A 72,089-nucleotide genomic window follows, 5' to 3' on the forward strand; every position below is an offset into this window, starting at 1 on the left:
AAAAACCCAGGGACTATAAGCAGATGCAAGATTAGCCCATCAGGCATTACCCTCAATGGTCTTACACTTAACCTCTCAGCCCATAATGATCATACACTTCCCGACAAGAGAGGACCTCTCCCTCAACTTAAAGGAACAATGCTGCATTCTCTACTCACATGAATCTTGGGAATTAAAACTTTTTTGCAAACATTTTGAAACCGTAATATATATATGTATATATATCTGTATATAAATATATTTTGTAAAACAAATTTCAACGATTGAAATCGGCTGCCGGCAGTCTTGGTTTCCATCAGAGAGAGTGCATCCCTGATCATTACCTTTGTCCGACAAAGGGGCTGATCTTGTCACTATGATCACGCACTCAGATGAATTCTCGGACTATCCCAACATACCCAAGTTTTGACCCCCTATAAGGATTTCACTGTTTGACATATCAAAGACAACCCAATCCGACACCTAGTGCAGTATCATAATCGAGTCTTGGGGTCAAGTGTAACTTTTCAATTTTGCCCACTAATCAAGAAGGTCCAGGGCAATACTGGAAATCTGGTCCGGTTTAGGGTTTCAAGTAAACCTACACTGCATGTATCTCGGGTCTCACCCTGGCAGCTGAGACAGTCCACCCCAACACTTGGTGGCACATTAGTGTCAGCCTTAGTAGGATAAATCTCCCCAGACTTATCCAATGGCTGCGAACTTTCTAAACTAAAACGAGTCTCATAAGTGTCCAGTGTAAGCGTATTACACAGAAACACACCACTATAACATGAATCAAATATGTATTTTATTCATTTACAATAAATGTCATAATGTACATCAGTCTGATTGGAGCTAAGGGCATACACTGTCTAACAACCCCACCTATTATCAGCACGCGATTGCAAAGCCGTGAGGATCACCAAGGTGGAAGAACTTGGGCCTACGAGGCCATCGCCTTGTTGAGAGTGTTGCAGGCTGATGAATGAAATGAAAAGGCCGATACCCACCATACAGGCAAGCCGGACTGGCCGATGGATGAGGCGCGCAAGCCTTACGCGCAAATCAAATGCAGCATCACAGGAAAATAAAAGACAACCCTCCACTAACACTATTACCAGTGCAGCTTTGTATGAGATGGAACCTGATCCATGAAACCCCACTAAGTCGTATGCAAATTCACCCAAGTCTTCAAGAACGGAATAATCTCGGCACTGCTTCCCTATAACCATGAGCACATCCTTCGGGTCTCGAAGAATGATGTAATTGAAGATCTTGGCTTAGGTTTTGTTTCATTTTCTTGAGAAAGAAGATGAACATTGTTTTGTTTTTAAGGGTAATTTTGGCATTTTCAGAAGTCTTAAATCGCATATGAGGTCACGTGATATACATAACTGACGGTCCATTAATGTCCATTAGTGGTATGTACTAGATTGTCACATTTTGAAAGTTCGGATATTAGATTGTTGCATTTTGAAAATTTGGGTACTAGATTGTCGCATTTTAAAGTTCGAGTACTAAATTGACACTTGGTCTATAGTACAGGGTACCTATTAGGAATTTTCCCTAATTTTTTTTAAATGACCAAGTAAGCAATGACTGACTTCTACATAGATCTGACTCTATGTATCACAACTAAAAATCATTTGGCAAGAAAATAAATTTATCAATGCAAAACTATACCAACTTTGCATTTTCATGGACTAGAATGCAAATCTACATATTTGCATTTGCCCTCTTCCCAAATGGAGCCATGTATGTGGAGTGTGAGTGTTGTAATTTGACACACAACCTGCTCAATGGCATTAGGCATTCGGCTAATCCGGACTCAACTATTATGCACTCAAGATCTCTTAGCTCGGGAGTAGGGACTTGCATGTCCTTATGTCCGAGCCGCTATGTGTAGGGATGTCAATGAACATGGGCTCCAAAAGTCTGAAGTCCGATCGATTTATTTCAAGTTTAACTGATTTGATTTGTTTATGTAATCCAATTGGATGTGGATTTTTAACTCCATCTGATCTAATTAAAATCCAAATCCAATATATGGTTCTTGAACCCTGTTTTATTTACTATCCTACCAACGGATTTCTTACAACTCCCTAACACTCCATTTCCAAGGGTTATTTTAGTCTTCTACGCTTTTTGTTCCCTTTTCTGTGCTATGTGGAACGCAAAATAATGGCCTTCATGTCTATACATAAGTAGAAATGACCTCATGTTAAGTATGAGACCATTAATCTGAATTATTTCAAAATTTTAAATTATTTATATTAGACATTTAGGTTAGAAGGTGAACTTTTAGTCATTAAGGAACCCCTATCGGAAAATTCCGGTATCATAGTCGAATCCTAAGATATTTTAAAAGCTAGATTATAACAAGTGACCAAATTTGAACTTTTAGTCATTAAGGAACCCCAACCTTAAAAATCTTTAGGAGGTGAATGTGGTTTCCTAAGAGGCATTTCTTTTGAGAAAATGGTGCTGCATTGGCATCGTTGCCGTTGCCCCATAGAACGGTGATACATCTATGCTATGTTGGAAAAAACAGTGCTCAAGGAAAAAACTGTTTGTTTGGAACTGTTTTTCATAAAAGCGGTGCTCCAACCCACACCTTGGAAATCGAGAAGGCGTGGCTTGGAGCAACGGCAAATTTGGCGTTTCCTGGAGCTGCAGCTCGTTGCTGCCAATAGGGACATGAGGTGGCAATGACAGGGACATGACGTGGCATTGGATAATAGGTATCAGTGCTAAAAACGTTTTCTTGAGCATTGATACCAAACAGAAAACGTTGTTGTTGCTTCAGGAAACGTCATACCTAATAGCAACATTTCCAAACAAAAAAAAAGACATTATTTTCTCAGAAAACAATACTTCCAACCCACACATCAGCAGCACTGTTTTCTAAGAAAATAGTTTTTTTATTATCATTGCTGTTACTACCACATACGTGATTTTCAATTCCAAGTCAATATATCTTTGCTAGTAACGGTAAGAAAACGAGAAAACACCAAAAATGTATTTTCTCATACCACATCTTTTGGATTTCATAAGATGTGCTATGCAAAAATGTTTTTTAAAAAAGTGCATACTCAAATATCAGACTATCCAAGAAAACGGATTTCAGACTTGGTACCAATGTGGCACGGTTTGGCATGGGTTCCAAGCAAGAGCCTATTCACCATAAGGCAAAACAACAAGTCTTTTTAGGCTTTTATCCATGATTTTTGAACCGTTGTTGACCCAGATAGTCGGACCATTAGGCCCAGGAACCATCTAGGCAGCCAGTTCCGAACCCGGTCCCTGGCCAAAATCATTGAACCGGTCAATGACCTATTAATCCTAGTGGTCAAACCATTGACCCGTTGACTCATTTAACAATTTTTGGCCACTTTTTTTATTTTTGTTGTCAGAACAGACCATCTATTTGAATCAAATGATCGAACCATTAACCTAAAAACTGATGGTCAAAATGGTTCCATTTGTAGGTCGTTTTTTAAAACCTTACTTTTATGAAACAAATCTAATAACCATAATTACGCTAAAAGAGCACTTAATAAATATTTTTAACAACTTCAAATGTGGGTTTTAATCTTTTTTGGTGGGGTGAAGACATTTTAAAGGAGAGGTGTCAAAATATTGAACATGCTTACATTATGCGTACCTGATCGGGACTGTGTCATCCAACGACCTTCAAGACATATATCTGCAGTTTCATCCTGTGCAGACATGTGTGACACGTGGCAATCTGATTAATGATACGTGCTACTTTGCCTTGCCATTTGTTTAATTCTCTAGACACACGCGCCTTTATATATATATTCAGTGTTCACAGAGAAAGAGCAAGGGAGAGATGGAAGCACAGAAAGAGAGGCAAGAGCAGGTGCAGAGACGAGAAGGAGATGAAGAGAAGAGATGTGACGATCTCCATTGTTCAATGGATCCAACGGCTAAGAAGTTGCTTCGCGAGGCGATCACTAACACGGGAAAAGGAGCAAGAAACGTAGACAAGAGCAGCGTCGAGGCACAAGAGCCTGGCAACGTTCTTGCCTTCTCTCGGTCCGTCTATAAAATAGATTCCTCACTTGAATAGAGAGAGAAAGAGAGCGAGTGCCTTGAATGAGATGTGTAAATGTTACTGTACAGCTGGCGGTATTGGATTTTTTTTTTCTGTAATGATTTGGGTCTTCTTTTGTGAAGTCTGTAGCTTCAACGGTTCATGATTCGTTTTCATCTCAGATTTTGTCTTGGTCTTGCAGTAGGGTGTACTTGGAGATGCGGGGTATCAAATCTACCATTTGAGCTACATCCCCTTATTTATTATTTTTGTTAGGTATACCTCTACAAACCAAAATAAAACGTTTTTATTAGTTTTAAGTGGAAGTTTAGTGAAAAGATATAATATCGGAAAAACAATTGACTAATAAATAGGAATCATAAACATGATAGTGAATCAGGTGTCATTTATCAAAATTCATGGGTGGGCTTTCATCGGTTAAAACTCTTTCCATATCGTATAACATGCATTAAAACAAGAGAAGAGCTTGGAAAACCCAAATGTCTCTCTAATAGTGTACACCTTTATTAATCTAATCAAAATAGACAATGATTACTTTTATATTTTAAAACAAAAGAAAATAGGAAAAATGCAAAAAAATTGAGAAATTAGATAAATAGCTTCTCTCAAATGAGAGACATGTTGACATGGACAATCCAATTTTATTATCGGGGACCCGTATACGGGAGAATCTGAAAGATTTAATAATTTTATTTACTATTAACAAATATTAAAATAATAATCAAAATTTGTTGTTAATTAACTGAAAGTATTCAAAGTTATAGTTAATATCTAAAATTGTAATTGTATTTTCATTTAATGTTGATTTACAAAAAATAATTATTGTTATTTTAATATGAACAAATTTTTTAGTAAATTGAGTTTTATTAATAATTTATACATTTTAATACTTCTTATTATTTTTAAATGAAATTTTGATTATTTTTAAATAAATAAAAATAATTACAAAAGCTAATATTTTTATTAAGTTCGCTAATAGTTAACAATCATATAAGAATGACAACAGGGTGGGTTCAGGGCGGGGCACCCCATCTATGTCCCTGTCCCATAGTCAAGGCACTCTCCTCAATGTTAGGCGAGTTCAGGGGTAAGACACCCCACTCCAAATCAAGGATGGGGAATCCTCGAATTTTCCTGCCCCGTCCCCAATGTCAGGCGGGTTCAGGGCAAGGCAACCACTCCTCAATGTTGGCCGAGTTCAGGGCAAGCCATCCCACTCCTCATTAAGGATGGAGAAGCCTCGAATTTCCTCGCCTCGTCCCTAGTATTGGGCAGGTTCAAGTAGAGGTGTAAATTGGGTCGTGCTAGGCCAAGCCTTGGGCCATGCTAGGCTGCGGACCGGGCTAAGCTATGAGAGGTCCATTTTTAAAAAATTGAAAAAGATGTTTAAATTTTTATTTCATATAATTTTTTATGTATACAATTATTTATATATACAACTAGACCTATTCATGGGCCAGGTAGCCTAACAGCTCGACCCTGCTTGACCTGTTATTTTTCAGACTTGGACAAAATTTTAGGCTTGTGGGCTCGAGCTCGAGCTTTCTCAAATAAGCACGACTCGATACTATTACATATATAAAAAAGTACTTATATTATATATAATAAATAATATATATATGCTTCTTAAATTATTAATAAATATCGATTTACTATTAGGAAATATAATTTAGTTTACTAATTTATTAAATTATTACTAAATTAATATAATATTAGTTTATAAAAGTATATTGAAAATAAGACATTTTATCTACAGATCGAGCTTCGAGCTTTATAAAAGGGCTAGGCTCAGGCTCAAGATCTAGCCCCATTGGTCGGGCCTAGCCCGGGCTCGGGCTTGCATATTTTCTAATGATAAAGAGTCCCGTGTTAATTATAGAACTATGATTTTTTACAAATTAAAAATTTTATTTAATTCTAGTATAGTATAAAAAAATATATAATGTTTCTATATATATTAATATAAAATTTGTTATTTAAATATTATATAATAATATTTATCATATATGCATATAACTTCCAAGTTGGGTTTATTAGGGGTTGCTTAACTTGGGCCCTATCCGCTAAAGTCATCTTTGGACTCCAAAAGTTTGATATCCAATTAAACTTTGGATATGATTATCCCTCACAATATGTGGGCATGATGCATATCTCAACTAGACCTAACTCAAAAGAAAATAGTTACTTGAGCCAATAAATTTATAGATCTAATTAGGTTAGGTTAAGCTATAAACGATTTGTTACTTTTTATTATTAAATATTAAATATTGTTAGCTATTAAAATGCTGTAATTATTAAATTATTGTATTTATATAAAATACAATAATTTTTGGAAATTATCATATTTTCATAAATATTACTAATTGCTTGGCTAAAACTAATTAAATATATCTTTTTGGTAATTAAATGTAATTGTCTACTATTTATAGCTTAAATTATAATTACTGTTTATTATAATTTAAAAATAATTATTTTTAATTATATTACTATTTATAATTAATATACATTATTTTTTTTCATTAATCATTTAGTATTTTTCAATAAAATAAAATAAATTTATTTTCTTAATTATTTTTAGTTTTTTAATTAAGATTTAGGTTTTTTAGAATTTTTGGTGTTTTATTATTATTTAGTAGTTTTTGCATATGAGTATTTTTCAATAAATTTTAGTATTTTCATCATTTATTTTTGCATATTAATCGCTTCAAAATCGATTTGCATTTGCTTTTAGTAAAAATAAATTAAATAACTAAATAAATATGATAGTTAATAAAAGATGCAACTAATTTTCAATATATTTGAATAATTTCTGGCTTGGGTATTTTTTAATAGTTTTGGTATTTTTTGATAATAAAATACTATTAATTGTACTTTTTAATTATTTTCAGTAAATACCCTTATTAATATGAAATATTGTTAAAATTTCAATATTTTTTAAATATTTTTAGTATTTTAATTATGTTTAGGTTTTTCAAAAATGTTTGGTTTTATAATTAAATGTTGATATTTTAAAACTACCAATCAATATTTTTTATTAGCATTTATTAAGTTGGGTTTTTAAGTGGAATTGAAATACATTTTTAATATTTGTTATGTTTTGTTAATATTTATTTTTAGTGAAAGTTTAGTGGATTTTTAAATTAATAATTTTTTCAATGTTTAACCTCATCCTATTTATATTATTTGATTTATATTATGGTTTTCAAAACTGAACCGGACCAAAAACCGGGAACCAGTCAGGTGACCGGTTCCCTTTTACCCAAAATCGTTGATTTGGTTAGCAAACCGCTGACCCAAATGGTCAAACCGTTTGAACCGTCCAATAGTTTTGGCCATTTTTTTGTGAGAACGGGTCGTCTATTCAGTTTGAACAAGACTGTTTCACCTAGGAAACAGACCTCTGACTGATTTGATTTTAAAAACCTTGATTTATGTTATTAATATTCTCTCTCTCTCTCTTAAATGTAATAATAACATGCACTAAAATAAGAGGCCTTTGAAAACCCAAAGGTCTTTCTCTCTCTTTGTGTCTCTAATGTGTCTTTTTTAAATGTAATAATAGCATGCATTAAAATAAGAGGCCTTGGAAAACCCAAAGTCTCTCTTTAATAGTGCACAACTTTATTAATCTAATCAAGATAAGCAATGATTATTATTTTATATATTTAAAACAAAAGAAAATAAGAAAAAATGCAAAAAATGGAGAAAATAGATAAATAGCTTCTCTCAAAGGAGAAACATGCTGACATGGACTGTCCAATGTTTTAAAAAATGACTCGGAAACGGAGACGTTCTGGCCACCAGTTTATGGGTTGGTCCGACCGTCCGGTTTGAACAGGTAGCCCATTTGAAAAATAAATTAAAAAAATAATTAAAAATAAAAGGTCAAAAACCACTGAACTGGTCAACTACTCGGGTCAATGGGTTATTGACATTTTCAAAGGTTTTTGGCCAAAAATCGGGTTTGGGGTAAAACGGAACCAATTTCTTGGATGGTTCCCTAGCCGAACGGTCCACCATCTAGGTCAACAGCGGTTTGAAAACCTTGGTGTAAATGTTATTGTACAACTAGCGGTATTGGATTTTCCCTTTTTTTTTGTAATGGTTTAGGTCTTCTTTGGTGAAGTCTATAGCTTCAACGATTCATGATTTGTTTTCATCTCAAATTTTGTCTTGGTCTTGCAGTAGGGTGTTAGTAACCCGCTTTACATCGAGTCGAAGAGGAATCTATATGGGGTACTCTGATCGCTTCAAAAAGAGATTCTGATCTAATGGTTTACATTGTTGAAAATGGAAAAGAATTGGAGATGCAGGGTATCGAACCTTGTACCCCTCGCATGCAAAGCGAGCATTCTACTTTGGAAGTAGTGTTGGGCAAGCGAGCGCTCTACCCCGTACCCCCGCACCATTTTCTCAATAAAATGGTGTTGGGCATGTATGAGTTGTAAACAAAAAACTGTGCTTATTTTTTGTTTGGAAGCAGTGCCGTCACATAGGTTGTTTTCTAGGAAAACAATATTGGTTTTGTTTGGTATCAATTCTGTAGAACCGTTTTCAGCATTAGTCATATTATTCAACGTTCAAGATGATGCCACATCATTGCACCATTGACAACAAGTTTTTTGAGAAAATGTCAAATTTGGCTTTGTTGCAGAATATACTTTCCCGATTTCCAAGGCGTGGTCTGAAGCATGTTTTTTATGGAAAAAAAGGTACCAAATAAGATGTTGTTTTCTGAAGCACCCCTTTTTTTGATGGGATGCCTACATGGTGTCATTTTTTGAGAAAAAGACATCGATTCCAAACACTTACATAGTATCCTTTGTAGGCTTTGTTTCCTTGTGGTGCAAATCGAAATCGAAGACAAATTTTCACTCGGGTGGCTAGTAGAACCTGATCCAACATCCCATCCAATACATGATTGAATTGGATTCGATTTTACAATTTGCATTTGTATGCAGATTTTAACCTATCCTATCTGATGATGCATGATCTGGAAGCTCCTAGCTGGAGGATTGCCTGGAAGTGCTTGTGTGATGAGCTGGATTAGACTGCAAAATAGGAATCAGAGAGACCGAGGTGGATGACCCGAGGGGGTCACTCCAATGCTTAAGTTAGTATTGTGGTTGCGAGCTAAAGTTTTAGTGCTAGAGAGCTTGAGTGCAAGTAATCACGCGTACTTGGACCCCTGAGGGATTGATGCCTTTATATAGTTGAGCTATAATGGATCTCCTGAAATGGTTCTGGGATTTTCAGCCTGAATGGATGAGAACCATTTCCTCTTTAGTCGGGGAGTAACGTATCAGTCAATGAATCTTATCGTCACCACTCGATTCGGGCAGGGAGAGGATAAGGCCTGCTGTTACGCAGTGCGATCCCGTGATATGCGGAGCCTATTGGGAAGCTTCTGGAATCGATTATGTGTCACTTCAGTTTTTGGGCCCTGATCTTGATCTGGCGTTGAGGTGATTCTATGCCAAGGTGGCGGAACATCCGAACTCTATAAACTGCTGACTAGACTCCCCTTGCCGAGTTGTCATTCTACGGGGAGATCGCATCCACATGACCTTTACTTACTAGGTCGTGCCAAATTACCCCTCATCAATTGCACCCCACTCCTCGTGCCAAGGGTCCTGACCCAATGCGGGGAGTTTATGACGAGCCTAGGTGGATTTGGCACAAAGTCTAGGTGATGTGGAGGGCGGATCGTTGGTCGGACCTATTCGACTGTTTGACTCAACTAGGAAATGACCCAGATTGCGTATTAAGTACGTGTGGACGTCAAGTCGGTTATAGTCTCCGCGGCCGTCAAAATGCGTGCTAAATTGATTTCAACCTCGGGAGGCGTGCAGTCGGTTTTCCTAGAAGTCGTTGGATCGTGTTGATCTTGACTATTGATTCTCGGATATACTGGTTATAAATAGGGGCCAAAGGGCCCATTTTCTTCTTCATAAATCTGAAATAAAAAATCCTTGAGGTCACGTTCAAGTATTCCAGTTCGGTGTCAGCTATTTCTGGGTCCGAGGTCATCTCGCTTTCTTCGGTCTTCTTTTTAGTGAGTCCGCCTCCCTTTTCTCTTTGATTCCATTGTCCTTTCCATTAACATGTCTAGCCTCAACTTAGATGGTCTTCTAGATGGGAGCGGTGATTCCACTGAGGCCGAGGTGGGTACCTCGACACGTTCCGTGGAGCCTCATCCTGCCGAGGTGGGTACTTTGGCACAGGATGTGGACCCCAATTCACCCGACGCAGACTCACCTCGATGGGAACGAGAAACTTCAAGCAAATCGGCTTCCTCCTCACACCAAGGTTGCTTGCCAGACAACTTTTGTCTGTCAAAGTGACAGCGGATAGGCTCCTATCCTTAGTAGCTCGGTACAGGCTCCCCAATGACTTTGTATATAGCATTCCCTTAGGCAACTTTCCTTGGGATCATGGTCACAACGAGGTCATGGTTTTCGAAGAGAAGCTCGTAGCCAGTCTGCGTCTTCCACTCCACCCTTTTATAGTCAAAGTCATTAAATTTTTTAACATTGCCATAGACCAGCTACACCCGAACTCCATCCGTAACATCGTAGGTACCATTTCCCTCTTCCACGATTACAACCGTTCCCTAGACCTCAACATCTTCTCTTTGATCCTTTCCATCAAGAAGAACTCATCATGCGTTCTACCCGAGCACAGGCGAAGTTACTATTTGTCTCTTCGCCCCGGGTACAAGCTGTTGTACGAGCTCCCTAACAAGGTCCCGGCTTGGAAGAGACGCTACTTCGTGGTCCGAAACACCTATGGGTGGCCTTTCCCGACTCACTAGAGGGCAGCCATCCAAGACCCCAACATCAGAATGGAACTGAAAATGAGGGAGGAGGTTCGATCTTGGGCAAAGCTCGGCCTAAAGTTTGAAACCTTCATGACCGAGGAGAAACTCATGCAAGCCGACCTAAGCCCTCCTGGTAGGTCGCCACTCATTGTACTTTTTTCTGTTTGTTTTAGTTCGGTGTTGTATCTGACATAGCTCGTTTCTTGCTGCAGTTGCCATGGATGGCATCCCTACCGATGAGCTCTTCGGGAGCATACAAAAGGGGAAGAAGAAGAAGAGGGCCTCCAAGATGGCTTGCCTCCAGATTGAGACTACCACCACCGAAGTTGCCGCTCCTGTGCCCGAACACCCACCCATAGTCGAATAGCCTCTTCTAATTGATTTGGTTGAGGAAGACCTGGGCAAGGCCACTCCACCCCGCATACCCGAGGAGACCACGTCTTTAGAGCCCGTACCAACGACCGCCACCTCTTCGGATAGCGATACTTCAGTTTGGAGCATTCTGACTCTGAAGTTCGGCCTTCTCAAGAGAAATGACATGGTGTTTACTGAGGAGGTCGCTCGTTGGGCTGACTTGCCGTTCGCTCAGCTCGGGGTCCGAGAGGCCACGCATTGTATGGTGGTATGTACTTAAACTTAGCTTGCAAGTTGCCTTATACTTAAAATTTTTCTACATACTGATGCTTGTTTTCTTCTTTTGGCAGGTGAACTCCTCTATCAACGCTTGGTCTACCAGTCCGAGGTGAACTTAAAGTGAGATCTCGAAGCCGAGGAGTCTTCCCGAAGTGTCCACTCCGAACTCAACATAGCTCGCAACGAGATCAACCAGCTGAAGAACGATGCACGAGCTAAGAAGGAGTTGTTGACTCTGCTGATGATAGAGAAGAAGGAGCTCAAGGAGCACGAGGTGGTATTGAAGAGGCAGATTGAGAACCTCAAGGCTCGCGTGAAGGAATGGACTGAAATCCTGCTTTAGGCGATGGAGGATGCCAAGGTCATGGCGGTCGAGGAGTATAAGTCTTCGACAGAGCTTCGGGAAAGATTGGTCAAGGTTGGGACAGCATGCTACCGCAAGGGGTTTAAGCTCAGTAGGTGGTTGAGCCAGCGTGAATTTTCGCACCCCAACCTCAGTGCCATCACCACTTCCAAGATCACCAAGGAGATGGTTGTTGAAGCCTCCAAGGATCCGAACTCCGAGGCAAAGAGTGACGACGACCTACTCGATGATGAAGGAAAGGTGGTTCGTGCCACCAAGGACCCTATGGAGATAGATCCTCTTGTTGAAGTCTCTATTAAGGATGAGGAGACCAAACTGACTGATGCCTCTTTTCTTGGACCCCCCTTGAAATACTTGATGTTCCGAGCCTTCGAGCTTGGCTAGACAGTTATAATCTTTCTCTCTTCCCCCCCCCCCCCTTTGTTTACTATGTACTCAAAGTTCTTTATCAATGGAACACAAGTATCTTGTAAAACCCTTTGTGTGCAAAATTTTTTTATGTATAGATCACTCTCGAGTTGGTGAGCTAAACCAAATAGGGGAAAATTTTTTCTAAGTGTTGATTACTCCCGAGCTGGCGAGCTAAACCAAATAGGAGCAAAATTTTTCTAAGTATAAATTACTCCTGAGCTGGTAAGCTTGACACAAATGGGAATAATCTAATCGTCATTGTACGCCAGGGTGAACAAACACTGTAGGGTACATGCCTGACCTGTCTGTGCCCAGGTTACTTTGCCTTGCCCATGCCAAAGTGATTGGGTTTTTAAGAGCTCGTACCGAAGAGGTGACCGGGTCTTAAGTTGCCTATGCTGGGGGGTGACTAGGATTTCTATCAAGCCGAGGTCTCTTGTCAATTCGGCACCATAGCCCTTAGGCTTCTGGGAGTGACTCTTAGTCCTCTCTCCAATTCGTCGTCTTTTTGACCAGTTCGGTGGTCTCATGGAGTAATTTATACTTGGAGTTGTGGATTCATACTTAGTACCTTCTTAGATTGTCGACATTCCATGCTCGAGGTACCTGCTTCCCTTCCAAGGTCTCGAGATCATACGTGCCTTCCTCGTATACCCGTCCTATACGGTATGGACCTTCCTAGTTTGGTTCGAGCTTACCTATGCCGGGCTTAGATACCATAACCTTTCGGAGGACTAGATCACCGAACTGAAACTGCCGCTTCTTGACCCGGACGTTATAGTACCAAGCTACTCTTTGTTGGTATGTCATAGTCCGGATGTAGGCCAGGTCTCGCACCTCCTCTACCAGGTCTAGATTGGTACAGAGCTCGTCATTATTTACTTCCTCATCATAAGCCTCAAGTCGCAATGTGGTTACTTCAATCTCTTCCGAGATCATTGTCTCTGTACCATATGTGATATTGAAGGGGGTCTTACCCGTCGCGATCTTGATGGTAGTCCGATAGCCCTGTTCATTACTTTGGCCTGCCCGTTTTCTACTGAATCCCCATCTTGGCGCACCAGCTTTGAAATTTGATGTCTTCAAATTACTTCTCATTTTCCGAAATCAAGACTTTGGGTAGTTAGAAATGGCACACGATGTTTTTCCAAAAGAATTTTTGTATGTTTTGGTCTGTAATTATTACCAATGGTTCAGCTTCCACCCACTTCGTGAAGTAGTCTACTACCACAACCAAGAACTTCCTCTGCCTAGTTGTCGGTGGAAAAGGACCGAGGATGTTGAATCTCTACTACGCGAAGGGCCACAAACTAGTAAGATACTTCAAATCGGTGGCAGGTTGATGAAGGATGTTGGCATGCCTCTGACATCTATCGCATTTCTTGATGAGGTCGAGTGCGTCTACTTTCATTGTGGGCCAGTAGTTGCACTGCCTTAATGCCTTTTGGGCAAGGGCCCTACCCCCCAAGTGTCCTCTACATAAACCTTCATGGATATCGCAAAGTATGAGCTCAACTTTTGAGGGTCGCAAGCAAAGTAGGTAGGGAAGCGTGAAGGATCGCCTGTACAGCCGTCCATCTATGAGGACGTACTTAGCTGATTGACGTTCTGCCCTCCGATCTGCATTGCGTTCTAAAGGTAGGGTCTCGTGGAGAACATAATCAATGAGCGGGTCAATCCAACTTGGCTCCACTTGAAACATGGGAGCGACCTCTTCTGCCCCCCTGAGAATGCTGAGCCAAGGTAGGTCCTCTATGTACATGGTCCGCATAGCGTTGTCACTCGTGCTTTCTAGTCGTGATAAAACGTCGGCCTCAGCATTCTCAGACCTCGGAATTTTCCTAATGAAGCAAGAGTTGAAGATTGGTAGAATCTCTTTGACTTTGGTTAAGTAAGCCTCCATAGTCGAGTCACGAGCTTCATAGTCACCATTGACTTGGTTAACTACCAGTTGAGAGTCACTACAGATGATGAGGTATTTCGTTCCCATTTCCTTTGCTAAATTGAGCCCAAAAATTAGCGCCTCATACTCCGCCTCGTTGTTTGATGTCTCGAATCCAAACCAGAGAGCGTAGTCCGACTTCACCTCGCTTGGGCCATACAATATCAGCCCCGCACCGCTTCCTCGTTGGTTGGACGAGCCCTCAACGTGGAGGATCAAGGGCTCCTCGTCCCAGGTCGGTACTGCTTTGGCCGGAAATGGTGCCGCATTGGTTGACACCTTTGAAGTGCGAGCGGGCTCAATCAGTTCAGGGGCTAGTGTGTTGAACGTGCATTCTGCTATGAAGTCCGCCAAGACTTGGACTTTGATTGCTAGTCGTGGCTCGAACCGGATGTCGTATTTGCTAAGCTCGATGGACCACTTTGTCAATCTCCCGGACACCTCAGGCTTAAGTAGGATGTGCCTCAAAGGTCTATCTGTAAGAATGACGATGGTATGAGCTTGGAAGTATGGGCATAATTTCTGAGCTGCTACCACTAGCACGTACACTAGCTTCTCAATGTTGGGGTATCTGGTCTCTGCATCTTGCAACACTTTACTTACATAGTAGATGGGTTGTTAAACTCGGCCTACCTCTCTGATTAGTACCGAGCTAACTACCTCGCCACTCGTGGAGAGGTATAACTTTAATACATCTCCTTCTTCAGGTCTTTTTAAAATTGGGGTTGTACTTAGATACTTTTTCAGCTCATCAAATGTGAGTTGACATTCTTCAGTCCATTCAAAAGTCTCATTCCTTTTAATTGCTTTGGAAAAGGGGAGGCACCAACCCGCCAACTTAGACATGAAATGGCTTAGGGTTGTTATCCGACCAGTCAACCTCTAGACTTCTTTTATTTTCCGGGGTGGTCTCATATCTATGATTGCTTTTACTTTTTCTAGGTTGGCCTCGATACCACATCGATTGACTATGTAGCCTAAGAATTTACCCGAAGTGACTTTGAAGACACACTTATTCGGATTTAATTTCATATTATATTTTCTTAAAATTTGAAAAACCATATCTAAATCATTAATTAAAGATCTAGAGAACTGGGTATTCGCAACCATGTCGTCAACATAACACTCCACTTTATTGCCAATCAAAGGTTCAAAAAATTTGTTTATAAGCCATTGGAAAGTTGTGCCAGCGTTTTTCAAATCAAAGGGCATAACTTTATAACACTATAGCCCAAGTTCAGTTACAAAAGCAGTTTTGTCTTGGTCAGCTATGTCCATCCTAATTTAGTTATAGCCAGAGTAGGCGTCCATGAAACTCAGCAACTCGTGCTTAGAGGTCGCATCTACCAGGCGGTCAATTCTGAGCCGGGGAAGAAATCCTTTGGGCAGACTTTGTTCAGGTCAGTGTAGTCAACACACATGCGCCACTTGCCATTAGCTTTTTTCACGAGTACTGGGTTTGCGACCCAACTCGGGTAGTGGACCTCCCTAATGAAGTCTGTAGCGAGGAGCTTCATGACCACCGCATCGACTACCCTCCACCGCTCTGGGGCGAGGTTGTGTTTTCTTTGTTTGACTGGCCTAACTAGAGGGTCCACATTAAGTTTGTGAGTAAAAAACTTACTAGTTGAGTTCAGAGAGGTTCACTTACTAGTGCGCCGATTTGGAAAATCTTGGTCGGTTCGGTCTCAAACACCAGTATGTGGACCATCTCTTCCATCGGGGCAGCTCGCTCCTCACTGTAGTTTGCTGGTCATTCCAATTTGACATCTTCTGCCCATTTTTCCTTTCCCTTGAGGGCAGCTACATAACACCTCCAGGATTCGAGCTGGTCGCCTCGTACTACCCCCACTTCGCAATCTGTTGGGAACTTCATAACGAGATAGTAAGTTGACACTATTGAGCGTAAAACATGCGTAATAGGCCGACCTATGATTGCGTTGTAGGGGATGGAGTAGTGACCACGAAGAATGTTTGCTCGAACCGGACAATATCCGGCCATGTGCCTACCTTCACTAGTACTGTGACGTGACCTATAGGCCTGAATTCCTCTTCGCTGAACATTACTAGTAGGGAATCTGGTGGTTTTAGATCGCTCTGCTATAGTTGCAACTTGTCAAAGGTTCCTTCGAAGTGGATATCAGCGGAACTACCTAAGTCCACCAAGATCCACTTTACTTCAAAATCATTGATGATCATCTTCACGACTAGGGCATTGTTATGAAGATACTGAATCCCATGAGCATCGTCCTCGGTAAAGTAGATCGGTTCCTTGATCCGAGGTCACTTGGGTGGGTTCTCTGCTTCATGCTTCAGTTCTCAGACTTATGTTATCTCAGTTGCTATTGTGCAGCCCGGTACAATAGATCCCCCGGTGATCATATTGATCACCCCACAGACCGGTCTTTCTTCTGGTAGCGGGCAAGATGGCTTCTCATTAAGTACCCATGACGGATTAGTTCTTCGATCTCATCGTAGAGGTTTCTATAGTTTTCTGTGTTGTGACAATGGTCCCGATGAAAGTGACAATATACATTTGGGTTCCTGGTCATTGGGTCTCCATGGAGCCTAGGTGGCCATCTGATGATAGAGGAGTCTTTGATGGCCATCAGGATCTCTCCTCACTTCGCATTCAGGGGAGTATAGTTCGTTCTCTCCACTGGCGGGGTCCTGGAATGCCGACCCGACCTGTAATTTCGCAAGTGGGATTTGCTCCTTGAGCTCGAGGACTTGCTTCTTCGCTTAGGGGGCTTACTTTTTTTTCTTTTCTTGTTGTTCGTTCCTTCTTCCTCTCTCTTCCTCTTTTCTCTTCTTCAGTGTTGATAAACTGATCGACCAACTAGAGGAACTCGGTGATGTTCTTTGGCTTGTTGGCCATGATGTGCCACTTGAACTCTTTGTGGGTGATTCCTTTGTGCGCTGCGGTGAGACATACTACTGGGTCAAGGTCCGGTATCTATAGGCATGTTTCATTGAAGTGCTTGATATAGCTCTAGATTGACCCTCCTTCCCTCTGCACCACATTTAGAAGTCTCTCTTGTGACTTTGGGCACTTCTTACTAGTGATGAAGTGAGCCGTAAACATATTCGCGAACTGCGCCCAGTTGCTGATGGACCCCGATGCGAGGTTTCTGTAGTAGGTTCGAACTACTCCTCTGAATGTGGTGGAGAAAGCCATGCACCTACAAGCCTTGTCGGCCCCAACAAGATGCATCTGAAACTGGAATGCGTCTACATGATCGTTATGATCAAAGGACTCATCATACTTGTCTAGCGGTGGTACCTTGAAATCTTTTGACATTGGGGCCGCTAGGATTTTGGGAGATAGGGGAAGGCCGACTCAAAAGAGCAGGTGTTGTTCCTGTGGCCACCGAGCTCACCTCCTCTCTTTCTCGACCTTGGTCCACTGGATGGCTGGGCTTCACTAGTCGGTTATTCCTTCGATCTTACTCCGAATAGTAGGGCGAGGTGGTTCAGAGATTCTCTTCGCCGGTTCCTCTTTGCTATGTACTCGATGTTGGTTGTTACGCGAAACTGAAGGGTCTCTTTTTGAGCCCGCACCTTAGGCCTCAAGTTGTCGATCTACATGAGAAATCTGCTGATTGCGCCTCTCAGGCTGACTAGATTCGGGCCTATCCCTTGGGCTCTCTCTTCAAGAAGTAGAAGGGTACGTCGGTCGCCTATTGCAGCACCCTACTGCGGGGTCCGTTCTGAGGGAGGGACTGGTACCTGCGAAGTTCTCTCCCTACAGTGGTGTGGGGGGGGGGGAGACTAGTGGACATTCTGGTGAGCCTAGAACTGATCATGGTTCTGAATTTGCCCTTAATGATGGTTTGTCGGCTGGATTGGTTGAAGTGGTGGGAACTACTGCTGATATTGTTGATGAAAATAATACTGCTGAAATTGATGAATCTACATTGTTTGAACGCTCTGAACGAGGTCATTGAACTAGGAGTGCTCGATCCCAGGGGGGATAACAGAAGGCTCTAAGAATGTGGCGTTCACCTGGGGGAGTGGGATACTCACCTGTTGGGTAGTGTATGGCACGGACAGTGATGGAAACCCGGAGGCGGTCAGGGGAATGGTGAACTGGCCGATAGTCACCGAGGGTCCTTGCGGAGCGACTATCTGCTACCCTTGCCCTCGGTAATGTTCATGTCACTCTTTCCGTTGTGGCTGGATGATGCCATTGAGGTTGAAACTGAGTTTGAGACTACAAACGGAATTAGGATGACCTTTCGATCGTTTCCTATAGACGGCGCCAATTGATGATGCGCGATCTGGCTCCTAGATGGAGGATTTCCTAGAAGTGCTTGTGTAATGAGTTGGATCAGATTACAAAACAGGAATCAGAGAGGTGGGGGTGGATGACTGGGGAGGTCACTCCGATGCTTAAGTCAATATTGTGGTTGCGAGCTAAAGTTTCAGTGCTAGAGAGCTTGAATGCAAGTAATCGCACATACCTGGACCCCTAAGGGAATGATGCCTTTATATAGCTGAGCTATCATGGATCTCCCGAAATGGTTATGGGATCTGCGGCCTGAATTGATGAGATTCGTTTTTGCTTTAGTCGGAGAGTAATGTATCAGTCAATGAATCTTATCGTTGCCACCTGATCCAGGCGGGAAAAGGATAAGGCCTGCCATTACGCGGTGTGATCCCTCGATATTCAGAATCTGGTGGAAAGCTTATGGAATCGATTACGTGTCACTTTGGTTTCTAGGCCCCGATCTTGATCAGGCGCCGAGGTGATTCTATGCTGAGGCGACCTTATGCGAGGTGGCATTATGCCGAGGTGGCAGAACATCCAAACTCTGTAAACTGCTGACTAGCCAAATAGTAGAGTTTGATTAAAATTGGAGTCTAGGGTTGTGTTTGGTTGCGATAAAAAAACAAATATGTACTTTGCATAAATACTCTCTTCTCGGTTCAGGAATGCAAACATGGTTTATAGTGTAACCCGTTGTCTGCATTCTTCTTGTTTTTTTGAAATGGGTGCAAAGCATGGACCACATCATTAAATTCCTTAAACTTTAGGTCAAGCACACCAATTATCAGAAGAATACAAAAATTTATCCAAAACATGGTACATTAATGCGCTTTCTCCATGACACAAACCTGTCAGAAAATACATTTTTGACCTTTTAATCATTTCATTTTTCCATGTCAAAAAAATGCTCACAAATCCGAATTGAGGTACATAAACTTGGTTCAACATTTGTATCACAAACAAACGGAGCCTAATGCTCCATTTGGTTTGTGAGAATAGGGGTCTGGAATCAGAACTGAAATTTGATTCTTGCATTCCTCTATTTGTGGGTATGGTTAATCCTTGTGTAAGTGGGGTTTTAAGGTGGCAAGGGTGTTCTCCTCGAAGGATGAAGATGACCAAGGACTAGTGAAGGAAAGGTTGAGAGAGGACTGGTCTAGGAGGGGAGAGAGAGGTGGCTGTGGATGCAAGGAATAGAGAATTCAGGGGAATTCAGAGGCTGGGTATCTTGAGACAAGTCTCATACATGGGTACTCGAGTCTTCCCCTTTTATAGAGTAGATTCCGAAGCAATAAGGAGAAACTCCCAAATAAGGTCTTTTCCCCGATAAGGAAGAGGATCTAGGTTTTCTAGCTATTATTGGGAAAATCTTGTTGGGGTTTCGCCACATGTCTAGTGAGAATCTTTTGGGGTGAGGATTTCCTCCTCTTTTAGGATTCTCACGTGGTACGTCTTGGCTACATCCTTCCATGGGTTTTTTGATAGTCACGTTAAAGATGAGATTCTTTAGAGGTGTTAACCTGTTTGGATGACTTGGTAGTTACGATGAACTGTGTTGTTTTCGGATCACCGTAAAGAGCGGGGGAATGTTCTTTGCTCCTATAGCTCTTACTAGTTATGGGTGGTGTATTCAACTCATCGCAAGTGCAATTGACCTTTATTTCCTTCCTAGATCATTCTTTGAGCCTTTGGAGGGTCTTAGGTAGTTCAAGGTTGTTGGACCACTTGGCTAGCAGGATGCTTGTCACAACTATGTCATTGATTTGTTTTGTGTTATTACACTCCTCATCGCAAGTTGGATTCCCTATATGTTTATGGTCCAAGGCTCCCATTGCAATCACTGTGACATTGAGCTACATATACTTACAATTAGCCCCCTACTTATCGATAGAAATATTTTTGTCGACATACAATTCTTCTAGTTTCTTCCTTTTTGCAATGTGTCTTTTGAAAATAGTGAAGAGGGACCAAAGAATCGCCTTCTCATCACAAGTTGTGGGTTATAAAAAAGGTTTGGTGATTTTACATGTGCCTTTTGAACTTGAGGTTGGAGTTGTTTCTTTATTTTGAGGATAATGTTGATGTTGTTGTAAGGTGATTTGGCCCAACCTAGTAATAGGGGGACATGTGGGCACGACCTAACTAGCAGGATGACAACTCATTTCGGCACACCAAGCCAGCAACGGATTGAGCTCGGATAACCAAACCACCTCAGGGTAAGTCCACCTCGGTGCATGATCGACCAGGACCACCTTGGTCCCAAGGCACTTCGGCATTCATACCAGGTCGGATCCAAAGGGCACTAGCTCGGGTAATACTGACCGACCCCTGCATGAACCCCGAAGTTCTCGCCACCAGATTCTGCGCCTCACGGGATCACGCCTCGTAACAGCTAGCATTATCTCTCCCGTCCGATTCAGGTGGAAGTGATGAACCTTATCAATTGGCAGCGTTATCCCCAATTTACGCAGAAATGGGCCTCATCATGACGAGTATCCCGGAACCACTCTGCGAAACCCGTGAAGACTCCACTATTTAAAGACTCCACCCCCCCCTCCTGGGGGTGAAAGTTATGCATAATCTCTGCTCTCTAGCTCTCTTGCACTCTAAGCTATTATCAGCTCACAACCAAGTACTAACTTAAGCATCGGAGCGACCTCGTCGGATAAGCAACCCCAGGTTCTCTGATTCACTTTTTGCAGATCAACCAAGTCCATTGTCTACTGGGAGCTAGATCATCTCCAGCAGGGAGCAGTCGGATTGCGCAACATCATTTGGTGTTGTCTGTGGGAAGCGCTACTAGAAGCCTCTTTCCAAAAAAAATCCCAAACTCATAATCAATGGCATCCTCTAGCAACGCTGGACACAATGGTGAAATGAACGTTCCCAAGGGGCAACCTCAGGTCCTAGCCGTGTGCATCAGTCAGTTCGTTGTGCCTTTTTCTGCAGATGGGGTTCCAATATTGAAAATACCTCAAGTCACGGTGCCAGTGAATGCCCCCCTCCCTTCTATGGTGGATGCAACTTTTACTGAACCTTCTATGGTTCCCCCTGCAGTCGGGCAAAATCAACTAGATGACCTGGTACACTGTGTATGGGCTATTCAAACCCAAATGCAACAGGTCCAGCAATTTCAGCATTACCAACAACAGATTTTGCACCACTTTTACCAACAGCAATATCAGTAGCAGTTCCCTCCACTGCCGTAGAATCAACAGCTGGTTCCACCTCGAAATCTGGCCCCATAGCACAGCAGATTCCGTCATCAGAACACCCCCCCTCCTCGCTGAGGACAGACGTCTCAGGTTCCACATCCCCTTGGGAGCCTAGTCTCGTCTCGCGGTAGGAGGGACAAACAGATTACTCCTCCTGCTTCGGAGAATGTTAGTAGATTGGGAGACACTCAGCCCACTAGGGCCATTTCACCTAGGCCATCGCATCAAGAAGGTTCGCTGGTGGGTAATCGGTTCGGGTTCTGGCCGCAGACTCCAGGCGAGGCCCCTCCATCTATAGTAGCCAGCACCAGCAATCCGAACTATCCCATGTTCGCACTGTACCCGATCACACTGAAGTTAGCAGTACAAATGCAGAACCAGTCAAGAAGCAGTAGAAGCGGCGTCGTAAGGCACACCGAGCTATAGTTCCAAGCCAGCTCGCCACTCCTGGTCAGATCGAGCAACCAAAAGGTAAAGAGGAGGCAAGCTCGGAAGCTACAAAGATCGCTCCTCTCTTCTCTGGGTCGTCTCCCCTGTCTTCCGAACTCCTAGTGACCCCAATGCCAAAAGACTTCAAAATGCCTCTGGTGGATAAGTATGACGGGTCATTTGACCCAAATGATCATGTAGACTCCTTCCAATCCCAGATGCACCTAGCTGGGGCTGATGAATCTTGCATGTGTGTTGCCTTCTCTACGACCTTCAAAGGAGTAGCTCGCGCGTGGTACAGAAACCTTACGCCTGGGATGATCAAGAGTTGGGTGCAGTTCATGCAGATGTTCACCTCGCACTTCATCACCAACAAGAAGAGCCCGAGGTCACAAGAAAGCCTCTTCAGCATAATCCAGAGAGAAGGGGAAGCAATCTGGAGCTACATTAAATGCTTCAATGACACTTGTCTACAAATTCCTGATCTGGATCCCGCTGTAAGACTCATGGTAGCGAAGAGAGGTATCACTCACAGGGAGTTAAAGTGGCACGTGGTAGCCAACAAGCCCAAAGATGTTACCGAGTTTCTCAAGCTCGCCGATCAATTCATCAGGACAGAAGAGGAGATGAACCATAAAAGTGAGAATCTAGTGAAGAAGAGGAAACAAGAAGGTGACACCTCGAACAACGGGGACAACAAGCGAAGAAAGAGCAAGTCGCCAACCAGGGGAGAGAACAAGTCAGATTAGCATTCCTGAACTCCTTCGGTCGAAAGGACGAGCTACACACCCCTCAACGCAAAGCGAGCAAAGATTCTCAAGGCGATCAAGGACGCCTCTTATGTGAAGTGGTCCCCCCGGTTGAGGGGAGATCCCGCCACTAGAAACAAAAATGCATACTGTCATTTCCATAGATAGCACGGTCACAATACCAAAAATTGTAGAAATCTCTGCGATGAGATAGGAGAACTCATCCATTGCGGATACTTAAAAAATTTTGTACAAAAAGATAATAAAAACCAGACAGATCGGTAAGGGGAGCAAAGGAGAGATGCTCCTAAGTCCAGCAACAGATAGACTGAGCAGTCACAAAGATAGCTGCCTGAAGAGAGACCGATCCGCATAGCGGAGTAAACAATATGATTACCGGTAGGTCTATTGTTGCAGGCTGCACCTTGGCAGCGGGGAAGACCTCGGTTCGCGATTTGGAATGAGAAGACCAAAATCCTCCTAAGCGACCAAGGCTCGAAGATCCCATTTTCTTCATAGAGGATGATGCTCGCAGGGTTCAATATCCCCATGATGATGCCCTAGTCATAAAGATGAGGATCAAAGACTTTGAGATTAAGCGCATCCTGGTCGATTCAGGTAGTTCAACGAACATCCTATTCAAGGACATATTCGACAAGCTGCAGCTCCAAGAAGGCGATCTCAAACCAACAGATACTCCCCTGGTGGGCTTCAGCGAAGAAGAGGTCAGACTGCTAGGTCGAGTCTTAGTACCTGTAGAGGTCGACACGTGGCCCAACATCGCGAGGTTCAAGCATACATTCTTGGTGGCCGCGACTCCCTCCCTGTACAACGCTATAGTAGGTCGGCCTATTACCCACGCACTCTGCACAGTGGTTTCCACCTACTATTTGGCTATGAAGTTCCCCACGGACTTCGGAGTAGGGGTAGTGTGAAGCGACTAGCTCAAGCCTTGCAAATGCTATGTTATCGCCCTCAAGGGGAAAGCCAAGTTAGCGGATGATGTCGAGCTAGAGTGACATACGGAGTACACCGAGGAGCGAGCTACACTGACAGAGGAGACAATCCACGTCCTTGTTTCAACAAAAGATCCAACCAGAACTCTCTAGATCAGTGCATCGGTCGAGGAACCTCTACGTTCTCAACTGGTAAGTTTTTTATTTAAAAATTTAGATATATTCGCATAGTCCACGGCAGAAATGCTCGGTATAGATGCAAAGATAATAACTCATAAGTTAAATACTGATTCTTTAGTCAGGCCCGTTAGACAAAAGAAACACAACCTCGCCCCGGAGCGCTGGAGGAAAGTTGACGAGGAGGTTGGGAAGCTCATCGTAGCTGATTTCATCAGGGAGGTCCATTACCCGAGCTGGGTAGCTGATTCCGTTATGGTAAAAAAGGCCAACGGTAAATAGCGCATGTGAGTCGATTATACCAACCTGAATCGAGCTTTTCCGAAGGATTGTTTCCCACTCCCTAAGATCGACCGTCTAGTGGACGCGACCTCAGGCCACGAGTTGATGAGTTTTTTGGACGCGTACTCAGGATATAATCAGATCAAGATGGACCCTGCCGATGAGGAAAAAATAACATTCATAACCGAACTAGGATTGTATTCTTACAAGGTCATGCCCTTTGGGCTAAAGAATGCCGGGGCGACCTTCCAAAGACTTGTAAACAGACTATTTGAGTCGTGATCGACAACAAGGTTGAGTGCTATGTAGACAACTTGGTCATCAAAACCTAATTTTCAAATTGTTTAATAAATGATTTACATTGTATTTTTGAAATTTTGCGCAAGTACAATATGAAGTTAAACCCTAACAAGTGTGTCTTCGGTGTCACATCGGGTAAATTCTTGGGTTACATAGTTAACCGACGTGGCATCGAAGCCAACCCTGAAAAAATAAAGGCCATCCTAGATATGAGGCCACCTCATAAATTGAAGGAAGTTCAGAGGCTGAACGGTCGTATAGCCACTCTGAGCCGCTTCATCTCCAAGTCGGCAGATCGCTGCTTACCTTTTTTCAAGGCAGTTAAGAAAAGTAAGAATTTTGAGTGGACCGAAGAATGCCAGCTCGCCTTCAATGAGCTAAAAAAAATACTTAGCTAGCATCCCGGTTCTGACCCGACCCAAGGAGGAAGATGTTTTGAAACTATACCTCTCCGTGAGTGATGAGGTAGCCGGCTCGGTACTGATAAAAGAAGTAAATCGGGTCCAACGACCTATCTATTACATCAGCAAAGTTTTGCATAATGATGTGAATAAAAATTACTATATTTTTATCCCTAAATATTCATTCTTTTACACTTAATTAACACTTAATTGGACTCATTACTCTTGTATTTCGACTTAGGGCACGAAAGAAGGCGTCAGGAGAAAAACAAGGCTAACCGGGTAATTTTGCATAGTTTCGGTGCTGCTTAGTAATCTGGGCATAACTCTCCCATCCAGACTCCGATTGATATGATTCAAGATGTATTAGAAATATAAGGAAGAATTCTACAACTTTTATGTTTTGAGTTTTGATAGCTTCGGGCCGCATCAAAGTCAAAATCGGGCCCGAAGTCTGAGCAAATTCGTAGGAAAACCCATTTCGCAGCAGAAGCCCAACTCGCAGAGAAGCCTTGCAGCGGCCCAATTCATTGAGGAAGCCTAATACGAATGCAAGAATAAGAAACTGCAAAGAGTCCTATCAGATTTAATTTTCTGATGTAATTCTAGAAAGATAAAGGGGATTGAGATTACTAGATAAGAGATAAGGATAGGATTAGATTAGGACTTTCTATTTTTGAGGAAGAACTCCAAGAAAGAGTTGGAAACAACCTCTCTTCCTAAAGCTATATAAAGGGGGGGACTAGCACCAAAGCATCAATCAATCAATCCATCTTGGTAGCAAAGCAAGAAGGAGAAAAAGAGGAAGGCGGCGGCAAGGAGAAGACAAGCTCATAGATATCGGTTTCAAGGGCGACATTATGAGTTCTTTCTTACCCCTTGTTTGTTTTATTTCCTTTATTATGAATTAATTTATTTGTAGATAGGGCTGTAGAAAGCCTAACCACGACAATGGATTGATTGTATTGTTATTTTCATATTGTCTATGAGTTATTATGCATAATGCGATTAGGAGCTTTGCCACCTCTTAATTGATTTGGTTTATATGAATGAATCGAGAGAGGAATTCATATAGTGGACTGAATAATTCATAGTGTGAATTGAATGGTATATAGGAATATATATACATGATTCATTTGATGATATAAGTTTTTCATAGAACTTACTGCATCTCTATCACGAGAACTCTAGTCGAGAGATCGAAGGATTACTTGATAGAGGTAGATTTGATATATCCTGAGAGAAAATATTAAATAAATTTGAAAAAACTTCAGCTTATGAAAATAATAAATTATCTTGATTAATCTAATAAATTGATATCCATTGGAATGGTTAGGTGGACCAATAGCCCTAGCGCTTCCAATTAGATCTTTGCAAGTTTTGTCATTGATTCCCTTATTTTTATATATTTTTTTCTTAATTTTCAGTAGTTCTTATTGTTAGATCTGAAATTCGGTTGTCCAAAATAATTAAGGAAGATTGCAGTTCTAATACTTATTTTGTTAAATCCTCTTGGAAACGATATCTTTATACTACTTGATAACTAGTGCACTTGTTAGGATTATATAATTATAACTATCACAGGATGCCAAAACTAGGTACCTGGAGATAGAGAAACTGGCGTACACGCTGGTCATAGTAGCTCAGAAGCTTTGTCCGTACTTCCAAAAGACTTCAAATAAGTAATAATCATATTTATTTATATAAATTTATAAATACTAGTCTAAGAGCACAAGTAAATATCAACCTTACATGCATGAGACCAAAGGAAGTAATAATAAAGTAAATATTTCATAATTATATTTATTTATTATGTACATATATTAAAAAGTAATGAACTCTTAATTTTTTTTTTATTTCAAAAAGAATGGGATTAAATCCAAATCCGGTCCGAGTCTGATGCGATTCGGATTTTTTAAACCTGATCGGATTTGGATGTCAATTTTCACTAACCGGATCGGGCCCTTACTGTGCGCAGTGGTTGCATAACCAATCATGAGTGGACACGTCAACTCTCCGTATAATGAGACCCACATCGATCTGTACGGGATGAGTACTGACGTGTTCAATCGTCAATCGTCTTTCTAGCAGATCAGGAATTTTTTAACACGAGTCTGTGCATCGCACGCGTCTGTTTTAGTTTGAAAACCACGGCAAAGTACACTTCGAGGAACAAAAATGGCGGCAACCAGTGACGAACAGATGGAATCTCTTCTCTCTGGTTTCGATCAAATATACGAGGTGAGGTCTAGTTTTGGGTTTATAACGATTCCTCGCGTCATTCGGATGAACGTTCAGTGACTGTTTTCAAGTACAGTTTATTTAATGGTGTGATATGGTTTCGTTCTCGAATGGTGGTTGCAGGACTTCAAAGCTGGTTTAACAGAGATCCAATCGCTGAAATCGAACTTTACTGCCGAAGTTAAGAGGCGAGAAGCTCTTGAAATCAGTTGCAACAGTCTGAAACTAGGTTTGTCGTCGTTTGTTTTACAGCTACATGTTTTAATTACAGTAACTGTCACTTGTAGATCCATGATTTTCGAAAAATTATGTATCTCGAATGGGTGAAAGTTGAAATTCGTTTCTGTTGTAGAATTGATTTCTTTTTTGAGCGATTTTTCCCCATCTCCAAGTGAATTCTTGATTGTTTATGTGCTATCAATTATACCCTCCATATCTCTTGATTTGAAGGCCTTTTATATTTCTTGTCTTCTTTTCTGTAAAATCACATCCTATATTGTTTTCTAAAGAGAACCTCATAAGATCTTATGTTTGAAGCAATTTATTATATCTGCAGATAATGAGCGTTTGACAAAGATGTATACCGAGTCCTTAAGCAAAGTAGCCAATCAGGTATGAGTTATTGATCTTGCTTCATAAAAATAATAATTATTTTCTACCATGTCTGTCACGTTCAAGAGAAGGATTTAATCTGTAAAGAACTCCCTGTAGGACCCAGTATAGTCTAAATTGATCTATTCCTTAAGTTAAAACAGCTTGAACACCGTTCCAAGTGTCAAAGCTTGAAGAAGGAGCTGAAGAAACTGAATGATGAATATCTCAGCAAAGAAGATGTAAGTAGCTTCTGTCAGTACTCTGCAAAGAGGGAAAACAAATGTAATGCTTCATATTGTGGTGTTGCATAAAAATAATGTCTATTTCTTTTAGCCTCCCTGCTGCAATGTCCAGGGGGCCTAGACTATTCCACCAGTTGTTCCTATTAGAAGATCCTAGGTGAAGAACTCAGAGCAGTTGAGCGTCAACAGCATGAAAGTTCATTGTAAATTACCTAGATTCATCTTATGGAATAATTAGGATGACATAGCATCAAGCTGAAAATTGCAACAGGAACATCAGAGGGCAATGCAATTTCTTAAACAAGAGCATGCTGCAAAGTATGGAGATCTAGAGAGTCAGATAAGGTAAGTGAATTTCTATCATAAATTTTCACTAAATCTATATTTTGCTTTCCTTCAAGATTGGACTTTACTCCTTGTTAGATGTTTTCTGCAACAACAAGCGGAAAATGAAGCAATGATCAAACACCTCCAGAGAGAATTAACTGCACATAAGACCCATATACAAACCCTAACCAACAAGCTGGAACAGGTTCAGTCTGATATGGAATTGAAATGTAAGTTTAAAAGGATTATTTAGAACCTTCATTTTATTTATTTATTTATTTTTGCCAGTTTTTATAAACTGGAGGACATGGATATAACTGCTGATTATTTTTTTTTTACTTCTATTCTTTTCTTCTTTATGAAAGATCATAATGAGATTCAGGATTTGAAGGACTGGGCCCTGGTTGAACAGGAAGAGAAAAATGATCTGAATAAGAAGCTCCAAAATGCAGAAAAGGAATGTAAGTATAACCATTTTGTTCCATAGCATTATACAAGCAGTGTTGCACAGACTCTCCCAAATGAATGAAGTGCGGTGTCAGACACGAGCCGGACTCCGACATTCCCAAGGCTATAATGGTTGTTCGACTTTGCACCGACTAAATATGATTTCTTTTGCTTCTGTCATTGCTTATTTCTCATGTACACATCAAACGTCACTTTTCCTACAAAAGGGCTGAGCTGCTTTGAAGTGGTCTGGATAGGCCAAAATACACAATCCTTCAAATGACTGATTGAAAGCCGATTGGGGCTCTCAAGTGGGAACCACCTCGAAAGCTAGAAGCCACTGTTTTTCAGCCACCCCAAACAGGCACCAAGTAGTAAAAATTAGAAACTTTATCCATAGGTTTATAATGTTAAAATTCAACAAAATATATTACATTTTAGATTTTAATAGCTTGCAGTTGTGTGTAGTCATGTACATATGTCCTTGTGAGAAAAATGTCAGAATCTGATTTCCATGTCCATCAGTGCAACAGGCGACTTATGTACTTGATTTTTTAACTCAGATATCAATCAGAAATGCCCATAAAAGACCTGTTGGTTTTCTTGTTCATAATGTAGACTGTTTTGGAACTTAACCCAACTAGTTTGTATTAGCCAATTGTATCTCAAAGGCCAAAGTTAAACAACTTAAGACTTGCCTATGGACTTTCCCTTCCTAGAAGAGAGATAGAAATGCTAATTGGTTCTCTCTTTTTGGTGTAATATAAATAATTTCATGGCACGATGCAGTGATTATTTGCAGAGCAAAGCTGGTAGAACAGCATCAAGACTCAACTTTGAACCATCATATCGAAACACTGAAGCAAAAAGTTATGAAACTGAGGAAGGAGAATGAGGTCTTAAAAAGGAAATTACTTGTCTCTGAAGAGGGTTAATGGGTTTCCATTTCAATGTCTTGCTTGTAGGCCGGGTGACTTCTAGCCTAGCAGTATCCCAAGATCTGAGGTCATGTGATTTTGTTTTTTCATTAGTTAACTGAAAATTTTCATTGTCATCTTGTAAGCTTTGACCTGAGATAAATGAATCAGAATCTCTTCAAGCTTAAGGGGATGTTCTCAATGTAAATGGCTTTTTTCTGGGAAAATACAAGCATACTATTCTATCAGAATCTTCTATGTTATGTCATAGGAAATTCAACCATCTCAATTATCATTTCTTCTGAAGTACATGACTTACTGTAGCAGTGAAAATTTTGCAGAAGACAGCATATCCTGGAAGCTCAAAGTGCACAAATATTAAGGCACCTTCAGAAAATCAGCAGTTTCCAAATATCCCACCTGGATCTTTAATTTTTAATTCCTGAAGACTTTTGAAGATCAACAACCTTTCATGAATTACAAATGCTGATGATATCCATACTGTACTATGAATATATCTCAACACCATCAAGGATCCATTAATAAGTAATTAAAAGCAAAATAAATAATCAGTAACTAGAAACTTTGTTCTAAAAAATAAAGCAAAGCAAGAAATTTTAAAAAATTATAATTGCAATTCGTAATAATAAAACCATCACATTCAAATATAAAACCTATAATTATTCCTTTTATCTACCAAAAAACCTCCTATATGTTATTCTTTTAGTAAAAGTTAGGTCAATAAGGTGTCATGTATGGGCCATAGGAAGTTGGGTTGATCAGGACCAAGGCAAGGCTTGGGCCTACGATAAGGGATATAGGTCGGGCACAAGCCTATACGATAAGCCTGGATTGGGCTTCTAGGCCTATAGATATATTACAATATAGGCCCAAGCCCGTACAAACCCCAAACGAGCCCAAGTTGTGTTAGGTTTCTGGCTTTTACTTTAGGTCCGAAGTTCATATCTTTACTGCCAAAGCATTTTCTATCGATAGGCCTGATGTTCATCTCTTATTGTCAAGGCATTGCTTTGGCTATACAGGTTGTAAAGTCTCGAAAACCTGTCCCTGCCCCAAAATCCTTCCTTCGAGCGAAAAATCCGAGTTCACATCTTTGCCCACAGCACATCCCCACCGTGTATTGGGAACATCTCCTGATGATGACATCATCAGTTCCCAATACACAGTGGGGATGTGCTGTGGGGCATTGTGGGGCGGCCCCTTGTGGGGTGGAGATGTGATCTTGAAAAAATCCACCCCATAGGAGCGGGTGGGGGCAGGTACCTACCAGGCAGGGTAGAGATTGTCATCCCTAATGGTCGGTGTTTGGCTACACATTCAAAGCTATGGAATTGATTTACAAGGTGCCAACTAGCAGGTTGGTAAGGTCTCCTGCTAGTCGTAGTGGAGACTTTGGATCGAATACCCCGCCTGCACCTGAATTGAGGGGGTTATGGGTTGGGGGATGGATTACCCTTGTTGTGTAGCCCTTCAAAAGAAATAAAAAAAACCGTGAAATTTTGAGTGTAGTCCGTATGGAAAGTCAGGGTGTCTCAAAAGCTTTGTGCTTTTACATGGAAATTTCTTTAAAGCAATGTTTTAGAAACCGCCATGGAACTAGAACCGTTCTGGCCACCAGTTTCCAAGTCAATGGTTCAACTGTCTAATTTGAATGGACGGCCCATTCTAATTAAAAAATAAAAAAATTAATAAAATAAAAGGCCAAGAGACATTGAATAGGTTAAACGCATTGATGGTTCAATCACCTGGGTCAACGAGTCGCTGACCAATTCAATAATTTTTCATCAAAGACTGAATTTGGAGTAAAACAGAACTGATTGCCTGGACGGTTCTAGGCTGAATGGGCTAACCATATGAGTCAATGACAGTTGGAAAACATTGCTTCAAAGTTTGTGCAAAATGCTCTAACAATCAAAGCTTGTGCAAAACAATTATCTCCTAGGACTTTCGATGCCTCTATGTTGGGACTCGGGAGAGATTGAAACAATAGAACATGCCTTACTGTATTGTGATAATGTTAGATCTATGTAGTTAAAGAAGACTATGGTGTTGTATTTGTATGAATAAAGTTAAAGAAAGATTATGATTTTTCTTTTTTCTTTATCGGAATTCTGGCTTTATTTTGTCAAAGGTATATGCAACCTTGGTAAGTGTCAAGTTAATTGGGTAGAAATGTTCAAGTCAGTGCAATTCAGCTGGAAACTGATTGCTTCAATCTATCTTACTTTTTTAACAACACTGCGAATGTCCAGTGGTATGGAATGTATTTGATGATTTGAGATGAGACTTGTTTTTATCTTTTCTGCAGTGTTTGCACCGTTCATGTCAATGGGTCGGGTTAAGCGATAAGCTCACACGGGGACAACCCTATAGGGTTAGGTCTAGGTCAGCCCTAATCATGTTTTGGGTTGGGTTCATGTTGAGTTTATGCTAAATTCAATTTGTTAACATTGAAGCATTGGAATATTCGTATATATGGGCTTGTTTTTGAATATTAATAAGTGTGTACGCGTTTTGTACATGACAATTTTAGATAATGATAATGATAGTAATAATGTATTCAAAATTTTCTACAAAATTCATATATTTTTTATATTTTTTATTTTTTATTATTAATTGAATGCAGATTGCAAAATTTGAATCTAATTACAACCACCCATATTATTGCCATCCATGTTACTAGGTCAACAAGAGGCACATTATCCTAGGAGGAGTAGATGGATGGGTGGAAATAAAGATGGATGAATTGTTTAACGACATATAAAGGAGAAGATGGGGAAGTGGATATGACTATCATGGAGGTGAAGGGTGGTCAGTGTATGTCTGGTCTTATTATGCAAGGAAAAGAGATTAGGCCTTGATAAAGTAAATAAATAATATAGGCTTATTGACCTAACTTTGTGTTCATGGGAATTGAACAAGTATGTTTTGACAAAACCAATGTAAAATTCAGCTATATCATCTGTGATTGTCATCCTTGTTCTTGATCCATTTGTGTTCTATGGATTCAAAAATTTCATCAAAGATGGAACAAATTGGATTGCAAGCCTGAAGTCCATTAAATTATTGTTGGTCAGCTTCACATCATTATACTAGAATTAAATAACATTGGCAATGTTTGATTAAAAAGATCAGTGTGGTTGTTTACTGATTTATAATCGCCATTTAAAATCTTATATTTACAATATTACACTTCAGACTGCTGCAGGGGCGAAATAAGAATGACGAGAGTTGTAGAGGTGAGGTAGGATTATGGAGTTGACCGGAACACAGCATCGGCGAGGGTTGCAGTGGTGAGGAGGGTTCCTGAAGTAGCCGGAGTACAGCACCGGAAAGGGTTGCAGCGGCAGGAGAGGGTTGCGATTTGCGTGGCGATGCAGTGTGTTGGTGGAGAGAGAGAGAGAGAGAGAGAGAGAGAGAAACTTGTAGTGGCTCAGATGGAATGAAAAGAATTCTCGGCGGCGGTGAAGGGGCATTGGGTGGAGAGGGGAGGGAGAAGAAGAGAACTCTCATGATAGGATTTGGGAATGATGGTATCCGAAGGGTTAAACAAATTTGATAAAGAATGAAGTCCAAACCACCATTAGCATCCATTTTCCGTTAGTTTCAAATTGAGTGGGTGAAAATGACGTGTTTGAAATGTATTGGACCGGAAGATTCAAACTCCTTTTTCATAATAGTACAGATAAATAGATATAGATATAGATATAGATAGATGTATTGTATATAGGATGGGTCAGGTTGGGTTCAATAGATCCTCTCCATGCAGATCGGTTGGGTTCCAGACCTTTTAATACATCCTGGCTGGTAAGCCCTATGATCTATAATGTTTACTCCATGAGGCTCCGTCAGGCTCAAGGCCCTTATTTAATGGAATGGTTTACCTTATTACCAAAAAAGAAATATTAAAAATAATATTTTTATATATAATTATTTATCTTTTTTATAAGCTATTATTATATATCTATATTAATCGAGATAAAAGTCAGTTCTATATGGAGAGCATTGCTCATTTATAATTTATAGCATACTAACAGGGGCCGGAGACAAATAAGTCTTTAAATAAACAGCTTTATTTGGCTAGCGGGCCACAATATTACAAGCCATGTATTGAAAATTGGTTTATTTGAGTTGCTTATTTAATCAATTTTTTCTAACTGCCATTAACCTGGATGGCCAGATTATTCGGATAAGAAATCGTCCAGGCAATCAGTTCTGTTTTATCTCAAACCCGGTTCTTAGCCAAAAACTGTTAAGTTGGTCAACAATTCATTGACCCAAGTGGTCAAACCATTGACCCACTTAATGGTTTTGGCCATTTTAATTTTAATTAATTTTTTAATTTTTTTGTTAGAATGAGCCATCTAATAGAACCGAACGGTCGAACCATCAACTTAGAAACCGGTAGCCAAAACGGTTTCGATTCTAAATCAGTTTTTAAAACATTATATTTAATAGATTTTGTTAAAAAAATAAAATCTTCATTAAAATAAAATTATTGAAAAATTTTTAAATATAAAATCCACACAACCTCTATCTCTCTCTCTCTCATAATATTAGGCCCAATTAGGTCCCCACTAGGTATCGCACAACCCCTCTCTCTCCTAACACCATCTCCATTAGGCCCTACACAACCTCATTTCTCTCCTCGTCTCGTTTTCTCTCCCTCAATTATGACATCAGGTCCAACACAACTTTTCTCTCTTATGACACTGGGCCCACCAAGTTTCACAACTTTTCTTGAAAAATGCAAAGAAAAAAAAAACAATTTCAATAATTTTCTTAAAAAAAACCTTTTTTTTTTTGCTTGCATTAAAATACCGCTTCTATAATTAAAATATCATAAAAAGTTGTATCTCAAAAAGGTAAAACTCATAAAAAGTGAAATACAATTTTTTTAAATAAGATTGTTAGTATAATATTAAAAGCAAAAAAAAAAAGTGAAAATTATAAGAACTAAAATAATAAAGCTATTAAATTAATTAGGCTAAAGAATATTAAAATTAATTATGTTACATTAATATTAATTGATTAAATGATATTAATTAAATAGGTTGTCATCATATAACATGACAAGAGAGAAAGGGAGGGGAAAGTAAAGATTTAAATGAAAAATATTCCTATATTAAAACTTAGGAGGGAGAGAGAGAGAATGGACGGGAGGACAGAAAGACAAAAAGGAGTAATAAAAGAAAATAAAAAAGAGAAATGGTTACTTTTGAGGGCATTATTGTAATATTCTGAATATATAAGGTCATTTTAAAAAATCATTCCATCTTTTGCTTACATTAAAATACCATTTCTATAAATAAAAAAAATCATAAAACTTGTATATCAAAAAATAGTAAAAATCATAAAAATAAAATAAAATAATATTTTAAGGAATGTTGTTAGTATCTATATTATCTATAAAAATGTGGATGTAGAGTGAAAGGGTATAAAAGTCATTTTATTACAACATGAATGCTTGCTAAATGCTATATTTGTTTATTTAGTCCATTTTTAATTGTTACTTTCCAACTTGTTTAATCCCCTCTCATTACGCCTTATAATTAACTCCCATTTTCTTTTATTAAATCCTATACTTAAATTCTTTTTCACTAATAACTGCTAATAATTAGATCTACAATAATATTTTTAACAATATAAATCCATATATTTTAGAACTAACTACAAAACAAAATCATTCTTTACCCAAGTGGTGGCTAAAAAATTCAACCATCCAGATTATTTTTATTCATAATGAAAATGAAATACATAATTTAGAACTAACTAAAAATGAAATTATTTTACTGTTTGAAAAAGATTAATAGTTCAACTTTTGGGTCAAATGTGTTAACCTTTAATGTCATAAATAAATAATAAAAATTAATAAAATATAAAAATAAAAAATGCATAAATTTTGCAAGAAAACATTAAGGCACATGTATGATATCATATATTTATCATATAAACAAAAAGTAAGTTTGACATATTAAAATTATTTTTAAACACAGAAACAGAAAAAAAAATTATAGAAAAAATTGAATACATCTATAATTCTATATTTACATTACTATTAAAAATATGAATAAGATTGTGGAACCTTCTTTGAACTAAAATACTCATTTTTGAATTTAATTCCTATTTAATTGTGGATTTAAATTGGAAATTGAACTACAAATTTTCACCTCATTCAATTTCCCTTATTTAAATCTTACACTTTTTTTTATAAGTGGACAAAAAAAAAAGATACATAAAAAAGATAAGCATTACAAAAATATCTTGCCAAATAGGTAGGCTATCAATGATATTTGAAATTTTACAACTTAATCAAATTATCACATATTTGGATGAAGTGTTTATGTAATAAGATATTAGATTTTGCAATCTATATCTGATTAATAATAAAAATAAATAAATAATATATAAAGTTCATATAAAATTTTGGATAATTATTACTATCATTATAATCATCTAGAACTACCACATGCAAAACATGTGCACACTTACTGGTAATATTAAAAGTATAAAAATAATGGAAAATATAAGAACAAAAATAATAAAATGTTAAACTAATTAAGTTAAAGAATATTAAAAATTATAAACTAATTAATTGATCTAGGTTTACTTAAGTATAATATTAAAAATATAAATTAATTATGTTAGATAAATATAAATTAATTGATTGGTATTAATTGAATAGATTGACATCTTATAACTTGAGAGAAAGAGAGAGGGAGGGAAAGATCTAGATGAAAAACACCCTTATGTTGAGACTTAGAAAGAGAGAGAGAGAGAGAGAGAGAGAGAGAGAGAGAGAGAATGGAGGGGTGAAGTGAGTGACAACAAGAATAATAAATAAAAATAAAAGGGAATGCAAAAAGTATAGGGTATCATTATAATATTTTAAAATATAGGGTTACATACACAATGCAAAAAAGAGAGTAATGATTATTTTTTGTGGTAAGCATTAGTTACATTTGGGAAAGGTTCAAAGTATTGGCACAATACACCCAACACGAGGCGTATCGTGTGTGTGTATAACTAAATAAAATAAAAGGTGTATAAGTTAAAGTATCAATATACCTTTATACCTTTATTGATACACAAAGGTGTATCAATATTTTGAACCATGGCATAATTGCAATATTTTGAACTCAAATTACATTTCTTGTGTGCAGAAGATGTCCTTAAATTCCATTTGTTGAAAGTTGGGTGCATCATCTGTACCCATTTGCTTTTACTACATACTAGTGAGGGGCCCTGCTTTACAAGGGAAAGCCCAGAACCATAAAGCTTTGTGTTGCAATTGCGAAATAGAATAAAGTAGAAGAATCTCTAAATTTTATTTAATTAAATTCCTTCTTTAGAAAATAAGATTTACTTAAAATAAACAAAAAAATAAATACATTTTTATATCATCGGGTCAAGGTAGGGTAGGGACTTGACTCCTCATCCCCATTCCTATCCTTGATTAAAGTATCACTATTAATCCTATCCCCGTTCTCCAAGGTAGCCTCCATCCTTAAGCCTATCGTGTTGAGGAGGTTGAATACCTAACGAGGATAAGGAAAATAGCAATCCTTACCCTCTTAGGGAAAGTGGGTTATCAAGATTTATTAACCTTCTCAAATGCCCTCGAAACATTGGATTCAGAGAGAAAGATTATATATTTATATATAAATATAAATTTGAAAATATTTTTTGTTTATATTCAAAAGTCAAACAACCGGAAATGTTAGACTTGGAGAGAGAGAGAGAATGTTTTATATTTATAAATATAAATGTTGGAAGGTTTAGAAATTAGGTTTCACATGGCCAAACCAGGTTTGGTGGCTGGCTGAATTTTTCAAAATTTTAACCCAATATCTAGGAACTAATTTCTTGGTGATTTTGAAATATGAAAAAATTGGGATCGATCTTGCACTAAATTGGACCAGATTTGAATGCCAAATTAAAATTGATCATACTTAATATAGAGACCATAGTGTTCAACTCCCAAATTGGTAGTTAATGCCCACTATCGCTTCCAAAATCGGTCTCCAAATGAATATGGTACAATGTGTACATGATGCCGATTCAGCAACACCATTTCAACAAAACTGGTTCCCAACTTGTTTGGACCGATATGGATATGTGAGCCTAATATCCCCTGTGTTTTTCTTGCAAAAGCACAGTAGAGAACTGATAGAAACTAGTCCTTATCAAAGTTGGATCAAATTAGGCTTTCTAGGAGGCAAGGGAGAGGAGAAGAGAGCAAGAGATTGGAGAGAACTAGGTAATTTGCCCCTCCCCTCTTAACCCCTTATATAAAGCACTCTCTTATTCTAATTAAGAGATGATCCAAATCAAATTTGGATTATGGCTTTATCTTTTTAATGGTTCATGTCCCAAGATGTTGCATGGCCATTTGGGCTTGAATATTGTACGGCGTGTGACCCACAAATGCCTCATGCAAATCCATAAGCGTTTGGCCCTACCTTTGGAAGATGTTAGACTGGATTCATTGCTCAAGGGCAGCGAATCCTTGACTTATTCAACTTGGGCATAGTTTGGGCCCAACAGTTATACGTAAATGATCATTTTCAACCACTCTATGAAGACCTGAGGTAGTGGGCTTATGTAAGATAAAACCCTTGAGGCAATCAATCCTGGAATGGTCTCTTACACTTAACCTCTCAACCCATAATTATCAAAACACTAACCATAGGAAATGACATCTTCCATGACTGCAAAATACAGTGTCACTCTTTGCCCAAATGGATCTCGAGATTAAAACCTTTTGCAAACCTTTTTCACAAAATAGTAATATAGCATATAAAAACATCTTGCAAATCAGATTTTAAAGTGGTTGAAATTCACTAACAGTAGTTTAGGTTTCCATCAGAGAGAGTGTATAGTATGGTATTCACTTTGTTTGACAAAGGGGCTAATCCTATTACTATGATCAACCACTCAAGTAATTTCCCAAACTGCCCCAATATACCCAAATATTTGACCCGTAATGGATCTCATTGGTTGGCACATTAAAATATAGTTAAGTCCAAAACTTAGTGCAAAATCATAATCAAGTCTGGGATTAAGTGCATCTTTACAGTTTTGTCAATCTATCTCCAAGGTCCATGGTATAATTGGAAATTGGTTCAAGTTCAATGTTTATCCCGAACACCCACTAGTTGTGCTTGGGGTCTAATCCTAGTAGCTGAGCCAAGATGCTCCACCAATTCAGTAATACACTAGTGTTAATCTTGTCAAGATAAACTCCCCAAGTCTATCTAATGGCTGAGAACATTCTAAACTAACATAGTTCTCATAAGTGTCTAGTTTAAGGAGTAATTCACAGAAATACACCATTTTAAACATAAAACAGTAATGTATTTTATTCATTTACTGATAAAAGTTTGTGCACATTAATTTAATTTGAGATAAGGGCATACACTGTCTAACAATAAATTAAAAAATATTTTTTTTGTTTAAATCCAAAAAGATATCAAAACTAAGTTGGATGACCCAAAAATTATGGATACAAAGAGAGAGAGAGAGAGAGAGAGAGAGAGAGAGAGAGAGAGAGAGAAATCATATTTATAAACATTTTTTGTATAAATTTAAAAATAGTTTTCAATTTAAATTCAAATTTGATTAGAAGTTAGATGACCCGAAACATCTAACCCACAAAGAGAGAGAGAGAGAGAGAGAGAGAGAGAGAGAGAGAGAGAACAATTTGAAAACATTTTTGCTTAAATTTGAATTCAATTACTTGTAAATTCGAAAATATTGACATCGAATGATATCAAAACTAAGTCGAATGACATGTAATATTAGGCTCGGAGAGAGAATAATTTGTATTTATAATCCTTTTTGTATAAATTTTAAAATATTTTGCATTTTAAATCCAAGTCCAAGATGAAGTTGGATGACTTGAATTATTGGAATTAAGGAGAAAGTAGAGAGAGAGATTATGGCTATAAATGGATCAGATTCAACAAAACATGAATCTGATCTGATTATTGGAAACTTACATCTGAATCCAATTAAATTTCAAGGCCTTGGAATTGAATTTAAATCCTAACAAACTCGGATTGGATTCGATAATTTGACTTCTCTTTAATTTTTTAAAATACAAAAAATAAAAGTTATTTACTTTTCAACTTTTGTATATAATATATTAACCTAAACATAACATATTAAAATTTATTATATATAAATTTATATATAGTATAATATTTAAAAATATTTTACAGTGTTAAATATAATTATATAAATTGTATATTAAAATCAGTAAATATTATAAGATAATATAACCGAACTCAGATTTTAATAAGATAAGATGGAGTCAAATTTGAATTTGATCTAATTATTAATCGAATGCAAATTGTAAAATCCGAATATGATCCAATTATATAAACACATCATCAAAATCCTGGATTGAATGTTGAGTCAACTCATGGAGTTTCCGGTATCATTAATAGAACAAAGAGAGATGGCTTTAATTGTCATCATCACTTTTTGTTTGTGAGATACCATTTACCGCGAGGAGAGGCGGTAGCTAGAAAAGATTCCATTTACTAAACTATCATTGATGACTATACACCCATTTTATTGCTAGTATATATATTAGATATTATATATGATGTTTAATATATGAAACTAGAAAATAACATAGAAATCTCCTTTTTCACATTCTATCAGCTAAGCAACACCCATGTGCATGCTCGTTGGTTAGAATCAACTACACAAGTTGATTATTATGGTATTGTTGTGGCGCCCATAGAATAAAACTATAAAGTATTTGAAATAGTAATAAAAATAACGAAGCCTAAGTAAAGACAAATAAAAACAAGTATTACCATGAATACCAAGAATTTATGTGGTTCAGACTTATCAACTACATCCACGGGAGAGAAACAGTGCAGGTACTTTATGGTTTGCAATCCAAACCAACCCTTATCCTTTATACATCTGTTCTCCCTTTCCTTTTTCAACCCGAAGAACAAAAAAAAAAAAAAAAAGAGAAAAATCCCACTCCTACACCAAGAACACTCTCTTCCTCTCTACCTTTATTTTTATTTTATATGTACCCTCTATAACCTAAAGAAGAACTACACCAATCATTAGATTAAAATTAATCTAGCGGTTGAAAAATAAAACACAACTCCAATAGGTGTAAAAGTAGGGATTAGACTTGGGTTACTGACAAAAAGAAAAATATCCTAATTAACCCCATTAAGTCATTAATATATATTTTATCTATCAAAAAATCATTAATATTATTTACGTACCAATTGAACATTCAGTTGGTTCTTCGCTTTCAGTGTGGTTGATAGGGCCTCCTTGTTTTTTATTTTGAAAATTTTTGAATGTTGGATAAGATGGTTTTAATGTTAATCATGAAAAAACAGTACTTTTTAGGCCATGCCATTGTCCTTTCCAAAGTAAACTACACAACTACACATGACCACCAACCAAGATACATTTAATTTCTATTTCAGTTGAGACATTAATATCCAATGAGAAGAATGAGATGAGATTCTTTAGTTCTTATTAGTAGATTGGTGGTCTATTTGTGATGGGTAGAAAGTTCAGTTGGAGATGGTTAACGTGCTAAAACTTGAAGCTGAATGCATGTGTCTTCTATGACAAGCAATTATCTGCCAGAGGGGTTTTAAGTGAGGGCATCAACCCCAACCTGTATGTACCGATTATCAATAGACATGACTTCTAGGGGTGTCAATGGAATTCAAAAAATCCAATTTAGAATTTGATATTTGACATAATCGAATCGAATTCGGATAATTCCAATATTTAATAGGTCGAATTCGGATATGACCTGAATTGATTTGATAAATATTTGAATTCGACCAATTATTTAATTCTTATATATAATATATAAATTATTTTTATATAATAATTAAGTTATATAAATAATTTATATTTATATACTTTATACCAATAAAATATTTATTTTATATATTTATTAATTATCTAAAATAATTAATTAGTCAAATTCGAATCGAATCGAATATTCGAATATTTAATCGGATTCAAATTCGAATATTAATTGTCATTATCCGTCGGATATCGAATCGGATTCGAATTCAGATATTGACTAATCTGATTCGGATTCGATCCATTTACATCCCCAATGACTACATAACTCTTGCGATTCAGCACATGGTTTTCAAAACTAGACTGGACTGGATGGTTGGGTACAAAAAACTGGGAACCGGTGACCAGTTCCGAATTTCCCCAAAACTGGATTTTTGCCAAAAAACATTGATTTGGTCAGCAAACTATTGGCCCAAGCAGTTGAACTATTTGAACTATTCAACGGTTTTGACCATTTTTATTTTTTAATTTTTTTTAGTTTTTTTTGTCAAAACGGGCCATCCATTCAGTTCGAACAGTCGGACCATTCGACCCAGGAATTGGACCCCTGACCGGTTTGTCAGTTCAAAAACCTTGATTTAGTGGCATTCAGGTGTTGTCGCACTTATGGTTAAGGGCGACTTAACAAACAGTCCTCAAACATGTCAAAACTAGAACCTATTCTGAGATATTCAAGATTGCAATCATGTTGAAGGTTGTAAGGTTTTAAGTGGGAAAGTGATTATTATTGACCAATTTTACAGTGTTCTTTTTTCAATAATTAAGCTTTGGGCCCTATGGTAAACTTAGTTTCTCTAGGCGATACTCATCTCCCTGGTGGATAAGTAACTTTTTCACATGGAGGAAAAATTTACAAAACATAATAGGACAAGTTTGCCCATTCTAACATTGGTTTTTTATGAGTAAAAAGTCATTATATAACTTACCTAGAAATTAAAAGAGCATGGATAAATGGCCTCTTGAAAAATGAACAAGGCCTAAGGCTATGTTTGTTTGCAAAGAAAATCTGAAACAAATACAAATTTCGCATTTAATTCAATTTTACACCCACCCATTTGTTTCTGGCTATGATTTCCTACCAAGTGATGCAAAATTTGCACAGCTCTTTATCTTACTCCCCCAACGAAATAACCTTCCAATGGCCTTATTTATTTTGTATATAAATTGGGGGACCATATCATTTTTATTTTGGTAAAAAGAGGTCATATTTATTAAAATGGACAAAACAAAATATTCATTAAATTTGAGGACCACATCATCTTACTGATTTCACCCCTTCCTATTTACTTACAAACAAACAAAATAAGGTCAAATCTGAAGTAACAGTAAATCAAGAACTCAAGTTATGCTTGGCGAATAAATGGTTTAAGAAATAAGTAATTATTTGAATAACCACTTATTAATATTTGGGGGTCCTTTCCCAAACCACTTATATTTACTTATTTGAATTATACTATTTGGTGAGCCATTTAATCAATAAGTACTTATTTTTGTAGATATGATAATTATAACCCAAACTTAACAAATGCATATATATAATATTCATAAAATAATATATATATATATATATATATATATATATATATATATATATATAATTTTATGAATATTATATTGGACAATCTCAATGAAAATGAAAATTCTAACCCTCATATCACATATGGCTCCACATATCACACACATGGCACTATTAAATAATCTATTCTATTTAAGAAAATAAAATAAATGAGATGAAAAAATAACTTCTTGTAGTAGTAGTAGTGGATTTGATCCTCCGGTCCAATCGAATATTAGTCCATTTATAGATGGATTGGACCAAATCCAGCCCAAATCATACAAACCAAGTCCAATCCAGTCCAAATAAAATGCAAATGGACTGGATCGGGTCTAATCCAATCCAAATTCAATCAAACACCAAAATAACATGAGAAATCCAGAAAATATATAAAAAAACTATAACACCCGCTGAAATCTAATCTAGTCCAATTAAAATGCAAACGGATCGGATTGGGACTAATCCAATCCAAAGTGAATGAATAAAAGTATTTTTACCAAAGTGCTTTCATAAAAGTACTTTTGTAAAAATGCTTTTACAAAAATACTTCCATAAAAGTGATTTTATAAAAGTACTTTTGTAAAAATACTTCTATAAAAATGCTTTTATAAAGGTGATTTCGTAAAATTACTTTTATAAAAGTGCTTTCATAAGAGCGTTTTCGTGTAAAAGTACTTTTATAAAAGCACTTTTGTAAAAGTTCTTTTATAAAAGCACTTTTATAAAAGTTCTTTTATAAAAGTATTTCCATAAAAGTATTTTTATACCGATTCAATTTTGATCAGTTTCAAATTGAACAAGGGTTTGACCTTATGATTGGATTATTAGGAACAATATTTTAAAAACCGACTCGGAATCAGAACTATTCTAGCCATGGGTTGGTGGTTTGATCATCCAATTCGAACAGACAACCCATTTTAACAAAAAAAATTAAAATATAAAAGAATAGTCAAAAGTGTCAATGATTCGACCACCCAGATCAATGGGCCATTGGTAAAATGGAACCGGTTGACTGAACGGTTCCCGAACTGAATAATCTGACCGTCTGGGTCCATAACGGTTAGAAAACATTGATTGAGAATTTGGTTTAGGTCTGATTTAGATTGATAAGAATATGGGCCAATTTATTTTGCATTGACCCAATCCAATAATTATAATATACCATCCAAATCCGAATTGATAAGATTTGGATCAGATTGGATCCAATCCAAAACCGATCCATTGACACTAGTGTTTTCAAACTGGAACAAACCAAGTGGTTGGACTGGGAAAACCAAGAATATGTCACCTGACTAGTTCCATTTCACCCAAAGTTGCTTTTTGGTCAATGAACGACTAACCCGGGCAGTTGAACCATTGACCCGGACAATGTTTTGGCCATTTTTTTTTATTTTTTTATCAAAGAAGGCTGTCTGTTCAGTCCGAAGGGTCGGACCATTTGACTTGAGAATCAGTACCAAAACGGTTCCCTATCCAATCCGATTTTAAAAACCTTGATTGACACCACAAATAGACCTAGTGACCTGGTGATATAGCTAGAAACGACCAGTTCAACATGCGCTCTCTCTCTCTCTTTCTCAATCCTTAATTAAACTGTAGATTACAGTAGGTCTCTCCCCAATCTATTATTGAATGGAGGATTGAAATCAAAGGTGGACGATTGAATGGAATTGGACAATATCTATTTCTGTCCGCTAAAATACTGGACGATCAGATTTCGAACCAGTCCAATCCGATGTAAAATTTCGGACCGTCAATACTGATTCAATTAGTTAAGGTTCGAGTGGAGTCCAATCCCAACTCAGTCCATTGACCACCCAATTGGATGTGATTGCGGCCACATATATATAGGTTTGATTTTCTTGGTCGCTTTGTGCATCTTAGGGTCATCTTGTGTTTGTGTTGGATGAATGGCTACAAGAGGTGCATAAAGGAAAGATTGGTGACAGTAGTAGCCCCAAGGAAAGTGATAAGACTATTGAAGAATTGCTCCTAACATTACAGGCATATCAAATTGGCAAATTTGTGGATAATTTATGCAGTGATAAAAATTTGGAAATTCAAAAGAAGGCTACGAGCTTAGTGGACACATGAAAGCAACCATTTACTTTTAGGGGTGTCAATTGTACTGGATTTGGTCCAATCCAATTCAGTCTAATGTGAGTCTATTACAAATGAACCAGGTTCAATCCAATAAATATTATGGACCGGTCCAATTCAATGTCTGGACCATCTAATCTGTTCTAATTTATTTTAATTTAGATTAGTTCCAACTCAAACTCAGTCCATTGACACCTATATTCTTATCTTATATGAATGGAAAAGATATTGGCTTAATCCAACTCAATTCAATATAAATTTATAACAGACGGACCAGGTCCAATCCAATGATTCCAATCTAATAAATAATTTAGACTGGATTGGTCCAATCCAATATGTTTTGTTGGTCCATCAAATCCATCCAAATTGATTTTGGATTAGACCCCGTCCAGTCCAAAACTGGTTCATTGACACCCTTACTTACATTCACCATTTATTGTGTGGTCCCATCACTTATTTTCAGTCCATTTGCACTTTACACCAAAGCAAATGAACTTTATACTGCAACCAAACCGAGGCAAATTAATATCCAGTCTTTTGGGAATGAATTGGCCTTTGCTAGTGTGAAAGTGCTAAAAAACCACAGTTTTGACTAAGCTAAGGTTTTGTTTGGTTGTAATGCAAATAAATTTGCACTGCTACAAAATTATTGCAGTGCAAATGATTTGAGTGTAAATTCTGACATATTTTTATTTTAAATTTTAGCTTATTTTATTTGATTGCAGTACAAATAAAGTAAATTAAGACATAAAACAGGATAAAATAAAACCCAAAACAAAATTAAATGAGAATTTACAATTTTTTTCATTTGCACTTCCATGCATTTATACTACTGCAAATAAGTTTACACTGCAACCTGACACAGCCTAAGGTGTACTAAGAGACGACAGCATGTTATTGTTAGACAGTTTATGTATGCCCTTAGCTTCTATCTGATTTGATGTACTTTTGTTATTTAGTGGAAATAAATAAAGTGCATGTTTGATTCATGTTGTTTGGTTTAATTCTGTGTAAAACCCTAAAACTGGACATTTATAGAGACTCGTGTTAGTTTTAAATGTTCACAGCCGTTGGATAAGTCTGGGGAGATTTATCCTGCCAAGGCTGATACTGGTGTGCCACCAAGTGTTGGGATGGCTTGTCTCAGCCACCAGGGTAAGACCCGAGGCACATGCAGTATGGGATTACTTGAATCCTTGAACCGGACCAGATTTCCAGTATTGCCCTGGACCTTGGAGATAGATGGGCAAAACTGGAAAGTTACACCTGACCCCTAGACTCGATTATGACACTTCACTAGGTGTTGGATCAGGCTGCCTTTGATATGCCAATCAGTGAGATCCTTAGCGGGGATCAAAGCTGGAATATGTTGGGGCAGTTTGAGAATTCATCTGAGTGGGTGATCATAGTGACAGAATCAGCCACTTTGTCGGACAAAGGGTAATGATCGGGAATGCACTCTCTCTGATGGAAACCAAACTGCCGGTAGTTGATTTCAATCGTTGGAATTTTGTTTTGCAAAATTAATATATTTATATATATATATGTACGGTTTCAAATTGTTTGCAAAATGGTTTTAATTCCCGGGATCCATGTGAGAGGAGAGTGCGGCACTGTTCCTTGCAGCCGAGGGAGAGGTCATCTCTTGTTGGGCAGTGCTTGATCATTAAGGGCTGAGAGGTTAAGTGTAAGACCATTGAGGATAATACCTGATGGGCTAATCTTGCACCTGCCCACAGTCCTTGGGTTTTTATAAGATGGCTTGGCCCAGGTACCACTTAATGTAAGTGTTGGGCCCATAGGGTCCATATGATGGACTCAAGGGGTTCATTGAGTTTTTTAGTGAATTCGGCTGGGCCTTGTATTAAAGGCTGGGCCGAACCCATGTGGCTGGTGTGTAGATCAATGCTTGGGTCCCACGCCATACAAAGAAGCCCAACTGGGCAGCAGATTGAAAAATAATTAGACACTGAACACTTAATGGGCCAGAAGCCCATTTCGAGGTGGGCTGATATGATCACCCATCCTTGGGGCGAATCTAAGATTAATGTTAGTAAAAGGATTGGGCCTTTAGCCTTATCCACTCTTGGAGACCAAATTCAAATTAGATTTGAATCTGGTAACCTCCTGATAAGATCAGGAGTAAGCTAACTTTATCTGCAGATAGGATTAAGATTATCCCCTATCCAAATACTGATTTGGATTGGGATAACTCCTAATTAGGAGGATTCTTAATCAAGAAGAAAGGAGGAGAAACCCTGACCAAAAAGGAGAGAAATACAACAGATTTCGAACCAAGAAAAATCGCAAGAAAGGTTCCTGTGAATTGAGATCAGATCTCATACTCCAGAAAAAGAAAGAAGAAGCAGTTTAGCTTTTTCGCCTTTAGAGTTCTCCTCCTGCCGCCGCCATCTCCTTTGCAAGATTAGATCTTTGCAGAAAAGAAAGTCAAGAAATCTGTTCTTGACATCAGTCTTGCAAGAAAGACTGAAAAAGATTCAGTGTTTAGTACTTCCAGAGGATTCTTGTGAAGGATCCAGTGTGTAGGACGCACCCTGCTGGTTCTGTTCCATCCACAGCTGTGTCATCTTCAGCAGGAACGGATCTTGGAGCATTCTTTGGGCGTGAACACCAACTTTGGGAGATAGTGCTTCTCCGGATCAGGTATATTCCTCCCATTTGTCTTTTGGTACAGATCTGGTTTGATTATGGTTCAAGTAGGATCCTTGAATATTGTATTCTAAATTTAGGGAATATGATTCCCAGTTGGGAGAAGGTAGGAAAATTTTTGAAATTCGCTCACCCATTCCGCAACCTTTATGGCATCCATTAGATGGATCCTACCATTCTTTCAGTGGTATCAGAGCCACATGTTCGAATCTTGAACCAAAAGAAAATCAGATTTGTCCTTGCGCAGATGGATAGAAGGTGTTCTTTCAAGATTTGCGCAGATTGTTTTCTTTATTTCAAGAAACTGTTTCTTGTTAAGGGCGATTGATCTGAAATTAATTTTTATTAAATCCAAAATTTATTTAGAATTATTATTTATTTATTTTGATTTAATGAACTGTTCGAACCTGGAGATCGTAGTGCAGATTTGGCACAGATAGTCTGTGCACCCTCTTTCTTTCTATTTATTTATTTCATTTAATTCGGTTTGTAAATTTTTTTTTTTATTTTAGACTGAATGTATAGGATTTGATCAAGAATGTAATTAATAGAAATAGGATTTCTATTATTTTTTTCTTGATTAAAGAAGAAGGAAGAAGAAGAAGGTGCTGGAGATTTGCAGTTGGAGAAATCGCTTTCTGCGATTTGCAGTTTGTGAAACTGCAACCCTTGTGATTAACCTTTGTTTTGCAGGTGGTGCGAACAGTCCATAGTTTGATTTGTGATTGTTTGAAATCAAAATTATTAATTTCAGATCTTTCATGAATTAATTCTTGAATTGAAAATCAGCTTTGGATCCTCTCGGACTAGATTAGACCAAAACTGTTTGGACCGAATCTAGGGTTCGATAGGGACTGTTTTTCAGTCTGTATTTCTCACACTTTCTGTTCCAAATCTGATGTTCAATTACAAGGATTAATTCGGCCCACCTGTAAAGCCCAGTTTTAAAGGGTTAAAACTGCAAAAGGCCCATTACTGTGAGATAAGTTGTATGGGCCGAACTGCTATCTGCGATTCAGCCCATACACCTAGTAGTCATTAATTGTTAATGACTTGGATTTCAATGGGCTATTCAATGGGCTTTACAGCAGTTAATTGATTGGATCAATTCCTCCTTTACATGTGATGTTTGGATGTTTGATGTGCTGTGACCATGGGCCATGTACTTGGCCCATGAAAACTCGTTAGTGGCTCTTGCGCACACCATGGCTGAATGCACATCATTGCCATGGTGTCCTTCAAGGTCATTGGATGACCCCTCTTTGCTTGGTGGGCCCCACAACCCTAAAAAGGGATGCATACGGAACCCCTAGCCGATTAAGGCCCACCAGAAATCTGACTTTATGAAAGTCAGTGGGAGCCACTCTGGTTTGACCTAAATTAAAACTAGGGCGTTTTTTTGTTCCCTCCAGCAAATATGAATGCATGTGATAGGGAGACCCATATGATGGACTCTCTAAAGGCCTTCCGTCATTAGCACAATGATGGGTCCTTCAGTAATGAGGAAACGCACCATAAAATTGGGCTATCCATTTGCTGTTGGATCTATTAGAGTGTTTCATAAGATGATAGGGGCGTCATAGACCGATGTGGGAGGGGCTTCACCAGAAAATGGGAACTCTCTCACGGTACCTTGGCGTAACCTGAATATGATGGGTGTGCACTCACTGGACAGAAAGGTTTACCTGAAAACGGCTCTGAACCTTGTCTGACAGAGGTTAAAAGGAAACTCATTTGATGAGTGGATATGATCCGTCACAGAAAGGTGGTGGGGTTATGCAGCTGAAACAGATGGCTTCACGCACCCCATGTGATTTCCCACATTTCCAGAGACATTTCGTCGTCTCCGTCACTGAGAAAGGAGGGAAATCTCAGAGATGAACAAATGGGAATGGAACATAGATTAAAAGCCATATCTATGTAGGTAACATGAATCAAACTAAGATTGTGGACTAATGATTTTGCTATTTTATCAGAAAATGGCAAACGGTCAATTTGCAAAGCTTCTAGACGATAACAAGCTTAAGGGCCCAAACTATGCCGACTGGTACAGAAATCTTATGCTGGTCCTAACTTCCGAAAAGTTAGACAAGGTGGTGAAAAATCCTGCCCCGGAACGTCCGGGTGATAGGGCTTCTGAGGCCCGTAGAAGGGACTACCAAGAGTGGGAGGATAAGAACTCCCTAGCCCACTGCTTTGTCATTGCCTCATTAGACAACTCAATACAGAGGCAGTTCGATCAGATCGAACTAGCCAAGGACATATGGGCAGTCTAAGAACAATGTATGAAGAGCAGAATCGTTATACTCGACAGAAAGTCCTAAAATTGTTCATGACTGCGCAGATGACCAAAGGGAAGAAAGTTCATGACCATTGTCTTCGGATGATGGGATACATTAACGAACTTGAAGCTCTTGGATCCGGGCTAGATCTTGGCACGCAAGTGGATGCCATCCTCAATTCTTTGCCCTCTTCCTTCAATGCGTTCACAATGAACTACAATATGAATAAGCTGAATGTCAGCGTCCAGGAACTCAGCAATATGTTGTAGAGAGCCGAGGATCTACTCAAGAAGGATGAGCCTGTGGTTATGCTTGCTGAAGCTAACAAATCAGGCAAGAAAAAGAGAAAGGCAAAGAAGCCTCAGAAGAAGGCTGCCAAACCTAAGAAGCAGAAGAAGAACAAGGCATCTGATGTCTGTCACTTCTGCAAACAGACCGGCCACTGGAAAAGGAATTGTCCTGCCTACCTGGAATCTAAGAAAGGTAACATCGAAACTTGTGTCATAGAAACTAACATGTTAGTTACTTCTGTGTCCTGGTGTGTTGACTCCGGGGCTTCAACTCATGCGTGTAACTCACTGCAGGGGTTCAAAGTTAGCAGAAGGTTGAGTGAAGGTGAAGTGACACTATTCTTGGGAACAACTGCAAGTGTTGCAGCAGCGGCAATAGGAACCGTAGAATTAGTTTTTAAAGAAGGAATACTTGTACTTAAAGATTGTCTTTATGTACACAACTTGAGAAGAAATTTAATTTCTGTTTCAAAACTGTGTGCTGATGGATATACTGTTTATTTTAGTAATATGATTACTGTTAAACGGAATAATAAATTCATCGCATGCAGGGAACTAGAGAACGGTCTCCAAGTTCTACATCCTTCTCTGGAAACTAACTTAACCGAAACTACGTCGGTCGAAAATCCCAAGAAAAGGAATCGTGATATAGTAAGTCCCACGTGCCTCTGGCATTACCGACTTGGCCATATCGGTATTGCCCGAATCACAAGGCTGGTAAAGGATGGTCCTTTGGATTTTCTAACCGTAGAAAATCTTCCCACTTATGAACCTTGCCTTCAAGGTAAGATGTCTAAGCGACCATTTGACGGTAATCCTGAAAGATTTGAAGGCACACTTGACCTGATACATACTGATGTATGTGGTCCCCTGAGTGTAAGGACATGGAATCAACACGTGTACTTCATCACATTTACAGATGATTTTTCATGATATGGTTACGTGTACCTAATGAGACATAAGTCTGAATCATTTGAAAAGTTCAAAGAGTTCAGACAGGAAGTCGAGAAACAGCTAGGGAGAGAAATTAAGGCTCTTCGATCAGATCGAGGTGGCGAGTATCTCTCTGACGAATTCAGGGACTACTTAAGGGACGATGGGATAGTGTCACAATTAGCTCCTCCTGCTACACCTCAACTCAACGGTGTTTCAGAGAGGAGGAATAGGACCTTGTTGGATACGCTCACAATTACCCACATCCTTTTGGGGATACGCATTAGAGACTGCTATCTACGTGCTGAATCGGGTTCCAACCAAATCAGTTCCAAAAACTCCATATGAACTTTGGACCGGAAGGAAGCCAAGTGTAAGACACTTGAAGATTTGGGGTTGTCCTGCACACGTTAAAAGAACAAGTGCGGACAAGTTGGAATCTAAAACCAGTCGTTGCCTGTTTATAGGCTACCCAAAGGATTCGGTGGGTTATCTATTCTATGACCCGAGTGAGCAGAAAGTGTTCTGCAATCGAAACGCCCAATTCTTAGAATCCGATTACATCCTGGACACCCATCGTCAGGAAATAGTTCTTGATGAGGAGAGCTCAGGAGCAGTGGGAGATGTCCCACAAATTCCAGGTAATGACCAACCTAGAAGAATCACCTGGGTATCCAGACCACCAGTCCGATATGGTTATGACCAGGATAGTTACCTGGTGGAAACCTTGACTAGTGAAGAGGATCCCGTGACTTACGCGGAAGCTATGTTAGACATAGACTCCCAGAAGTGGGTGGAGGCCATGAGAGCTGAAATGGACTCAATGGAGACCAATGGAGTCTGGACTCTAGTGGATCCGCCCTCCGGGGTAAAAGCAATTGGTTGCAAATGGATCTACAAGAGGAAGAAGGGCCCCGATGGCAGGATTGAGACCTTTAAAGCTCATTTGGTGGCGAAAGGGTATACTCAAAAGAAGGCATCAACTATGAGGAAACCTTTTCGCCCGTGGCCATGCTTAAATCCATTAGGATCCTGCTAGCAGTAGCAGCGTACCATGACTACGAGATTTGGCAAATGGATGTCAAAACCACATTCCTAAATGGAGATCTTAGTGAAGATATCTACATGCAGCAACCGCAAGGCTTCAATGCTGCTGGTCAGGAACACATGGTATGTAAACATAATAGATCCATATATGGACTTAAGCAGGCTTCTGGGAGTTGGAACATCCGTTTTGATTCTGCAGTCAAAACGTTTGACTTTGAGCAGAATCTGGATGAGCCCTGTGTTTACAGGAAGTCCAGTGGGGATAAGATCACCTTTTTGGTGTTGTACGTGGATGATATCCTACTCATTGGGAATGATGTAGGAATGTTGACTTCGGTCAAGGTATGGCTATCACAGCTGTTCTCCATGAAAGATCTTGGAGAATCTTCATACATACTGGGTCTTCGACTCTATAGAGATAGATCGAAGCGGATAATTGGATTATCCCAGGCTGCTTATATTGACAAAATTGTCAAGAGGTAGAGCATGGAGAACTCCAAGAAAGGAAACGTTCCTTTTAGGCACGGAGTCACTCTCTCCAAGAAGATGTCTCCCAAGACTTCTAAGGAGATTGAGAGCATGAGAGACATTCCCTATGCCTCAGCCGTAGAGAGCATCATGTATGCCATGCTGTGCACTCGCCCGGACATTGCTCAGGCGGTGAGTGTGGTAAGCAGATTCCAGGCAAACCCAAGGCAGGAGCATTGGACTGCTGTGAAGAACATACTCAAATACCTTCGAAGGACAAAAGAGTTTTGTCTGGTATTCGATGGTAGTTCACTGCAAGTTCTAGGGTATACCGATGCCAATTTCCAGTCGGATCCAGATGATAGAAAGTCTACATCTGGGTATGTTTTCACGATAGGATCGTGTGCTGTTTGCTGGAAAAGCAGCAAACAGGGGTCCACTACAGACTCCACAACCGAGGCCGAGTACATTGCCACAAGTGAAGCTGCCAAGGAAGCCGTGTGGATGAAGAAGTTCATACATGAATTGGGAGCGATTCCATCCAGCACATCACCCATCCCGTTGTTGTGTGACAACAATGGAGCGATCGCCCAGGCTAAAGAGCCTCGGGCTCACTCGAAGTCAAAGCACATCGAGAGAAAGTACCATGTACTACGGGAGATCGCTGGTAGAGGGGACGTCCTAATTCAAAAGGTAGCATCAGCGGATAATGTGGCAGACCCATTGACTAAGCCACTGACACAGAAAGTGTTTGAGAAACACGTGGAAAGTATGGGACTCCGGCTTGTACCAGATTGGACCTAAGTGCAAGTGGGAGTTGTTAGACAGTTTATGTATGCCCTTAGCTTCTATCTGATTTGATGTACTTTTGTTATTTAGTGGAAATAAATAAAGTGCATGTTTGATTCATGTTGTTTGGTTTAATTCTTTGTAAAACCCTAAAACTGGACATTTATAGAGACTCGTGTTAGTTTTAAATGTTCACAGCCGTTGGATAAGTCTGGGGAGATTTATCCTGCCAAGGCTGATACTGGTGTGCCACCAAGTGTTGGGATGGCCTGTCTCAGCCACCAGGGTAAGACCCGAGGCACATGCAGTATGGGATTACTTGAATCCTTGAACCGGACCAGATTTCCAGTATTGCCCTGGACCTTGGAGATAGATGGGCAAAACTGGAAAGTTAAACCTGACCCCTAACTCGATTATGACACTTCACTAGGTGTTGGATCAGGCTTCCTTTGATATGCCAATCAGTGAGATCCTTAGCGGGGATCAAAACTAGAGTATGTTGGGGCAGTTTGAGAATTCATCTGAGTGGGTGATCATAGTGACAGAATCAACCACTTTGTCGGACAAAGGGTAATGATCGGGAATGCACTCTCTCTGATGGAAACGAAACTGCCGGCAGTTGATTTCAATCGTTGGAATTTTGTTTTGCAAAATTAATATATTTATATATATATGTACGGTTTCAAATTATTTGCAAATGGTTTTAATTCCCAGGATCCATGTGGGAGGAGAGTGCGGAACTGTTCCTTGCAGCCGAGGGAGAGGTCATCTCTTGTTGGGCAGTGCTTGATCATTAAGGGTTGAGAGGTTAAGTGTAAGACCATTGAGGATAATACCTGATGGGCTAATCTTGCACCTGCCGACAATCCCTGGGTTTTTATAAGATGGCTTGGCCCAAGGACCACTTAATATAAGTGTTAGGCCCATAGGGTCCATATTATGGACTCAAGGGGTTCATTGAGTTTTTCAGTGAATTCGGCTGGGCCTTGTATTAAAGGCTGGGCCGAACCCATGTGGCTGGTGTGTAGATCAATGCTTGGATCCCACGCCATACAAAGAAGCCCAACTGGGCAGCAGATTGGAAAGTAATTAGACACTAAACACTTAATGGGCCAGAAGCCCATTTCGAGGTGGGCTGATATGATCACCCATCCTTGGGGTGAATCTAAGATTAATGTTAGTAAAAGGATTGGGCCTTTAGCCTTATCCACTCTTGGAGACCAAATTCAAATTAGATTTGAATCTGGTAACCTCCTGATAAGATCAGGAGTAAGCTAACTTTATCTGCAGATAGGATTAAGATTATCCCCTTTCCAAATACTGATTTGGATTGGGATAACTCCTAATTAGGAGGATTCTTAATCAAGAAGAAAGGAGGAGAAACCCTGACCAAAAAGGAGAGAAATACAACAGATTTCGAACCAAGAAAAATCGCAAGAAAGGTTCCTGCGAATTGAGATCAGATCTCATACTCCAGAAAAAGAAAGAAGAAGCAGTTCAGCTTTTTCGCCTTTAGAGTTCTCCTCCTGCCGCCGCCATCTCCTTTGCAAGATTAGATCTTTGCAGAAAAGAAAGTCAAGAAATATGTTCTTGACATCAGTCTTGCAAGAAAGATTGAAAAAGATTCAGTGTTTAGTACTTCCAGAGGATTCTTGTGAAGGATCCAGTGTGTAGGACGCACCCTGCTAGTTCTGTTCCATCCACAGCTGTGTCATCTTCAGCAGAAACGGATCTTGGAGCATTCTTTGGGCGTGAACACCAACTTTGGGAGATAGTGCTTCTCCGGATCAGGTATATTCCTCCCATTTGTCTTTTGGTACAGATCTGGTTTGATTATGGTTCAAGTAGGATCCTTGAATATTGTATTCTAAATTTAGGGAATATGATTCCCAGTTGGGAGAAGGTAGGAAAATTTTTGAAATTCGCCCACCCATTCCGCGACCTTTATGGCGTCCATTAGATGGATCCTACCATTCTTTCAGTTATTTCACAATTGGATGGATTCCCATTAGTACTCTAGTACCAAAATTAATTTGTAATCTTTTATTTTAATTTTTACAATGGTCATTGACCCCAAAAAAAAAAAAAAATCTACAGTGGTTGTGCTAAACCTTGATAACCTCGTTCCAGTGAGAATTATTTGTCTGGTTTAAAGAATATCTTCCTTGTTACATACATGAAGATTCGGTCTTGACGGTAGGGATATGTTTTGTAGGAAAAAATTAAGAAGAAAATGAGGATATATATTATTGTGTTTTTTACCAAATAAATAAAGAGTTTCTCAAGCTTTTTAAATTGAAAATGATAAATAAAAATGCACAGCTAACAAATGACTCTTATTCAAACGACCCCATACTAATAAGAGAAAATTGGCTTCAAGAAAATGTATGGGGCTAGAAATTCACCGTTATGTATGAAATTTTACTAATTTTCGTGAATATCAATTGTTATTAATATAGATTATTAATAGTAAATGACCCCATACTAAGTATGGGAAAATTCACCGTATATCTCGTTTTGTTTTTTTTTATTTTATTTGATAATTATATCACTTCGAGAATTATATCTAATCATGGTTTTTAAAATTGAACCGGTCAGGGTCTGGTTACTAGTTCGAATGGTTAACCAACCAGTTTAGTGATTTGCTGATCAAAATCAACGGTTTTGGAGGAAAAAGTGGGTTTGGGGAAAAATGGTGACCAGTTCCCAGTTTTTTGGGTCCAACTGTCCAGTCTGGTGCGGTTTTGAAAACCATGTATCTAATAGAGAATGACCCCCTATTGTGATATTTTTCTTGATTTATGTATTCTAACAAATTTGGCACCCATTTCCTATGTTCTAAATTTAGGTTAATATATTATTTTATTTTTTCTGTATAAATATGTTATTTAATTTAAGAGATTAAATAAAGTTTTATTTTTGATGAGGGGTGATTTGGCCCGACCTAGTAAATAAAGGACACGTGGATGTAACCAGCCAGCTAAACGACAAATCAGCATGTGGAGCCATGGCAGCAGATCGCGGGACCTTGGGTGCTCGATCACTTCGGAGTTGGAGCACCTCGGTACCCACATACACCGGCAAGGGCATCGACATGAGCGTCATTGAGGGGCAAGACCACCCAGCATCACTCCCTCAAGGCCCTTCAGTGACTATCGGATAGTTCACTATTCCCCTCACTGCCTCAAGGGCCCCCACTGTGTCGATGCAGTAGACGAGTCAGTAGATAAATGTCCCACTGCCCTAAGTAAACACCACTTTATTTGAACCCTCGGTGATTCCTCCTGGGGTCGGGTTTCACCAGTTCGTTGATCTAGTTCAAAGTGTTAGAACCTTGTAGATTTAGATGTAGCAAATGCATAAGTTCTAACAGTACTAACAGCAGTTTCCACCACTGCAGTCGAACCAACAACCAGATAAGTACCAAAATCAAATCCAGAACTAGCAGCCTCATGAAAGTGTTTGTCGATTTCCCCATTGGGGTGAGAGAAACTCACAGGTTCTGGTCCCTCCTAGGGGACCCCACCTCGTTGTAGGACCGATGGCCAACACACCCCCAAGTTTCTCAAAGGGGGAACCTGAAAGATAGGCCTGAGATTAGCCAGCATGAAAGGAACAGTCAACAACAACAATCACGGCTTGACGATCGCCAACTTGGGGCCTGAGGTGTGGGCTCGAGATGAGACCCCTCAACACCTCGGAACAGCTAGTACGGGTCTCACGACTAGGAAGAAGTAGGAGGAAGGGACCCTGATCTACCTCGCAATAGTGTTCAGAAGCGAGAGCGGACTAGAACCAAAGTACTCGATAACATAGAAGTCAATAGCATCAATGTGGAGTTAGCAAAGAAGTAGCGGCAATGATGTCGTAAGACTCACCGGTCTTTTGCCAGGAACAACCCACTAGCAAGGCGCTGCCGCATGCTAGAACGAAGCAGGGAAAGGGAGGAAGTGAGCTCGGTAGCGGCACAACCAGCTCATGCCTTGTTGAGTCAGCCCTCCCCCTTGTCCCCCGAGATACGAGCAACCCCGATGCCGAAGGACTTCAAGGTACCCTTGTTTGAAAAGTATGACAAAAGTTTCGACCCCAACGACCATGTAGACATGTTCCAATTTCAGATGCATCTCATCGGAGTAGACAAAGCGTGCATGTGTGTGGATTTGTCCACCACTTTCAAAGTACTAGCTCAAACTTGGTATAGGAGTATCGCACCAGTCTTGATCAAAAGTTGGGCACAGTTCGTGGATATGTTCACCACCCATTTCATCACTAGTAAGAAGTGTCTGAAGTCACAAGAGAGCCTTCTAAACATGGTGCAAAGGGAAAACGAGTCAATTCAGAGCTACATCAAGTGTTTCAATGAAACATGCTTGCAAATACCGGATCTTAACCCAGTTGTGCGCCTTACTGTAGCGAGGAAGGGAGTTACACACAAGTAGAGTAAATCGCCCGAAGAACATCACGGAGTTCCGAGCATTGGCAAAGAGGAATAAAAGCACAAAAGAAGAGCTCGGCCAAAAACGGGAAAGCCTGCAGGGCGAGAAGAGGAAAAGAGAAGAAGAAGGAACAAGCAACGACAAGCACAAAAGAAAGAAAAGCAAATTACAGAGAAGAAGCAAGTCACCTCACTCAAGAAGTAAGTCCCCTTCCTAGAGTTACAGGTCAGGTCGGTGATCTAGGACCCTTCCTGTAGAGAGAATAACCTATAACCCCCTCAATGCAAAGCAAGGAGAAATCCTAATGGCAATAAAGGACTCCTCCTTTGTCAAGTGGCCACTCAAGCTATGAGGAGACCCAATGACCAGGAAACCAAACGTCTATTGTCATTTTCATCGGGACCACAATCATAATACAGAAAACTGTCGGAATCTCCGTGATGAGATCAAAGAGTACATCCGCCGCGGGTACCTGAAGAAGTACATCTTGCATGAGGAGAAAGAACAGGGGGACTGACAAAGAGATCGGGGGAGAGACACTCCAGAGTCGGGTAGACAGAATGAACAACCACCTTGGCAGCTACCTGAAGAGAGATCGATCCGCGGGGTAATCATCATGATCCCCGGCGGATCCATTGTAGCAGGGTGCACCACAACAACAGGGAAGAGCCCATTTATTTCACTGAGGACGATGCGTGTGGGTTACAGTATCCTCACGATGATGCTCTCGACGTAAAGCTCATCGTAAATGATTTTTAAGTGAAGCGGATCTTGATGGACTCAGGCAGTTCGACCGACATCCTATTCAAAGGGACCTTCGACAAGCTACAACTGAAACAGAGCGACTTGAAACCAACAGATACACACTTGGTGGGGTTCAGTGGTGAAGAAGTAAGGCCCCTCGGCCGAGTCACAGTACCAGTAGAGGCAGAGGTATTGCCAAACATAGTGCGATTCGAGCATACTTTCCTAGAGGTCACGACTTTGTCCCCTTAGAACGCGATCGTAGGTCGGCCCATCCAGCACATCTTACATGCAATAGTATCAGCATACTACTTGGAAAAAAAGTTCCCGACAAATTATGGAGTAGGGGTTGTATGAGGTGATCAGCTTAAGTCTCACAAATGCTACGTGGCTACACTGAAAGGAGGCAAAGTTGGCGGATGATGTCGAGCTAGATCAACCAGCAGACTACACCAAGGAGCAAGCTGCCCCGATGTAGGAAATAGTCCATATACCGGTTTCCAAAACTGAGCTGACTAAGACTCTCCAGATCAGTGCTCTGATAAACGAACCGCTATGAACACAACTAGTAAGTTTTTTACTTAATAATTTAGATGTTTTTGCTTGGTCCATGGTAGAAATGCCCGGCATTGACCCTAGTGTGATTACTCACAAGTTAAATGTGGACCCTTTAGTCAGTCCAGTTAGACAAAGAAAATGCAACATCATCCCAAAGCGTTGGAGGATAGTCGATGAGGAGGTTGAGAAACTCCTCGTCATAGACTTTGTCAGGGAGGTCCATTACCCGTGCTAGGTAGCCAACCCCGTGCTGGTGAAGAAGGTCAATGGAAAGTAGTGCATGCGTGTCGACTACACTGACCTGAGCAGAGTCTGCCCGAAGGACTGCTTCCCCCCTCCCAGAATAGACCGCCTAATAGACGTGACATCGGGACACAAGTTGTTGAGCTTTATGGATGCCTACTCTGGCTACAACCAGATTAGGATGGACATAGACAACCAGGACAAGACCTCTTTTGTAATTGAGCTAGGGTTGTACTGTTACAAAGTCATGCCCTTTGGTTTAAAAAACACTAGAGCAACTTTCCAATGACATAAATAAAATTTTTGAACCATTGATTGGTAATAAAATAGAGTTTTATGTTGACGACATGGTCGTGAAGACCCAATACTCAAATTCTTTAATTGATGATTTGAATTCTATTTTTCAAATTTTGAGAAAATTTGACATGAAGCTTAACCCGAACAAACGTGTCTTTGGGGTCACGTCGAGCAAATTCCTTGGTTGCATAGTGAACCGATGTGGCATTGAAACCAACCCTGATAAAATTAAGGCCATATTCGATATGAGGCTGCTCTAGAAGATAAAGGAGGTCCAAAGATTAACATGTCCGGTAGCCACCCTAAACTGGTTTATGTCTAAATCGGCAAGATGGTGCCTACCCTTCTTTAAAGCAATAAAAAAGAATGAAGACTTTGTATGAACTAAAGAGTGCCAGCTCGCGTTTGATGAGCTAAAAAAGTACCTAAGTACCACACCGGTTTTGACCCAGCCTGAGGAAGGTGACGAGTTGAAGTTGTACCTCTCCACGAGTGACGAGGTGGTCAACTCGGTACTAATCAAAGAAGTAGACCGGGTCCAACGACCTGTCTACTATGTAAGTAAAGTTTTGCAGGATGTGGAGACCAAGTATCCCGACATTGAGAAGTTAGCATACGCACTAGTGGTAGCGGCTCGGAAACTATGTCCGTATTTCCAAGCCCATACCATTGTCATCCTCACCAACAGACTTCTAAGGCACATTTTGCTTAAGCCTAAGGTGTCGAGTAGGTTGACAAAGTGGTCCATCGAGTTGAGTGAATGCGACATCCGAGTCGAGCCACGTCCAACAATCAAAGACCAAGTTTTGGAGGACTTCGTAGCATAATGTATGTTCAACACGTCGGCCCCTGGGCTGACTGAGCCCACTAACGTGTCAGAGTTATCAACCAACGCATCACCAGTCCCGATCGAGGTAGGACCGACTTGGGATGAGGAACCTTGGATCCTCCACATAGACGGTTTGTCTAACCAGTGAGGTAGTGGTGCTGGACTGGTACTGTACGACCCAGGTGAGGTGAAGCTGGAATACACTCTCTGGTTCAAATTCGAGGCATCGAACAATGAAGCAGAGTACGAGGCACTGATTGTCGGGCTAAGTCTAGCGAAGTAAATGGGTGTAAAACACTTCGTCATTTGTAGCGACTCTCAACTAGTAGTAAACTAAGTAAACGGCGACTACGAAGCTCACGATTCAACCATGACAGCTTACCTTGCCAAAGTCAAGGAAATCCTACCATGCTTCCATTCATGGTTCATCAAGAAGATTCTAAGGTCCGAGAACGCTGAGGCCAACGCCCTATCACGATTAGCAAGCACTAGCAACAACATAATGCAGACTATATACATAGAAGACTTGCCTCGGCCCAGCATTCTCGGGGAAGGGGGGTAGAAGAGGTCACTCCCATGTTGCAAGCAGAACCGAGCTAGATTGACCTACTCGTTGACTATCTGCTTCACATAACCCTACCAACAAAACGCAATTTAGCTCGGAGGGTAGAGCATCAATCAGCTTGGTGCGTCCTTATCGATGGATGATTGTATAGGAGGTCCTTCCTGCTCCCCTACCTACGTTGCTTGCGACCTTCAGAAGTCAAATTAGTACTTCACGACATCCATGAAGGACTATGCAGAGGACACTTGGGGGGCAGAGCACTTTCCCCAAAAGCACTTAGACAATGCTACTATTGGCCCACCATGAAGGCAGACGCACTCGAGTTCGTCAAGAAATGCAACAAATGTCAGAGGCATGCCAACATCCTCCATCAACCTGCTGTCGATCTATAGTACTTGACCAGCTCATGGCCCTTTGCGCAGTAGGGGATTAGCATCATCGGACCATTTTCACCAGCAACCGAGTAGAGAAAATTCTTGGTCGTAGCGGTGGACTACTAAACAAAGTGGGTGGAGGTTGAACCGTTGGTGAATATGACAACTCAAAAGATGTAGAACTTCTTCTGGAAGAACATTGTGTTCCATTTCAGACTATACAAGGTATTGATCGTGGACAACGAGAGGCAGTTCGAAGACATCAAGTTCCAGAACTTGTGTACCGACATGGGGATTCAGCAAAACTTCACTTCAATGGCACACCCGTAAGCGAACGGACAAGCTGAAGTGACGAACAGGGCCATCCTCTACGGACTGAAAGCTCGCTTAGCGTGAGCTAAAGGGTTGTGGGTGGACGAGCTACCTAGTATCCTTTGGGCCTATAGGACTACCATCAAGACTGCAACTAGTGAAACTCCCTTGAACCTAACGTATGAAATAGAGGTCGTGATTATAACAGAAATTAAAGTACGAACATTGTGGCTCGAAACATACGGCAAAGAGGCAAACAACGATGAGCTCTAGACCAATTTGGACCTGATCAAAGAAGTACGCAACTTGGCCTATATCTGGAGTATGGCCTACCAGCAGCGGATAGCTCGGTACTATAATGCCTTGGTCAGAAGATGATAGTTTCGAGTTGGTGACCTAGTGCTCCCCAAGGTAATGGTACCTTAGCTCGGCATAGGTAAGCTCAGACTGAGCTGGGAGGGTCTGTACCAGGTGATACGAGTGTTCAGAGAGGGCACATATGAGCTCGAGACTATGGAACGGAAGTCAAGCTTGGAACGTTGACAACTTGAAGAGGTATTATCTATGAGCTCGCAACTCAAATACGACTAAAAAATTTTCCTAAGTCCACAAGACCACCAAGTTGGTCAAAAGGACAACGAGTTGAAGAGAGGACTGTGAGTTGCTCCCAGAGCCTAAGGGCTATGGTGTCGAGCTGACAAAAGACCTCGGCACAATATAAGTTCCAGTCACCTCAGAGAGGGAACATATGAGCTCGAGACTATGGAACGGAAACAAGTACCTCAAGATTGGAACGTTTACAACTTGAAGCGGTATTATCTATGAGCTCGCAACTCCAATATGACTAAAGAATTTTTCTAAGTCCGCAAGACCACCAAGCTAGTCAAAAGGACAATGACCTAGAGAGAGGATTGTGAGTTACCCCTAAAGCCTAAGGACCATGATGTCGAGCAAACAAAAGACCTCAACACAATATAAGTTCCAGTTGCCTCTTCGATATGGGCAGATAAGTACTAGTCGCATCCTCGACATAGAAGTGCTAAGAACCCAATTGCCTCTTTGGCTTGGGCAACCTAAGACCTAGTCGCTTCGACGTAGGCAACCAAGAACCCAGTCACTTTGACAAGGGAAAATAAAAAGTAGCTTGTGCGCCGGCAAGTCGGGAATATACCCTACATTGTTTGTTCACTTCGGTGTACATTAAGATCTGGTTATTCCTACTTAGGCCCAACTCGTCTGCTTGGCACTTTGGGAGTAATCCATACTTAGAAAAATTTTGCACAATAAAGATTTTTGAAACTACTGCATTGTATTAATGAAAAGGAGTTCGAACTACATGCAAAAAAAAAAAGAGAGAGTTACATCTACTCAGCCAATGTGGGGCTCCTCGTCCCCAACAGTAACTCCAGTAGGCAACTCGATCTCCATACAGTCCTCGGCAGCAACATCTCCATCTCCCTCTTCCGCTGTCTCTTCACCGAGAAGGTTGTCGTCACTCTCCTCGAAGTCCAGGTCCTTGGCAGCCTCCCCAGCCATCTACTCGATGACTCTGGATGTGGTGATAACGCTGAGGTTGAGCTTGAGGAACTCATGTCGTGTCATTCACCTACTAAGCTTGAATCCCTTGCGATAGGTTGTCGTGCTGGTCTCGATCAGTAATTTGCGCTACTCCTCCGAAGACTTATACTCCTCGATGGCCTGGACCTTGTCATCGTTGATCGCATCGTCGAAGATCTTCGTGCGCTCCTTCACGAGTTCTTCGAGGTTCTCCTTCTCCCTCTCGAGAGACTCCCTTTCCTCCATGAGCTTCTTCTTCTCTTCCCTCAGTAGCATGATCAGCTCCTTTTGATCTCATGCATCCTTCTCCAGCTTATGAATTTCACCATGAGACAAGTCCAGTTAGCAGTGAATGCTCCTGGAGTATTCTTCATCCTACAGACTGGCAAGATAGAGTGTGAATTGCGGAGTTCACCTACCAAGGAAGAAACAAAATCAAAGTATCAAGAAAGAGTGATAGAGAGCATTGTCCAAGGATTAGATATTTACCACCATACAATGAGTAGCCGCTCAAGCCCTAAGCTGAGCCATCGGTAGATCTGCCCATTGCATGACCTCCTCAACGAAGACTGCACCCTTACTCTTGAGGAGACCAAGCTTCGGGGTCAAAATGCTTTGGGCCACCTAGGAGGAGTCATCCCCCACAGGGGTAGCCGCCTGAGTGGACTGGGGCTCAAGCATTGGAGCCTCCTCAGGTAGGTGAGGTGGAGAAGACCTACCTTGGTCTTCCTCGACCAAGTCAATAACGGGAGGAGAACTGCCTTGGTGGCAGCATCTTGGAGACGGGCCTTCTTAAGGCCTTCCTCTTCTTCCCCCTCTTCATGCTTCCGAAGAGTCCAGAAGTAGGGATATCAGTCATGGCTCTTGCAAAAGGTAATGAACAGATCAATTGCAAGATTAAGACAAGCTATGAAGAAGAAAACAAGTGTGTGCACCAAGATGGAAACCTACCGGGAGGACTCAGCCCGACTTGTATGAGCTTTTCTTTGGACACAAAATTTTTGAACTTCAATCCGAGCTTCGCCCAAGAACAGAATTCCTCCCGTGTCTCTTTGTCCAACCAGATGACGGGGTCCTAAAAGGCAGGCCTCCAGTGAGTTGGAAATGGCCATCTCGCAGTGTTACAAACCATGAAGTAGTGCTTCTTCTAGGCTGGGACTTTGTTGGGGAGGTTATGCAAAATCTTGTAACTAGGACAAGGGGACATGTAGTAGATTTGCCTATGCTCCGGGAGAACACAGGCGGAGTTCATTTTGATAGAGTAGATCAAAGAAAAAATGTCAAGGGTCAAGGGTCGGTTATAGTCGGGAACAAGGGAGATGCTACCTATAATGTTGCAGATTGAGTTGGGGTGGAGTTAATCTATGGAAATGTCAAAAAATTTGACGACCTCGATGATAAAGGGGTGAAGTGGGAAATGTAGTCCAGCTACGATTTTCTCCTCGAACCCCAATCTCGTCATGACTATGATCCCAAGGAAACCTTCCTAAGGGAATACTATATACAAGGTTGTCGGGCAGCTTGTACCAAGCTACTAGGGTAGGAGTCTATCAATCATCAATGTGGAAGGTCGAAGCTGTCTAGTCCCTGAGTCTGGCATAAAGTGGAGGCCCCCTCATTGGAAGCCTCACGCTCCTGCCAAAGTGTGTCCGTTTCGGATGGGTTGGAGTCCAAACCCCGCACTGAGGCATTCACCTCGGAAGGATGAGACTCTATGGCCTACACTGATGTCCCCAACTTGACCCTAGCAGACTCTTCGCTCTGATCAAATAGGTTGCCCATGCTAATGCCATACATACTGAACTAGAGGAAAAAAGACAACAGGAAACGGAAACAAAGAAAGATGAACTCACCAAGAAGACCAAAGGAAGCAAAACGACCTCAGACACAAAGGGAACTAACACCAACCTGGAAGACTGAAGCACGACCTCAACAAACTCGAGCACACAATGTATGGCGAGAAAAATGGGCCCCTTTGGCCCTTATTTATAGCCACCATGACCGGGACTCAATGGTCGAGATCTACACGATCCAACAACTCCCATGAAAACTAGCTGCACACCACCTGAGATCGAAATTGATTGAGAGCACGAATAGACGTTCGTGGAGTTTATAAATGGCATGGCATCCGTGTGTCCCCGGTATGCGATCTGGGGTATTCCCTGGTCGAGCCAAATGGGTCATGAAGGTCCGACCAAAGAGTCGCCCTCCGAACCGCCTAGAAGTCATGCCAAATCCACGCATAGATGTAGTCTGCCAACCAAACGACAAATCAGCATGTGGAGCCATGACAACAGATTACGGGACCTCGGGTGCTCGGTCACTTCAGAGCCGGAGCACCTCGGTACCCATGTACGCTGAGATGCCATATAACCGAACCTTGAAGCTCGCCAGTTGTCTTTGAACTTCTCGGGATCACGCCGCATAACTGTAGGCCTTATCCTCACCCAACCCGAATTGAAGGGAAATGGTAAGCCTTATTAACTGGTACGTTACCCTCCTTCCAAAGCGAAACAGATCCATACGTTGCAGGCCTAGGATTCTGGGAGTGTTTCACGAGACCCACGACAGCCCAGCTATATAAGGTTATCAAACCCCAAGACTCAGGTACACGTGATTACTTGTTCACTATCCTACTTGCATTCAAGCTTTCAACTCGCAACTAAAGTACAATACTAAATTAACCATCGGAGTGACCTCACCGGGTTAACAACCCCAGGTTCTCTAATCCTTTGTCTTGCAGCTTGGTCCAGTTCGCTACATGACTAGTGTCTAGATAATCTTCTAGATAGGAGCTTCCAGATCACACACCCTCAATTTCTAAATAATACCCTACTTTATGATCCTATGTCATTAATTTAAAATGATACGGGTAAATTGGCTCTTGAAATTTGTTTTTTAAATGGTACCATACTAAATATAGCCCATGGGATTACCATTAAGAGAGTTTTTGTACTGGTAATCCATATAATATAAAATGGAACACATAACATTTAAATTGAGTCTTTTACTTCAAAAGTTGGTTTAACAAAGTTAGTTATGGGTTCCATGTTATTTGAATTTAAAATTTTTTCATAGATAACCATGTTTTTAAAGTTGCAATTCTTTGGAAGGTTGGATTTATTTGATAGGTGGTTATGTGTAAAAGTGTTCAATTTTCTTTAGAAAGTGGAATTTTGTATTTCCACTTCTTTTTGAGAACGGGAAGAACCACTTTTGATATTACATTTTTTTATTTAATATGAAGCCATGTGTTTAATCAGGCCTTAGAATTGCTATGGCCCCACCAAGAGATGACTTCATTGTTTCAGCACGGCACATTATTGTAGAAAAAGTAATTTGATAAATAAAAAATATAATCCAACAATGCTGGATAGGGTCAATCTTTAACCTACTAAATTGCAAAATGCATCAAGATCAACTGGGCAGGGATGTGTAGAATAGGCTATGTAATCCAAGGTTCAAAATATTGTAATGTATTGGCCCGTATTGGCCGGTATGTACCATATGGGGCCTTCTCGATACACCCCTAGCCATGGTTCAGAGGGTAATTGGGACTTCAACAAACCCCTCTGAGCCGGTTTTGAAAATAAATAAATAAAACACAAAAAAGCACCAATATAGACCGACACCTCGACACTGAATCAATGGTCCAGCTCGGTAAGTTAGTTTGGAGCACCTCGCTAAGGCTGACCTCCACCTCAGCGCAGCCAAGCTAGCAGAGCTATAAGATTACGACAACTTACCCTAGATGTCGGCCGAGCTGAGAGGACCCAAGACGACCTGCGAGGAAGAGCTCGCTAACTGTCCCCAGCAGTTCGCCACCAAAGGCACTAATAGGGAAACTGTTAGAACAACCCACCGAGTCGTTCGCCTCGACTTCACTTTGAAAAACCTCCCATGAAGATCTCTCAATTGACACCTTAATGCGCCTAAAATAAGGAAACAACTCCTCAAAGAGCTCAAGACTGTTGCCTTGACCCCCTGAGCCTAGGGACCTATATAATGCATCCAGATCCACCCAAGAAAGGTACGCACACTAATACTTTCAAGCTCCCTCACACTTTTAGAGAATATCTCCATACACTTACTGACTTAAGCATCAGAGTGCTCTCCCCGAGTAAAAGATACTTGGGCACTCTCACCTTCTTTCCATTGCAACACACTTCAGCTCGCACATATCAGCATCAGCTTGGTAAGCTTCGGCTGAACTCGGCCCAGCAAATCTTCACTTTAGAGTCTGAGTCACGTGCCACGAGGGAACATCTAGATTGCGCAACATCAATACCAATGCCATTTCTACTATACATGTTTAGGGTTTATTAATACAAATTTTTGAGAAATCTGCTTGTGATCACTTTACAAAAGATATAGCTACTTCTACCAAAAAAAATGTGCATGGGATTGATAGTTGGCATTTTTAGTGGAATGTCAAATTTGGCATTAATTCATTAAGAAGTAGAAATGGTACCAACATAGTATTTATCAACTCAAAGCATTGATGGTAAAAATAAAATAAAATAAATCTTCTCACAAATTTGCTTTGACCAACCCCAAATGTTCGTAGAAGTGGTAGTGTTAGCAAACACATCCTTAATGATAACTTGCCAACATGAGTGTTTGAAAAGAGTTTCTCTTCACTCCTTAATTTTAGAATGCAAGTGGTTCTTCAAAGCATTCAACTGTCAAATACCTAATCAAGTTGAATGTTAAATTAATAAAAAAAAAAAGATTTTGGTAAAAGGCTTAAACCTCCCTTGAGGTTTCGTATAAATATTGAAACTTCTCTTTTCAAAATTGACTAAGACCTCCCTTGTCATGTTGGGTGATTTTTTTCTAAACATGAATTTGCCCCTTTTATGGTCCTTGGGCCATGTTCACTTTTTGGTAAGTTACTTACCCGGGTAAATACAATTACCTGGGAAACACTTATCCAAGTAAGTGCTTTTAGTGGTGTTCTTTTTTTTCACAGGTAAGTAAGGCAATGACCATTTTAGCCATAGAAATTCATTATTAAAATGAGCATTTTTGTTCTATTCAAGTGTTAGCAACTTTCCCCCTATGTGGGAAAGTTATTTACCCATCTAGGAGATGGGTATCACTTTCATGGATAAGTGGTACCCAGGAAAATAAACTTTCATTGGTCCCCATATAAAGCTGAAAAAAGAGCTTGGGATTCTTGGTCAATGGGAACCAAAATCCCATTGACCAACTTTCCCCCTCTCAAAATCCAAAACAAGAACGCCCTCTTAGTTCTTTGTGTTTATTCAACTTACTCAAGTAAGACTATAAATAGTAGGTAATCTATTTGGCAAAATGAACCTGCACAAAATAAGCCAGGAAGAAGGCAACACACCAATTGGCAAATCAGTAAGGTCTCCGACTAATTGTTGAAGAGACTTGGGATCAAATCCTACCAACACTAGGGCTTGGGGTTATGGGTTTAGCGGATGCCTCGCAGCCCCATGGAGCTAATAAATAAATAAATGTTGAAACGAAGAATTAGGAGGGATGTGCCCCTTTTATCAAAAGAGAAGAAACAAAAAGCAAAGATTTCAATCATCGTTCATTAGTCAAATTATTTATCATGCATAAACTACATCTCACTTGAAAGGAAAATTTAAGCTTCATAACTCGGATACAGATTCTAGGAGAAAAAAGTTTAGCTTATTGATGCCTCCATCTCAAATGCCAAAATTCATTAAAAAAAAATGCAACGGTAATAGAGATAGATCTTAAAAAATGTTGAAAAAAAATCAAGCAAATTTGAAGAACAAAACATTGGAAAAACCAAATATTACTAATAAATGTCTGTGATTTTTCCCAAATTATATTTTATAGAATTGAACAATTCTAACCAACTTATTACTTTATTCTACCATTGTCAACACCCAATTTTTGCTCGGTACTCTATCTGAACCCCCCAACTCACCCTTGAACACCGATGAAACCATTCCGACTCTGTCGAAACCTAGAAATCAAAAATACCCAAGTCCTCAAAATCCACTGTTGAACTCACCCGATACCTCCTGACCAAATTACTAAGATACCCCTTAACCCTTCCCTCCGTACTACACTTATACCAAATTACTCATTTTAGCCCTCCCTCCATATTACCCTTATACCAAATTACTCATTCTACCCCTCCATTCCAAATTCCCAAAACTACCTCTCATGCCAAATGAGCAAAATGCCCTCCATTCCAATTTCCCAAAATACCCCGTCTTCCAAATTCCCAAAAATATTCCTCATCCTAGTTTTTACCAAAATACCCACCATCCCAAGTTCCCTCAAAACACCCCTCATCTGATTTTACCAAAATACCCTAATTTACCAAAATTAATTAATTACCCTTCTTAACCCACCCCTTCAAATCCTAAGTAACCAAATTGCCTCAAAATTACTCAATTGCCCTTTTCAGGCTAAATTTTACCAAAATACCCCTTCTTCCAAATATCTAAAACATCCTTCAACCAAATTACCTTTTCTTTTCAAATCACTAGAATACCCCTTGACCAAATTATCAAAATACCCTTCAAAGCTAATATCAATGCCATTCACCCAATTACCTAAATGTCCCTATAAACCCTTGAAAGGGGATGGTAGAATTCATCGTATGGACGCCAAAATGGTTGCGGAATGGGAGGGCGAATTTCAAAAATTTTTGTACCTACCTTTCATTTGGGAATCGCATTCCCTAATTTTAAAATCAAGATTCAAGGATCCTACTTCAACCATAACTAAACCAGATCTGAACCAAAAGAGAAGGGAGTGATTATACCTGATCCAGAGAAATAATATCTCCCAAAGTTGGTGTTCACACCCAAAGAAGACACTAAGATCTGCTCCTGTTGAAGATGACACAACAACCGTGGAACAGAACCAGCAGAGTGTGTCCCACACACTGAATCCTTCACAAGAATCCTTTGGAAGACAATGAACACCAAACTGAATCAGCCTTTGAGTAAACACTGATATCAAGAACTCTTTCTTGATCTTTCACTGACAGAGAAATCGAACTGTAGTAGATGGTAACGGCTACAACAGGAGAAAACTAGAGAAGAATATGGCGAACTGCTTTTCTTCTCTAGGGTTTCTGAGATCCTATCTCAAAACTACAGGGTGTGTCCTGTGTTCCCTAGGGTTCGAATTCTTGTAATTCGAATAGGGTTTCCTCCAGTTGCTAAATGATTAAGAAAATATCTCATGATCATATCAGGAGTTGCCCTTATCCAAATCTATATTTGGATTAGAACTCTTCTTAATCCTATCTGCAGATTAGATAAGCTTTTGGGCTCATCCTAATCTCAGATCTGCCCCTTGTTAATGATTGATCAAATCAGTCCAGTTCGAAATGGGCTTTAGGCCCAATAAGAATCAACTACTCTAAAGCTTCCCAAACTACTGCCCAGTTGGGCTTCTTTGTATGCCGTGAGACCCAAACATTGATCTACACACCAGCCACATGGGTTCGGCCTAGCCTCTGTTACAAGGCCTGACCGAATTCACTAGAGAGCCCAGTGAACCCTTGAGCCCATCACATGGACCCTATGGGCTCAACACTTATACTAAGTGGTCCCTGGGCCAAGCCATCTTATAAAAACCTAGGGACTATGGGCAAGTGCAAGATTAGCCCATCAGGTGTTATCCCAAATGGCCTTACACTTAACCTCTCAGCCCATAATGATCAAGCACTACCCGATAAGAGAGGACCTCTCTCTCGGCTACAAGGAATAGTGCTGCACTCTCTACTTACATGGATCCCAGGAATTAAAATCATTTGCAAATATTTTGAAACCATACTTAAATATATATCATATATATATAAATTTTGCAAAACAAAATTCCAACGATTGAAATCAACTGCCAGCAGTTTGGTTTCCATCAGAGAGAGTGCATCCCCGATCATTACCTTTGTCTGGCAAAGGGGTTGATCCCGTCACTATGATCACCCACTCAGATGAATTCTTGGACTGTCCCAACATACCCAGGTTTTGACCCCCGCTAAGGATCTCACTGATTGGCATATCAAAGACAGCCCAATCTGATACCTAGTGCAATACCATAATTAGGTAGGGGTCAGGTGTAATTTTTCAGTTTTGCCCATCAATCTCCAAGGTACAGGGCAATACTGGAAATCTGGTCCAGTTCAAGGGTTCAAGTAATCCTACACTACATGTGCTTTGGGTCTCACCCTGGCAACTGAGACAAGCCACCCCAATAGTTGGCAGCACACCAGTGTCAGCCTTGGCAGGATAAATCTCCCCAGACTTATCCAATGGCTGTGAACATTTAAAACCAACACAAGTCTCATCAAATGTCCAGTTTTAGGGTCTTACACACAGAAGTATACCACACGACATGAATCAAAATG

At 40.0% G+C, this 72,089-nt stretch overlaps 1 protein-coding gene across 3 annotated transcripts; it reads left to right on the forward strand.

The window, feature by feature from the left end:
• Window positions 1-27,142: 27,142 nt before the first annotated feature.
• Window positions 27,143-30,083, forward strand: LOC148843959 (4/1 protein short form protein). Of its 3 annotated transcripts, none has more exons than XM_088959035.1 (8): window positions 27,143-27,250; window positions 27,374-27,479; window positions 27,807-27,862; window positions 27,997-28,083; window positions 28,358-28,431; window positions 28,510-28,643; window positions 28,779-28,874; window positions 29,650-30,083. In XM_088959035.1, exons 1-8 carry the CDS (start codon window positions 27,188-27,190, stop codon window positions 29,793-29,795), a joined length of 762 nt encoding a protein of 253 aa, XP_088815161.1. In that variant the 5' UTR covers window positions 27,143-27,187; the 3' UTR covers window positions 29,796-30,083. The 3 variants fall into 3 exon arrangements, with proteins under 3 accessions (XP_088815161.1, XP_088815162.1, XP_088815163.1); XM_088959036.1 differs by having other exon boundaries at window positions 28,006-28,083; XM_088959037.1 differs by lacking the exon at window positions 27,997-28,083.
• Window positions 30,084-72,089: the final 42,006 nt, after the last annotated feature.

The sequence above is a fragment of the Nelumbo lutea genome, chromosome 8 (genome assembly GCF_056320005.1).
Source record: "Nelumbo lutea isolate HS-2025 chromosome 8, American lotus-T2T, whole genome shotgun sequence".
Classification (NCBI taxonomy): domain Eukaryota; kingdom Viridiplantae; phylum Streptophyta; class Magnoliopsida; order Proteales; family Nelumbonaceae; genus Nelumbo; species Nelumbo lutea.

Excerpts from the sequence above, each read along its gene's own strand:
- LOC148843959 (XM_088959035.1), top strand. The coding sequence starts at position 27,188 with ATGGCGGCAACCAGTGACGAACAGATGGAATCTCTTCTCTCTGGTTTC. Across the intron at positions 27,863-27,996 it reads TAAGCAAAGTAGCCAATCAG|TTAAAACAGCTTGAACACCG; the intron begins GTATGAGTTATT and ends CTATTCCTTAAG. Across the intron at positions 28,644-28,778 it reads GTCTGATATGGAATTGAAAT|ATCATAATGAGATTCAGGAT; the intron begins GTAAGTTTAAAA and ends TCTTTATGAAAG.